Here is a 63,576-nt window from a genome sequence, read left to right on the forward strand (position 1 = left end):
GATCTCTGAATGGCTCCTGCATCCCACAACCCCCCGCCCTTCACCAACAAGCACTAACCAGCCTGGTGAAGTATGGTCAGTCAACCCTCATCGCTGGCACACTGCAGTGATATCTTAATAAAGGGGTTAAATCGTAAAGGTGTTTATTTTCTTGCATTTAATAATACAATGTTTGCACTGATGGCTTTCATAATAATAAGTAAAGTCACGTAGATGGGAAATAATAAAAATAAGAATTTTTTTAATGTAAAAACCATAAACTCAAGACGTTTCGATCGCAAAACAAGCTGTCTTTATCATCTCTCTGCCTGATGACGACCGCTTGTGTTGCGATCGAAGCGTCGTGAGGTTTTGGTTTTTATAAAAAAAAATATTTCATATTATTTTTATTTTATTATTTTCCATCTTCGTGACTTTACCGAAAAAAGCAAAGAATATGAATTCCTGCGGTCACGATTATTTTTTAGTAAAATTTCTTGTTGCTTAGTTTCAACTTCCATTCTTGCCATGTTTCTGCAATGCCGATGAGTCTGGGTGGTAAAGGGATTGCTTTTATTACGCTGACAAATTGAAAGTAACGTCATGTTTTCTAAGTATTTTTTATCATTTGTGTTTAGGACCACCTCAATATTTAACTGTCTGATTAAGCCTTCTGGAACATGATGTTAAACATTAATTAACCATCATTTTGGTTTTACACGGACTGTATTCGCTTTATTCATGACAGCTGTAAAACAGCGCGACAACATTATGACGCCCCGCAGATTCCAACTTGTCTCTAGGGTGACTCTGCCTTGCTCTACGAGCTTAAATTGTTAATGGCTTTATTTCCTTTCAGCCTTATTTTTTTTAATGAAGCCATAATCGCATAATGCCTTTTTAAAGCTCTAGTGTATATCATATTGTAGGAATATTCTGTAATACAACGAGGGAAATTGGAAGAATGCACATGAGTTCCTTTCTGTGCATGGCTGTATTTAAGTGAGAGTTGATAAAGAGGACCCACCATGGGTAGACAAAAGTGGGCCGGGAATGATTCCGACCGCATGAATCTGTCGTGTGCCGCGTCAGTCGTATTAGCTGCTCGCTTGCATTAATTTCCCCAACAGTGTAATGAGCTAATCGTGAAATCGTGGTGTCTTTCCGTGTGGGAACTAATACTGACTCACAATCTCTGGAGCAAATTTTAGTTTGCATTAAAATTTGATTTAATTCCAAACCAAAGTTTAATCAAAACATTTTGTAACAGTGGTGTGCCCTGACGGACTCTGAAAAGTAATTGTCATGCATGACAAACAAATGATTTAAACAGTTCAGACACAAAAAAATCCCATCTAATTATCACGGAGCCATGTGGAAGAGGCCCACGTCTTCGGGGCGAGTGGTCGAGGAGGTCCACCCAGAACACAACACTCTGAGCTGGCACTGACAACGGATGCGTACGAAGCGCAGCTTCAACACAGTTTTCTTGGTTCTTTAGGTAAAGTCACGTAGAAGGGAAATATTAAAATAATAAAAAATAAAACTATAAAATTCTCACGACGTTTCGATTGCAACACAAGCAATCATCATCAGGTGTGAAAACCACAGCAATACATTTTTTTTTCAAATTTTTACATTTTCTTGCTGTGGTTTTCACACCTGATGATGATTGCTTGTGTTGCAATCGAAACGTCGTGAGAATTTTATTGTTTTATTTTTTATTATTTTATTCTTTCCCTTCTACGTGACTTTACCGAAAGAACCAAGAATATGAATCCCTGCAGTCACGAAAGCTTCAAATTGAGCTTTAACACAGTTTTCTTCTGAAGCTATCTGCCCATCGGCTGGTTCTGCCTCAAGCCGTCTCCATCACAGCCACTCTTCAAGTTGCAACACCACACTGAGAATACTGGGGGAGGTCTTGGGTCATCGGCACCGGGAAGGATGGTCGATTTGGTTTCACCTTGACTACCCCACAGCGTTTTTTTTAGTCACGCCATCACCAAATATACTTTAACATGGCGCCCAGGATGATGCCATTAAGTTTACGGATGTGTCATCAAGTGTGCGTGTAATTGCTCACACGTGCACACACGCACGCGTGGCAGATAACGCCTCGTCTCTTCCACGTGACATTTGGAAAGCAACGGCCTCGGTCTATAAATGTGTGCGTTGAGCTCGGAAAGTCATTCAGTGGCATCTGGAGGAGGTCACCGTAGTATGGATTGCAGTTATAAATCCTGCAATATTGCGCATTGGGCAGAGATCTGCGATGCGAGTGATGGAGATCTATAACGAAAGACAAGAAATGACAGCGTTATTTCCAGATGATTACCTCGAAGTGACACTACATGATATGTTCACCAACACCATTCAAGTTAAGGTTGGATCTCCGGGGAATCGCTTGTGTACAGGAGAAAGATAGAACATACTTTTTAAGAATGGTTGAATGTTTGTTGTGTAAAATTCTGAAATAAATTTGCGTCGATGCAAAGTAAAGGTTGGGTAACTTATACAATTCAGCGGTCATTTATGTCTGGGAAATACTGTGCACATTACCAATGGCATTGCCGTTGATGTGATAACGCAACAATAGCTATGTATGAACTGCGTAGGTGTTCATGGTCGTGCGGTATAGTTCTCCGATGCATTTTCTTTCTCCGGCAATTTAAGCTCCCCCAGCATGCGGAGCGAAACGTCGGACGTCATGCCGGGCAACACGTGGTACGGTATGTATTTAATAATTTCATGAAAAAAAATATAATTATACTTTTTCACTGATGAGGAAGCTCATCCATCACTTGCTGTTTTATTACTATTAAATATATATTTGGCACACACAAAACTGCGCAGTAAAAATCGCGCATAATGTATTCCCATATTCAAATGGTTGATGTGAAAATAATTTATGTTCTGCGATGTGCTATAATTTGCAAGAAAAGTGGACTTAATTCACAAAAATGGTCGGCACACGTATACGGTACACGCTTACACCTAGAGCACTGCCATAATGTCAGCGTGGTTGTCTTTATTGCGGCAATTAAAATCGCGAAGGTGACCACGGCAGAACGCGGGTGAAGACTCGAGGGAATACATTCTCCACGTGAAGTTCGAGCCGCAAAGCCACACTTGGACCACAAAGCGGCTGCGAAAACGTAAGCGTAACATTTACAAAATGTGTTTCTGCAGAGTGGGAGTGCTCAATAGCTCCGGGAGCTTGGAGTCCCACGTCCATTTGTTTCAGCGCTTTAATACGCAAGCGTTCAGCAGCTTCCCAGCGAGCGTTATTTCTCTAACACTGGCAGGAAACATTCAACCGCGTGGCCACGAGGGAGCCGATTAGCCTCGCCAGTCCTCATGAACGGCGAATACCGGCCAGGTCGGATAACAGCAGCGATCGCAGCTACCTCTGCAGTGACCGCTCAGGATAGGAGCCGTGTACGGTTTAGCGATACGGGACATGACTTGTGTGCCAACACAGAAGATGGCAGCTTGAAGTTTAATTCGTGTTTCCTTTCATCTGTGGAGAACGGTTCCCAGCTGGTGTTGATTTCTTTGCCAAGCTCACTGGCCGCTAATTCTACGCTGTCATCATGGGTGATGGGACTCGGGCTGTTATTAAACGTATGAATAGACTCTTCAGGTGCTGCTTTTTGGATTTGAGATCCGACTTCCCAAAATGCCTTGTCACTTGGACTGCTCGCTCAATCTTACCTTCGGACAAGGGGGCCATGCAAGATGGCTTCGCTGGTTTCTCCCGCTGCTCTTAGAATTTGCGACACGTTTGTTTAGGCTTGGATTTTTGGAGCCCTAAAATTTTACAACGAATGTAAGAATCCTGAACAAGGTATGACAACTCGCAGCAATCCACAGTCATAGAACACACCGGTTGTGAACCTGCTGTATCTTTAATTTTTTTGTAAATGATTAGGAACGTTATTATTCATATGCTGATATCTTAGCATGCAGGTGCGCCAGACTACTGCTGCATGCTCCTCACGCGAAGTGCGTCCCATGGGCAAACCACGACTCGAAGCTTCTTCTTTCGTACGGCATTATGAAAAGCAACAATTAAATGTTTTTCTTAATGATCGTCACAAATGAATGCAAAGGTTCCTCATCCAGTCCAATGATGTGGGGTTGACGCAGTGTGGATTTTAGCGATACCGCCAGGATGTGCATGGTTGGAGCATTCATCGGTGATGTGTTTGATGGATTAGATCTCTACATCTCCTACTTTTTGCGAACGTTTAAATTGGGAATTTGTGAATTGTATTGTTTTAACTGCAAGTAATTAAAATACAACACAAATACAGACGGATAGACGGCCCAAAAGAACCAGGTAAAACTACACGTGCTAGCAATTTGAAAATCGTCATTTCACAACGAGAGGCCAAGAACCTCCACCTGATATCATCTTGAAATATGTAGCAGATGTGTGGATGAATGAGGTAGGGTTCCCAGTATGTATATATAAAATATCTCCAAACATATATATGTGTATCTCCCCGCACGAGAAACTAAATAAAATCTAAAACATTGATAATAATATGATACAGCCTTTTGTACATTCAATGCTGGATAAAGGCCTCCTCATGCCACGACTAAGTATGGCTGTGCGTTGTCCATACTTCACCACGCTGGTCAATGCATTTTGGCGAATGGAGGCCAACAGCTGATTCAGATATCATTCGCAAATGATGCGAGTCACAGGTCGGAATCGAACTCGGATCGCTGGGTTCATTGGAAATAAATAACAATATTTCAATAAAACATTGAGATGCAACCAATGGTATGGGTCATTTTTTTTAAAATGAAAGTCTGAAACATATTTAAACGCAGTTCTCATTTCCTTATATGGAAAATAAAAAAAACTCTCCAGCGTGCCACTGTGGTCATCGAGAATAGACCACACAACACATAACGACGCAATGCCCGATCCACAAAATACAAAGGAGTCATCACAGGGATACACTCCGTTGCTCCTGACGCGGTCGTCTGGCTTGACCACCTGCATGTGAAATTGTAGCTGTTGCTCTGCATCTACACCAGCCATCTACGAAAGAAGAAGACTTCTTTGTAGACAAAAAGAGCAAACATTATCTGTATATGCACACTCTCTATGCGCGCCTACATTGTGTCTGTAATCGCATCATCAGCACCAGCTACAGCCATCGTAGATCTACTGCTGAATGACCTCCCGCCACCGCCCATTGCCACCATCCCTCACAGTCTCGTGATGCCACGATCCACCTCCCTCCTGCACCCGAGCTCATCTCAACGCTCACGTGAATATATTATAACGACTGATAACTAATAACAAAAACATTTCACGCACCATCACGGAGGTAATAAATGAATAGCACGCAAGCGTGTGTATCTCAGGGGAAGAATAAAAGACATACATGTAGTCCATCTTTTCTATGGATCTTTCCGACGAATGTTTTTCTGCATTATTTGTTCACGCAGGAAAACACTTAATTGGGTTTCAACTCTCTGAGTTTCTTCAGTAGCCAGGCTTTTAGGCCTTGTTTCCAGAAGTCCCAGAGTCCGATGGACTATATTTTTTAAATATATTTTTTTCATTTCCACGTGAAGAAACAACAAAGTATTTATATTAACTAAGCACTACTATAATCTACAGGTATAGATAGTGATAGTAGTCCACAGGTCTGCAAAATGCCCTCATCTAGCAGTGGATTGGCAAAATGGCTGTATGCATGCGCATGTTTTTGTGTCATCTATTCCCTACAAGTTTCTAGAACCAGAGCTTCAAAGTAGTCCTGAATAATTTAAAAGCAGATGCTGTACATACACTTTTAATCCCACTGGCATTAAATATTTGTTATTGCATATTCATCAATTAAGTATTTATCTATTAGCATTATTAATATCTATCTTCTTTTTCTTCCTGTGGGGTCACCTCAAATCTATTGTTTACAAAACTCGACCAAGAACCCTGAATTAATGTAGACAAGACACAATTGATGAATGTTCAAAGATTACAACATCCGTCATCTTACAAAAAATCCAACGAGAATTCATGCATGCGTAAGTGTCAATGGAAGTCAGTTTGAACATTTGTTAAAATAAATGAAGTAACCCTACGTGATTTGTGGAAATAAATATCTTAACCCTATGTGTCCTGACTTTCGGGCCACCCCTGTATGTGTGCCTACAGATTCAACAAATCAGCGTGAGCAGGGAGTACAAGCACGGAGGACAGACAGGCAGGATGAATGATGCCTGCAGACAACCTCAATTCCCAGGGAAAGGACAATGATAGCGTTGTTGCGAAGTGACATTTATCGGCTATTTGTAACATTGTCAACCGTGAACGTTTGGGAATTTTTCTATTTCCTATCACTTCCAATTGTGCCTCAATTTATCCAATATGAAGTTGTGTGGAAAAGTAACAATAATCAGAAAATAAAAACAGCATACTCTGTGTAACTTGTAAAGGATCAGCGGGTGTCTCTGGTAAGAACACTGAGCCAACAACGCTGAGAGCCTAGGTTTGAATCCAGCTACTGGTGATTGAACCGGGTTTTCAAGTGTAGAGAGCTGATGGTCTCAGCTCAGTCGCCAATGGCTGTACACGCAAAAAAAATCCCACACTTTGACGTGAGATGTACGTTTTTTCCCACTTCATTTGAATATTTTGCGGTTGTAAATAATTAGCATGTGTATTTTAGTGTCACACAACAAACACAAATCTCACAGCAAAACGAGTGAGGAAGCGTGCCCTTTATTGTGTAAAGATGAAAGGGCCACTTGACGGGATTTTCAGAACTTCGATGACAATCTGGACACACGCGGGGGGTGGGGGGTGGACGACGCAACTGCTCGGTGAGATTCCCAGATGGATTCTCTGTCTCGTTACTGGACAGCGACAGTGAACGGGGAATACAATCTTTAGGAGAAAATAAACAGCAACAAAATACATTAAAGAAAGATGTTGTGGACATCGAATGGCTTTTATTTTTAGCTGATATAGGAAGGTGAATAGAGTGATTTCTTATCAAATGACTCTCAACAATATAACTGATTGTGCAATTCATCTCATCCGAGATCGGAAGCTGTCCTTTCACAATGCTGATAGCTGACCATTGTGTTTGCGTTAAATGGCAGGGTAGGGTTTTTCAATGCAATAGTCGGCATTGAGGCCATCATGTAATTATTAGGCATGTGTCGACTTTATTTCATTTTTCTACAGAGGCGAATAGAGTGATGTTAAAGTGGCGGCTCTGTCTTTGTTAGGCGGAAGTATTTTACTGTTAGTTAGATTTCTAGATTGAAAACGCATTTGTTTAAGAACTGCTTTGTGTTTATTTTTTTGTCCTTCCCCCACACCTCTGGTTACGTACGGTGCGAAAACAGTGCTCCATACGTATATACGTATAGCCGTTTGTCAATATATTGCTGGATGGAGGCCTCCTTATGCCATGTAAGTCACATGGGGGTTGTGTGGCCACATTTCACCACAATGGCCAGTGCAGGTTGGAGAAAGTGGGGTCCAAAACCGGTTCAGATTTCATTCGCTGCTGATGTTCACCATGGCCCTGCAATTTAATTCGGGCCATCAGGTTCAGAGCACATCGTCCATTAGCCCAGACCAGACATTTCTCAGTACACTACCACCTGAGGTTGCATCACTTTCGTGATTACAATGTCTTTTGGTATCCAACAACAGTGAATCATGTGATAATCACTTTTAATGAGCGCGGTTATCAAGCAATTCACTCAATTCACTCAATTCACTCTCATTCGCCTTACTACTAGGTGGTACTGGACTCAATTTATGCTCTGGCTCGTGGAGATGTAGTGCACCAACTATCGTCATCACCAATAATTTTAACTATTCCTAATTATAATTCGGAAGAGTTCATTCATAATTTTAAATAATCGGCTGAGATTGTACAGCAAAGGCAATTTAATTAATGACTCATTGCTGGCCTTTATCTTCAACAGTGAAATACCCATGCTATTTTATTCCTGAGCATCAATGCTATTTCACTTATGCAGGATATATTTTTATGCTGTAAAAAGCTGATGTAGCAGAGGGATGACATAAAAGAAAAATGCTTGGATAACAATTTTACTGCTTCAGTAAAAGAACAAGGTGTGCATTGCGTTATATTGCAGCGTTCTCACGAGCCTGACAGTACAGTATCTGCCAACGTGGCTCCCATTCCTATCTCAAGATGCACCCAGTCCAGGATTGGGGCCGTCCATAAATGACGTCACGCACCTAGAGGGGAGTGGGTCAGACATTTGTGACGATGTGTGACGAAGGGGGGGGGGGGTTAAGAAATGTGACGTCACATCAAAATGCGCAACTTTAAATAAATATATAATTGTGTTAACAACACTAATTGTTATAACAGCACTCCTACAACATCAGGGTGCAGCGCCACATTAAATACGCACTACAATGACAATAATTTAAAGCGATTTGAAGCATATTTTATTTTCAAAATGGAAATATGCTTTTGGTGGCGGGGGGGGGGGGCAGAGCTTTGTGACGTCATATTTGAGGGGGGGGGGGGTCTGACTTTTTGTGACGCCGTGTGACGAAGGGGGGGGGTAAAAAATCGTCCAAAATCGCGTGACGTCATTTATGGACGGCCTCATTGACATTGCGCCGTTCGCATGGCGTGCAGATTGTGGCGATGATTTGACCAAACCTCACCATGCTGGTCAGTGTGTGGGGACTTGTGCGTGGGAGCATGTAAGTGGTACACCAATGGGGGTTTGCTGCCTTACCCTCTGCTGCCTACCACATAGCCTAGTAGTGTGCGTATATACATATATAACCACGTGATATGCACCGTGGCTTCTCATCCAAGCGCTATCCAGGCTCAACACTGCTTAGCTCGTGAGATCCGAGAGAAACCGGTGCTCTCTGGATGATTTGCTCATAGGACGAATCACCCACCAGCTCGCAGCCAGTCGCTGGTACACGTGCGGCCCTTTGCCAATCCATTGAATGTCAGACGCTGTCTCCCCGACAGACCTGGTCTTCACCTGAGGACGGCTGCTTGCGTTGTGGCCGAAACGTCGTGAGAATTATTTATTATGTTTTATTTTTTATTATTTTATTACCTCCCTTCTACGTGACTTTACCGATAGAACCAAGAAGATGAATCCCTGCAGTCACGAAAGCTTTAAATCGAAATTTAATGGTGTTTCGCCTTTAATAAATGCTGTGTGCGTAATCATGGAACATTATGACTCAGAATGCACCTGGCAAGAGCCAGCAGGCACTCGTGAGTGGTAAATCACACACTGAGCGCCCCTCCTCGGTACAGCGGAGGCTCACCGCCAGGTGTGATGCATGTAAGTATCTACGTTGAACTTCTTTCGCACCGTACGTAGCCAACCGTGCAAAATGCAGCGAATGCAGTGAGAGCATTAGCGGTGGCTTCCAATGCACTGTAACATTGCAACTTCCACTCCCCTCCTCTTTCACAGTCCACATGTGCACATCCTTACGAATATGAACACACACAAAAAAACCCTGCATTTGGCCTTTATGGCACGGCTCACGACATGGCTTGGACTGACCGCCACCATTGCTAATCAGCCTCATCACTTCGACTCTCCTCCTCAACTCACTCACAATCCACATGAGCACATCCTCGTGAAAATAAACAAACAGAGAATCCCCATGTGGTCTTCACAGAGGAGCGATGTTAGAAGAGTGCTGGCACAGCGCACGTGGGGGTGGTGTGGTCAGAACCATGCCCGGCCACCTTTCATCTCCACAGCATTTATGTTTACGCACCACACCAAGCGATGATGTAAGGATGAGCCAACTTACGGGGGGAGGCTCAAGGCCAATTATGATATCATTCACCACTGATGTTATCCGTCACTAAAACCCTCCCCTACTTGACATCTGTGAAAAAGAGCTAAATATCTCATCGGATGCATTCAGGATAAATATAAAGATGATTCTGAATGGAACTTAGGTTGCTGGATTTATAGTGCAGTGTGCTAACCATCGCCCCACCACTGCTCACACGTCTAAAAAACGACCAAACAACAATGACCACAGTCGCGATTCGCCACGATGCTTGTGCCAGGCTAGGTGCACTTTGAGACCACGTGAAGCGTCAAAGGCTTGCTGGCAGGAGATCATGGGACAGAGGCAGGTGCTGTGGGTCAATTGACTGAGATAACTACCAAAATACTACCAAGACTACCAAATACTCATATTACCAAACATTCATACGACCAAATGTACGCACGCACACACAATGCTGCTGTCACGCTCGATTGACTGATGCCGTGCGTTTCTGCGGCGTCGCGAGACGCACAGGTCACCGAACTGAGCACACAAAGGGTTATTGCATCCATCCGCTGCGGTTTGAAAAAAAAAAGTCATTTTACCCAAAAGTGTGTCACGGGAGGTGACCTGGAAAGGCATCAACCCTGACAGCCACGATTTGTGAAAGGGTCCTCCACGCCTCCCCTCCCCTCCACCACTGCCCCCACCCTCACAAGGCGGTGGCCATGCTCAATAAGCGTCAAGACACTTTTTGGGTTTGATACGCTCAGAAGAATCTGCGTTTATTTCCGTCAAAGCTTTCGCTTACTTTTCAACCCTCGCAAATGTCATCGAACATATCATTTTAAAACATTTCCTTTTTTTAAATCGAATTCACTGCAACAAGATGCTACGCGTGCTTTCTGGTCATCCATACCATTCACCTTGTTGCTTTAAATTGGATTATCAGTGCAAAGAGACCGGCAGATTTTGTCCAAAACTCTAAAGTCGAGCAAGTGCATTATTATTTTGAAGTGCAAAATGTGAAATATATGTATATACATATGTGAATTATTTCAACCTTTTTCAAAGTAGGACCTGCTACGTTGGGGTGGCACAAAGAGACCAGCGTTAAACAAATTGTGAGCCATGCGAGGTGATGTGATCCCACCAAGGCTATTCACGAAAGCATAATTTGAGACAGCGTTAGCCATTTCAAGTTAGACGGTCCATTACAGAAAAAAAAGCGGGATTCAATTAGTGACAGGAAATTATTTGAGAATTGAACAACATACGGAAATCGGAAAAGTTTGCACTGAAAAATGAATACGAGCGACACAAAGGGCACGGGCAGCAAATGTACCTCCACCAAATGAATCGGCGGACAGGCGCCACTGGGAAGACACGAGAGAATGAGTCTCCCTCCACCTGGGGCAATGATTGTGAACGGAGCAGGGTGGGATGCTTTTGTTTAAAAAAAAGAAATCTAGATTAATAATCAAGAGCTACATCGCGTAAATATAAAAATGTGTCGTTAAATCCGCCACCACCCGACACAACCAATTAGTAAGGGTTGTCACGTAAACAGAACATGCCAATTCTTTACTAGTACAGCACTAACTGGTGTGTTGGAGAGCCACTCCACAACATTTACAATTAAAGTACGACGTTTAGCCAGTAACTACAACTAGCATCATCAGGTTGACAGCCAGATTTGTGGAGAATTCCTCCTGTTATGGGGAAGAGCTACATACCGATGTGCTGTAAGAATAACGATTATAATTGGCGGAAGCTACCTGCTGTGACATGTGGTTCATACACATGGACACTGACAGGAAACTGGAATGAAATACAATTTCAAAAAGACATAAAATTGCATGTAGAAGTGCATGCATGCTTTGCAAATTACACTAAAAGACAGAAAGAAGAACACAATTCAAATCAGATACTTATTGACTGTTAACGCCAAGTGGGCTTGGACAGGGCACATTACGACATCCAGTGCATGCTACCTCGTGTGGCGATAATAGCGATGGAAATGCAGCGATGAGATCAGTTGATGTCCAGGAGTGAGATGGATTCCTGAATAACGGGAGGGTGAGGCATGGGGGAGGCCTTCATCCAGCGGAGGATAGACAATGGCTGATGATGATATTGATGACGATGATACCATGTCCGCTAAACCCTTAGCCTTGAGCTCAAGATTAAAAGGCACTGAATACATTTTTTACTTAAAAATGCATCTGGCCAAATCCGTTTAACGCTCAATTGAAAAGCCTAATGCACTCTACTGATCAGTGAAACCGGACTCTGCATTAGTGAGCAAGAGAGCACCACAAACAATGTAATTATGCTCATATGGGTAAGAGATACAAGCTCGCTGACACAGTGAGAGGTGTAATTGGACTCTGGAGGTGGCGTGCACACACGCTGGTCCGCTACGGGTTCTCTAGCCCACTTGCTGGAGCCTCTTGGAGCCAATGTACTCAATTGTTGGCTCCCTACCAGCAACATTTGCATTCATTTTAATGACTGCACCTGACACAAAAAAGTACATATTTGTGTTTAAGATTGATGCGTCTTTCTTTGTTGCCAGACTAAATATTGGTCAGTTCTTGTTTGTTACCTAGCAAACAAGCCTATGCAAATGCTCCATCGATCAAATGTGCAGTCACATTAGAGCTGCCTCTGCTAAAGGCAGAGCCGGTATGAGTGATATGGCGTCGTTTAATGTGTACGGCATCACTCTAAAGAACACTGCCTGGAAGCTTCACGTTGTCTGCCTGAACACATTTTGAAGTCGTCCTGTTATGCTTGAAGCCGGGCGTGGTAACAAATGCGGCTCATCCAACACTTTGTAAGCAATAATTGTTGGATCAGCCAAATTTGTGAAACTCCCACAAACCCATTGAGCTGTTGAGTTGGCCAGGAGATGTCAGCACAACAAGTGGAGTTGAGTCCAACTGTGTGTAGACTTGAATATCATCCCTTCGTTTGCGTGAGTTTTCCCTGACGTGCCAAGAGGATGAAGCGATGAAATCAGCTCGTGTGCAGTATCGCTGAGCCATCATTTGTGGCCAGGTCGCTTCTGAAAAAGAGCTGAATGGCTCAGTAGGCCTTACCTGGTGAAAAATTAACCCGTAAAAACAAAGTTTTTCACTATAAATCCTTTATATGCGTGGCGGCTAGAGTCCTCTCATCCTCTGGCTTGAGATGGCTGCCACCTATGGGTCAGATGATTGCCTGCCACCATTAAGCAATTGGTAATTAAATATAATTTATTTTTTCCTAAAAAGTGTAACATTTTGGAAAACATTTTTTCACGAAAATAAATTGTCACGCACAACGAGTCTGTGTGCAAAATGTCAGCTTGATTGGATCACGGGAAGTGGGTTAAAAAACGACCGAAAGATTTGCACGGTCGTAAGTGTGCAAGCAAGCAAGCAAGTGAACTTAATATAAAGGATTTAAAAATAAAAATAGTGGTTTATAGTTAGAGGTGATGGTGGTATGGGGAGGCCTTCATCCAGCAGTGGATTGCCCGTGGCTGCTGTTGACGATGCTACATTCCTTCCACAACGCAAACACTCCTCACGCTGCGAGGTGGCCATGAGATGCCAGCACAGACATGGATTTGTGAATTTCTCTGTGTGGAGATTTCAATGGGAAAGAGTCAATCTTTTGTCAGGAAATAATCTTCTTCATTTGGGAGATTAATATAGCACTTTGCTACTTGGCTTAACAGCTTCATGCTTAAATTTCTGCCCAATGAACCAGACGTGGGGCAAGATCATGCACGCGGTTGTCTTCAGCCAAAGGATGTGAACCAGTGCCATTCCTGACTCCAAATTGTAAAGTGTTGTTAAACAATATAACTTTCATAAAAAAAAAATCTAATTTCACCCCAGTGGTATTTCATTTAAAGTGCCAAATTAACTGAAGGGTTTACCGAATTTTGCCATGATTGGTTTCTCAATGAATATCTACTTTAAATGGCTATAACGAAGGGGGGGGGGGCAGAAAAGCTTTATGACGATTTAATGACTAAATAATGCAAGCAGACGCACGAGTTGAGAAGCATTTAAAATCAATTAACGTGAAGCTGCAGCCGGTGAAGGGATGAATTTGGTCACGGCGATTTGTGCTGAGTTAGTCCAGTAGGTGTAGCTAAAGGCATTCGCCGCAAAGCTTCGAAGCCAATTAGCCATGAACCAGGATAGAGGATCGGTTTCATTTCAGATTCGATCACGGTTCCTTCACATCCTTGCAAACCTTTGTCATGTTTTTTTTTAATCAGACCGTGTTTGTTTTAATGTATTGCGGCTGCCCGAAGCAGGTTTTGTTCATATATATATTTTTTAAATTACATGTTGTGAACATTTCACCATTGCCTCCTAAGCGCCACATGTAGTTGCCTTCCTTTACAGAAATTCTAAGAATGTACTTCTCGCATTTTTAAAATGTTGAGGCGCACATCACCTATTGTCATTATCCCTCCCCAGATTTTAGATATAAATTAAAACACTTAAAAAACTAGTCAACGTTTGTTCAATTTAAAACGCTTTAAATACATATATATTGTGCACTTTAAATGTCGTGATGTAACACAGGGTTGCCCTTGGATAAGAAGTGATACTTCACGCGGATCTCAACGGGTTTATTTCATCTCCTCGTCAAACAAAGGAGACTGCCCAGGGCCAAATGAATGTTGGGGCTTCGAGGACCTCGGTTCATGATCCCCCCCTCCACCCCCCCAAAATAGACAAAGTCAATACACAATACTGTACTGTAGCACTGGGATACATCCTATAGGTAATTGGGTACTTAAAGTCACGGCATCAGAGTATGTGCTACTTCCAGTAATGGCTGAAATTAAATAGTTGTGTTCACTTCATCTTTGATTTAGATTTACGGTGTGTATGCATGCGTGTGTGTTGAACTTCTTTTGCACCCTACGTAGCCAGCCGTGCTAATCGGAGGTGCGGGGGAATAACAACAACATACTAAACACAAAAAGCAGTTCTAAAGAAATGAGTTTTCAATCGAAATTTAAAAGTGCATAGCTCTAGTGGCTTCATAATATCGGAAAGGAAGAGCGTTCCAGACGGCCGCAAAAGAACATCTGAAAGCGTGCGTTGCAGCGACGGTTTTTGTTCGATGGCTTCGCCAAAAGCCGCTGCGAGGATGAGTTCGCGTGATGGTTTATTCCCCCTGACGAGATCACCAAACGTACCGTGGTTCGTTTGTGGCAATCACTTTGTGCGTAATGAGAATCGCATACCAAACCGAAGCTGTAATTGGGGTGTGGGTGGCCGTGAAACAGTCAAAGGAAGGAGTTGGATGTACAGAGAGGGGGCCGCCAACACTCGAATGGCTCTCGTGTACCCATCAAACGTAATTCCAGCCCTGTTCATGGCACTCGCATCGCCAGTTATAAACAAGTGTGAAATGAAATATGTTATCGCTGCATTCACGTTACGATTTATATTCTTCATGTATTTCATCAGTGCTGTGAATTAGTATATATAAAGACAAATATCTCCCGAATAGCCTTAACAGACTGTTGGGGCAAGAGCTGTTAGCGAGCACCTATGAAGGCCGGAACGGTACACGAGGGGGTGGGTGACCAGCACCACGCCCGACAACCTTTGTCTCCCTAGTGGCGATGTTTACACATCACTCTAGGTACTCATTTGTGGCTGAGTCTACCTAGTGGAGGCCCAGGACTGGTTCAAATAATCGTCACCGGTGATGGCTGTGAGTGGGAATAGCGCAGCGCACCCACAACTACACTACCGCTCCCCACATATATATATACACGCACACACAGTGTGTCTGTAATGTTCCCATGAGATTTTAATTGTGCATAGAAAAACCATTACTCTCCAACGCAATGGAACTTAACGTTTTTGATCGAAGTGGCGCATTGAAAACAAGATGCACGCATTGCGCGGCGTGTGTGGTACATACATACAGGGGGTTACTTTGTGCATTGTAACAATAATAATATACAGCCCTTTGTCAACCCACTGCTGTGTCAAGGCCTCCTCATGCTGAGTCAGTCACAGGGGTTGTGTGAACATGCTTCACCACTCTGCTCAGTGCAAGTTGGTGATGGACGTGGAGCTTGAACCGGTTCAGATAACGCTCGCCGCTCACATTGGCCGATGTCGAGAATAAATCTCGGGTTGCCGGAGGATGCACACAATGCGTCAATCAGTGCACCACCACTCCACCGCTATGTGCGTACATGTGCTTGCGATTTTACTACTCCCTGCCAGAATAAATATGTGCCTTGAGAATGTTTTTTTTCTTTACATTGTCCCAGCAAACAATTGCTTGTTACGTTCCCAAGCGACCGTGACGTGTTTCTGAGTTCAGAACGAACGCTGCTGCGTGCACAGCAGGTAGCCCGGCTGTGCGTGATGGCTACATTTATTTATAAATTGTGGGAATTAAGTGTCGGTTCTTCACGCGCTCGATTGCTAAGCTGCTGCTAAACTTCAGCTAAACACAATGTACCATGATGGCCAAGTCGAGCAGCGTTCAATTTGCACGTCGCGTCACGCACCAAAATCCATGTGCTCACCTGGGTTACTTGACGTCAAGACAAGAGTGTGTTTGTGAGTTTGCATAGGTCGGTATGGTACCACTCCACTCACCTTGAATACGTTTTGACTTTACAACTGCTTATTTAATTGTATTGTATTCATTGGCATGAGTGGCCCAGTGTCTCAGGGGTTAGATCACTGAGCCATTGCTGCTGAGAGCCTGGGATCGAATCCTATTTTCAGCCTCGATGGACCACTCTGGTCTGTGCTCCTTCAATAGAGGATCACCAAAACGACACAAACCCTCTCCTGAAGCCCTCTCCTGGCTAGCACACGTCCCACATTTGGCATTAAATTCCTGAACATATTGCCATATGCAAAGATAGAATGGCCACTTGTGATTCAACTGGGGTTGCAAGTGTTGTGAGTTGGTAGCTTCAGTCCATTAACCAAAGATTCCGAAAAAAAAACGCAATAGATTTCATTTATATTGCAAAGTCCCAGCTCTGTGAATATAAAATGTCAGTTTGACTGACATGCGAATCATATTTTTGTCTCTAGTAGGATGTGTGGGGGATTGTAATGCCCCCTAGTGCTGATAAAACATGTTTAAACTCGCCTTTTGCCCGTCCAAGGACGGGTGTATTGCAATAAATCTGAAACTTGCAAGCGAAAAGCAGACCGCGACGTGATATTCATTGTATTAATTCGTGTGCAATTTGTAAGGGCGCGGTGACACAGACTTATTTCATTTAAAGGTTATAATCCCTTGTTCATCATGACGTCCTTTTTACTTTGATGTCTCCATAGCGTCACGGAGATCGCGTGACGTGAGGGTTCTGCCTTTGTGGTGAGGGTTGTGAGTTGACGCCGAGGAGGGGGGAGGAGGCGCCTCGCCCCCCCCCCATGTGGAGTGACGTCACCCGCTAATTATTATGAATGGGGGGGGGGTGTCAATTTGGAGGACGTCACCTTATAATGATTATTAATGAGGGGGGCTGTTCGATGTGGAGTGACGTCACCTGCTTATGAGTATTAATGAGGCGGGGAGGATGCTCCATGTTGAGTGACGTCACCTGCTCACGAGTATTAATGATGGGAGGGGGGGGGGTCCATCTGGAGGACGTAGCCTGTTCATGATTAATAATGAGGGGGGCTGTTGGATGTGGATTGATGTCACCTGTTCATGATTATTAATGAGGGGGGCTGGCCGACGTGGAGTGACGTCACGCGCGGGACACACGGACATTCTTGGCTCATTATGTAGTAACTCACTGGCGTTCTGCTGACTGGTGGGGCTGGTGCAGTAGCTGTTCATTGGCACCTACTTGTACTTGCATGTGAATAATAATAATACATGGTAGTGGTGGTAGTTGTGATGCTGGTTTTAGTGAATTTGTGGATAGTTTTAGGATGGTAGCATTAGAGAATGGGGTGTTTTAAGTGCGTAATGCATCACTCTACAAAAGGGCTGAGAATACAATGTTTAAATCAGGACATAACGCCAATAACAAAATTGGAGTAACATTGAGAACGAAGACAAACAATAATTCGAATAGATATTAAACATATTGTCACGTGTAGAGTGTGTGGACCAGAGGTCACTTGAAGGGATCTCACAGGGAGTTCTGCGACATCCGCTTGTGTGGTCCGTTCTCGAACACTGCGAGAGATCCCAATGGGTACATCATCTCGTGATAGTGCCGCCGAACGCACAATCTGAAAAAATTTTGAGATAAAAAAGTCAAATCGTAATCATTCGCAAGTCAAAATTTACGACTCCTGGTTTTGGAAACCCTGCTGCAATCGTCACTGTGTCGTTTGTTGTTATTAATTGTAAGTTGCAGGAATTTTTAATTAAAATGTGGGTTTTTGGTATTTGCTTGGTATTTGTTTCATTTAGCCAGGCATGGCAGATATGATAATTAAAACATGTGCCAGCCAGCAATGAATTCTAATCTCGACGGTGTTGCATAATATAATTAGAAGGAATATTCTTCACGTTAAGTTATGTGTTCTTGTACACTCCAAAATGTTGGCTCTAAGCATTGCTTATGATTAATTTAACTGATAAGAAATGTGAAATGTTTAAAACATGAATACACATTGAAGTGACCGTTTCATGAATCACCTAATTAGGCAATAATCCTATTTTAATTAATGTATCCCCATAACACGGTTAGTTTATGTTTTGTCATTTTTCTTATTAAGAATTCTGGTGGCAAGTGCACCGCACTCTGACCAAGGCGACTCGAATTCGATTCCTGGCCACGGTTAACAGCCACTGGCGAATGACGCTTGGACTTGTTCTGGGCTGCCTCTTCATCAGAGGTCGCAAACGGGTTTTGATTCCGTACCCGGCCGCACCAGGGTCGCAAATGGGTACCCGTACCCGTACCCTAGCCGAAATGAGTGACAAACGGTGACTCACCAGTGACTCACGGCCTACCCGGACCCGTACCCGGCCGCACCAGGGTCGCAAACGGGTACCCGTACCCGGCCGCTAAGCACTTTGAAATAATGAAGCAGTAATATTAATAAGAATGCATTTTACTTCTGGGAGCCTCCGTGAGTTTCAGGACTCATTTTCAGGAGGGTCCTGCTATGTTGGGATGTTTGGCTCATTCCATTCATCAAAGTTTGGCTTGTTGTGGGGGGAGAAAGAGACGGAAACACCCCACCACACATAGGATGGGGTGACACCCAATAATCCAATGTAGAGGCAGACCGAAACTGAATTTCTGGTTTCGGATGAATAACCGAAGTTACCGAACACAAGATTGATTAAATATGTCATGATGCAATGCTACTTTAATATAAAAAAAAATCTAGAACTAATCATTCAGAGCCTGCAGTAAGAGTTGCTAAATATCAAATCTTTGGGTGTTACTTACTTAGTAATTATATCCAAACAAACGAATGTTATAGTTAAGGAACAGCAGTTTTTCCGCATTCTCGCCCAGCAGGTTGATGCTGCGCCTTGCTGGCACCAGAATCGACTTTAGTGACGTCATCCCATACCGCGTGTTTCGACATTCTTCACGGCGATTAACTGCTCCGTTTATTAACTTTAATTTTCTACTTCACTCAGATTCGTAATTTCGTTATCACTAATTCAATACGGAACTATTAACTAACTGAATATCAATATTGTCAGATTTCGAATCTCAGTACCAACACGCGTGTAGACTGAAGCGAACGCAACACATCAAGCCAAGGCAGGCAGGCGGCTGGGCACAGACAACAGAGGCACTTTGTTGTCGTCCCGTCAAAGAGGCTCCACCCACGGATGGAAATGCAGGCTGGTCGTATATACATTAGCAGACCATGGTTGCGGCTGTAACCTCGCTCCCAAGCTGCTGCTGCTGCTGCTGACGTACGTGTGTTTGCAGCCTATCGCATAGGATTGCCTAGTGCCGACTCACCGGCCGATAGGCAGAATGATAGACGTAGCACGAGCGTTATATTCCAAAAATTGATCTTCGGTTGACGACCGAAAGTCAATATCAGTTTCGGCCGAAACCGAAAGTTAAAAATTGACTTTCGGCCGAAACAGAAAGTATGCCGAAAAAGGCCATTTGCCAACTTTCGGCGCCGAAACCGAATTTCGGTCGGCCTCTAATCCAATGACTGTACTTCCATTTCGAGGCCACCACGCACCCAGCCAAAACCCACAGCACCTGGCTAACCATCGAACATTTTGGCCAACTATCGAACAAAGACGGTCACTGCGGTTCTGTGGCCGTCTGGAACGCTCTTCCTTCCGATAATAGAAAACCACTGCAGCTGTGCACTTTTAAATTGAAATTGAAAACGAATTTCTTAAGAAGTGCTTTTTGCGTTTAGTTTGTTGTCTTTTTCCCCGCACCTCGGATCTCGGATTAGCACGGTTGGCTACGTACTGTGCGAAAGAAGTTCAACATACATACCTGGTATTACTCCCAAGGAGTTTCCCATTCAACTACTAAGCAGGCTTAACTCTCCCATTGTAAATTGAAAATCTTGTTATCCGGTGGTGGGGATAAATGAATCACCCCAACAACCAAACTCCCCCCAAAAAACTAAAACCATCAAATTAAATCACACGCTGTGATCAAACAACCGCCGCCAGCGATGTGGTGTCTTTGTCCAGGAACGGATTGACAAGGGCTGGCTGCACGTCCAACTGAGAAAACGACTTTTAAACAACGGTGGCATGGTTACTTTCAAATATTGCGCACATACATGACAGCATGAAAGAAACGGCGCGACTCTATGCCATGCGACTTCAACTGTGGACCGTGCCTTGTCGTAGTCCGCGCTTGTGCGTGGGTATTTTTGTTGCTGGTGACTTTGTGTTTCGTATCGAAATCGCCTCCAGTGCTGTTGCTGCTGGCGGCAATACAAGTTGTCTAAAAAGTCAAAAGTCTTTCAATGCAGAAGGGGGAACAGCAAAGCTACACGAACGCCGCTCTCGTCATGGCGAGCAGATCTCGACATCGGTGGCACTTTGCCTCTGAACGTATTGCTGCCATACGCCAAAACACACTCGAATATAAGACGCATTATCATGTTGCACGTCTGTACGTTCACTGAAAACGAGCCTCCAGAAGCTGTCGGTAACAATATCAGCGGTTGAAAAGAGGCTCAAAGCAGGGGAAGCGGGGGTGGATGTTGTGAAAGGTGCCATTGTTATTGCTCGCTGAGAACACAGTAAGCAAAACCCACTTCCCAGATTGTTTGCAATTAGGTTGAGCCAAGAAGAGGCCCCTTCGACATTGCGTGCATTGTTCCATCCCCGCCTCCTGTGCACCATCTCGGCAGAGCGGCGGAATGACGACAGGAGGTGCCGTGCTTGCGACGCGCCCTGCCCGAGGTCTCTCCGTGTGTCGCGGGTCTCTCGAATCCGGTTTAGTCACTTTAATAAGCACTGTAAATTATGAGCCTCCTTGACTGAACGTGTGGTTGTTCGCGGCGTTTATGAATTGCCATTTGGCCTTATGATGATGCCACTCGTGTGAGATGTCTCGGGTCAGGGCTAAGATTGAGTAGGTAGTGATTTTTTGTGGTGATTTATGCTATGTTTTTTTATCATCTCGAACACACACACACACACTTGTGTTAACATGTTTACTTAAGTTGTGCTTCTTAATCGTTTGTTTAGTTTTTGAGTGTGCTTTATTGCGATGGCGTGTGCACTCATGCGTGCTCCAAACTTCGCGGATTACGATCGACTAAGGGGTTAGGTATGTTTGGAATTGTTCGTCAAAAAAAGGCATGCGGCAATTGTGAATAATATTTCCTGCATTCTATCGCACCCACAAACACCCCCCCCCCCGACCCACCCCGAGCGCACCCTCATCACACACGTGTACACTTAGCCGAGTGCAAAGAGTTGCGCCTGTCGCCTCGGAGTAGGCAGCTCGCTGGTCTCACGCACCGTGCCTTGTCACAGACGCGTCTCTGGGTGAGAGAGAGGAGGAGGAGGACAGCAACGCTGCTGCTGCTGCTGCTACTCAAAGTTCCTCCAGAGCGTTTGAAAGTGATGGCGAGCCAGGGCAAGAGCTGAGCTGAGCTGAAACGTGCTGGCAGATTTCATTTCAACTATCATCGTCCAAAAGTAACGAAGCCGTTGTTTAAGTAGTGCCTGCTTGTGTTCACTCCTCCACGCTCATCGTCGTATTGGCAAATGCCCTTCTATTTAAAGTTCCCACACGCGCGTCTGCAAGAAAACATAGTAACGAAGCAGGTTTAGCAGGCTACATTTAAGTTCTAATATTCACTTTACTTCGCTTTTGGTTATCGACGTCTGCACTGAGTGAAGAAGAGCGATGGCACCGGTGGAGCTGACTGGCGTCTCGGCAGCGCCGCTCCTTCTGTGCCTCTTGCTTCTTGGGATGCTTCTGGGGATGCTTCTCCTCGCTTCTGCGAAGACTCCGGGGAGCGAGCTTCTCCGCGAGGAAAAGGAAGGTTCGCTCGGCCGCTGCATGCAAGGATTCGTCTCTGGTGAGAGGCGTTCGTCATGCACCCGTTTGCTTGTCAACTTTGAGTTTTGGCAGGTGAGAGGTGGCCCTCTGCCAGCCCCTCTCTGCGTGTGTCGTGTGTGGCCGGAGAGCTACACAATGTTTAGACATCGCTTAGAGACACCCACACAATGTTTTTTTATGGCTGAGTGACACCCGCAAGAATTTCGACAACAATGAACGTGTTTTTCAATGCTGCATTTTTCTCCCTCTAATCAGGTGATATAACTGTGATTATTCTGATAACAGATATTTTGCATACACACAATAGCACAAGTTTAGTAATAATCATAATCATCATAGGCAACATCCGATTAATTTTCATGTACATCATTATCATCATCCACTATAAAGTGTTCACTCATCATCCATTGTTATCATTCGTCATCATCCATAAATCATGCATCATTGTCCACTATAAACCAGCATCCGTCACCCATCCGTCAATCATCATCACTCGTTGTAATCATCCATCAATCATAAATCACCATCTGCCATACACGAGTCACTAATCACTACCACCACCACCACCATGCATCATCATCCATGATTATCAATATTGTTCATGCCCACTGCTAGATGGAGGCATCTGAATGTTCACATCATCACCACCGCTTCGTGCGGCTGCATCGTTAATTCCACTGCAAAGACAACGCTGGTTGCAATGTGGCAACTCCGACGATGAGTAATGGCAGCCTGTTTGCACGGTGCAAAATACAATTAACACGTTTAACCTGAAATTGACGCGATTCGTCATATAGCTGCAGGGATATTTTAACACCGTGACGTGGAAACGTTCGGACCGTGACGAGTGTCAAAAATATGCCATCTTATGACAGCAAACAGAAGATATACGATCAGACCTCACCTGGCCCGTGTCTCCACATATGAATACAAATATGTTTTAGTCCACCCTCCAAATCGCTTTCCAGACCCATATTATCCAAATATGTGTTCATGTAAGAAGACTGTGGACAAGGTGTCGGCCTTGTGCATCAGTGTCATGTTCCTTCCGTTCGCTCTTGCTCCGTTGTGGGTGGGTAATGCAATCTCTGTTGCCCACGTCCAAGGGCTGAATGGAATCGCATGCACTCTGACATAGCGGACGTGTACCGATGACTTGCGATGTGTGTGCATTTGTTGAAAGGATGGACGACCCATGCTAATGATATCCAGACAACCTCAATATTTCACGTTGTATGCCTCGACATACAAGCATTACATAAATGACGGTAATACTGTGCACACAGGTAACGTGTATAGACTGCTGGTGGTGTGTTTGTGTCTGGAGGTAGTGATGGTATAAGCACTTGTGCACTGCGCTAGAAGCCTCGCTACCTGGGTCCGATCCCTCGCCACGAATACTATTAGTAGCAAGCGGTATCTTAACACGTCTTGGGCTCCCATAGGTAGACTCAGCCTTAAATCAGTATCCAGTGGGGTGTGCCAACATCGGCACTGAGGGAACAAAGGTGGTTTGCCTTGATCCTGGTCACGCCACCCCTTAAAACTAAACTATTATATTTTATTTAACAGGTAAGGCCTCGTGAGTAGCTCTTTATCAGAAGTGACCTGGCCACAAATGGGAACTCTGCAAAGTGGCTTCTAGTGTGGAAATGTATAGCAGCCGAATACTCTAAAGGCCCGTCTCTAGATGTCGAGGGGAAAACCGGAGGAGGTGGAGAAAAATCCATGCAACCACGGGGAGAGAGACATGCAAATTCCAAACATACAGGCCTCAGGGTTCGCCATTGAACCCACGACCTCCTGTATACCAAGCGAGGTAGTTAACGTCTCACCACTCCTTCGTTGGGACACTTTGGCCTTAATAGGTGCTTGCAAACAGCACTTGCCAAAACAAGGCTGTACGACTATATGGATGATCACTTTCTCAGATGTGTGTTTGTGTCACCAATTTAATGTGCTGCTGTGTGCATACATGAGAGAAGTTCAAAAGCATGGGTATATTTTTGCAATTATCCTCTGAATACTTAAACGTTAGAAGATGTGAATGTTTAATATGGGCAGATCATCACAATGTACCGTCCTATGTAGTCCTCTCGTAAATAAAATAAAAAGCGCTCAAGCATTAATTATACATTGTATTGCTTTAATTAAAAACAGTCTTGTGGGGTTGAGGAAATTGCTTGGATTGTGCAAAATTAGAATTTCAAATGAGTTTGAGAATATTTAAAAAGAAAAGATAAACAATGCTTAAAGATGTAATGTATCGAATGTTTCTATTTTTTTAGTTTTTCATAAATTCCACTGAGGGGATAATTTCGCACTGAATATTTCCAGATCGTCGATATGAATTGGAGTCGGCAGGTTATCGCCACAGGCAGAGGAGGGACGTCTCCTGCGTTTTGTGTGCCGAGTGTGGAATTATTTGCCGACGACCCGGGCAGACCTGGTCGAAATGAATCCCTGATTGTACTGGTACATCGCCATGGGTTTTTATGACCTTCTTTATATTTTCATTAGCCCACCAGCATGATAGCGATCTTCACGGCGAACTACACTACTCATATCCCCTGAAATCAATGATGAAGTTTCCAATGAAATATACCGCAAAATAGAAAATGCCACTTACAAAAAAAATTGAAGCAAAGAAGAGAGATTATGGATACTGCGTGATACATTTCAGGCAGTGTCATCCAAAAATAGTGTCCCTGTAATAACAAACAATACACCACTGTATGTGCACGTATACAGGCACGTAGATTGTATACCAAGGGATATTTGAACTCGTTCAGTAACTCCACCCACCCACCCACCACCACCGTTACCCTCTCACTCATCAACCTTCACTCGCCAACCTGAGTGAAGTATGATCAAACAACCCCCATAACCGACATGGTATGGGGAGGCCTTCATCCAGCAGTAGATTGACAAATGGTTGTAAATAAATAAATATCTAACATCATTTTCTGGAATTACCATTTGGGTAAATAAATGGAAAAAAATTGAATAGAGTTTTCCCCTTTCATCTGGCAACAAAAAGTGTCAAAGGAGCAAATTCCTAACCCGAATGGCGTTGGTCATCAGGAGAGAATCCGCAATCACTGCAGTGTTAGGCAGCAAAATGCAACATGTGCATCAATAGAAAATGTGTAAAGCAGCGATTCACTCAATCACAGCTGCTGACTAATGTGGCTTATATGAAGGCGTGCATGCTATGTAGTTGAGCTTGCTATGGTAACATTTAATGGTTTTTTGGTGGTTGTGGCCAGTGATGGTTGTGATCTTGGTGGGGCTGTTTCTTGTTTTTGATGGCAGTGGCGTTGATGTCCCTCACCGCCGTGTCACTGTTGCCATTCAGGTCCCTTGTGCTGGTGTCACTGGGGACTGCCATGGTACAAACACCATGGCAGATACGGATACCTGATGCACAAATGGAAAATTAAAAACTCTCCAGTGTGTGACTGTGGTCATCCAGAACAGACCGTACAACGTATAACGATGCAATGCCCCGATCCACAAATACGAAGGAGACATCACAGCGATGCACTCTGCTGCTCCTTGACCACCTGAATGTGAAATTTTAGTTGTTGATCTGCGTCCGCATCAGCCATATGAAAGAAGAAGATTGCTCATGCTTTTGGCAGTGTTGGTGGTGATGTTGCTGGCACTCAATGGCATTAACATGACTCACTCTACTGCGGTGCCCAGCAGCGATCATTTAGTTTGTGTTTTATTTCAGTTTGTCTCGTACAGTATATGACAACTTGTGGAATTTTAGTCACATCTTTTTGTGTTTAGTTCATTGTCCTTCCCCGCACCTCCGATTAGTCCGGTTGGCTACGTACGGTGTGAAATACGTTCAATATACATATTAGTCTCTGGATTCCATCTGTCATTCCACTCCTCTATTTGACTATGGCAGTCAAAAATATGGTCCACTCTAAATGTAATTCAATTGCACGGGGGTACAATTAACCTGTACCCTGCCCAATATTATCAGGCCAGTCAATCGTTGAACTCATTCACTTATTTTTTTGTACGAATATAGGTAACTACTACGTTTCATCTTCCTCAAGTTCAAGTTCATTTATTAGGTATAGCCCTGTGAGCCATTCGGCTCTTGAATCGGGTGCAACCGCAACAAACAAAAACAAAAACATGAACAAAAAAAACATCTTAAAGTGAACATGTGGCTGAGTGCAAACAGAAAATCCAAGAAAAGACAGCAAAATATTGCAGAAAAAAAACACCGTACACCAACGCTGTGTGCAAAAATCCCAGTGGGATGCAAGTCAAACAACCAACAACTCAGTGCACTGCTGTCTCTTCTAACGTTCCTGAATGATCTCAGTCCCCATATTCCGCTCAGACGCGTTAGTGACGTCCCGTCGGGGTCGGTCGCGATTGTGTCTTAGGCGGGCGTGGGTCACAGCCATCCTCACACGTGATGATTGCCGTTCACTCATAGCTATTGTTGACTCAAGTTAAATACAATTTGACTGTGCTTACGGACATGTATCCCACCACGTTCGCATAAACACAATTAATACCGGTGTCTGTGTGAAGCTCGGATGTGAAGTGGCATGCAATGTCAATTATTTAGTTCTCTCGAAATCCCTCAACGTGGGTCTATCCCTTCAACACAAAAACAAAACCCGTGTAGCCTTCACAGACTGTTGAGGAAAGTGCTGTTAGCGAGCACCTATGAAGGCCGGCACGACACACGAGGGGGGTGGGTGGCCAACACCACGCCTGTCCGCCTTTGTCTCCCTGGTGGCGATGCTCATACATCACACCAGGTACTCATTGAGGCTGAGCCCACCTAGGGGAGGCCCAGGGTCGCCAGGTTCGTAGCGCAGCGCGCGACCTGCTACACTACCGCTCCCCACTATCCTTTCAACACAAGCACTACCCACACACACACACACAAAAGCACACTTTGTTAACAACTATTTTCGTGACTAATTTTCATTCACAAAATGAATACTGGTGCTGATGTGATGCTGCTGCTGCTGCTGATGCTGTCGTGGTGACAATCCTGTGCTAGTGACGACGCTGACGACCCCGCGGCTCTAATAGCGCTGGCTCTGATAGCGCTGGCTCTGATAGCGCTGCTCTGATAGCGCGGCTCTGATAGCGCTGCTCTGATAGCGCGGCTCTGATAGCGCTGGCTCTGATAGCGCTGCTCTGATAGCGCGGCTCTGAAAGCGCTGGCTCTGATATCGCTGGCTCTGATAGCGCGGCTCTGATAGCGCGGCTCTGATAGCGCTGGCTCTGATAGCGCGGCTCTGATAGCGCGGCTCTGATAGCGCTGGCTCTGATAGCGCGGCTCTGATAGCGCGGCTCTGATAGCGCTGGCTCTGATAGCGCGGCTCTGATAGCGCTGGCTCTGATAGCGCTGGCTCTGATAGCGCTGGCTCTGATAGCGCTGGCTCTGATAGCGCGGCTCTGATAGCGCTGGCTCTGATAGCGCGGCTCTGATAGCGCTGGCTCTGATAGCGCTGGCTCTGATAGCGCTGGCTCTGATAGCGCGGCTCTGATAGCGCGGCTCTGATAGCGCTGGCTCTGATAGCGCGGCTCTGATAGCGCTGCTCTGATAGCGCTGGCTCTGTGTCCCAGGCATATCGTGGCTGTTGGAGATGGCGCGCTCGCACGTGAAGCGCTGCCTCTGCCCCAGCAAGGACGACAAGCGGACGCTGGTGGAGGCGCGGCCGCCCGACTACGTGGAGCGCAAGCTGTCCGTGGCCGGGAGCCGGCCCGTCGAGTTCGTGCTGCCCCAGCTGCCAACGCTCGCCATGCGCCAAGTGCACGTGCAGCAACAACAGCAGCATCATCAGCACCATCATCATCAGTATCAGGAGGTGCAGCAGGTGGAGGAAGCTGTGCTATTTGACCGAAGCAGGGATGAGAAAATGATGCGCATTGTTGATGGCAATGGTAAGCAGGGAAGAGAGTTTGGTTGAATACATCAGTGATTATTATTATTTGCGAATTGACATATTTTGAGTTAAATATATTGATTAATAAATGTATAATAGCTGGAAGCTGGTCAATAATCCATGTTTCCTCCCCCTATATTGATTCGTATAAACATGCTTTCATTATTGAGGGTGGTGCGGTGGTTAGTTAATGCACTGCACTCTATGACCCCAGCACTCTCTGTGTGATTCCCAGCCATTTTTAGACATCAGCAGAGAGTGATGTCTGACCAGCGCGATGAAGCTTGGGTCAAGCAACCAACATACTTTATAATTTTATCGTTATTCTTACTATTATTACAAAGGTACGCTTGCAACTTCAGAAGAAAACGTATGTCTGATAATGTCTATTTTTGTACATTTTGTAAATCAACTTAGTTATCAAAACGTGCAAGCTGTTATATTTTTTTTATTGCAAACATTTTATTTGTGCATACAGCGGAACGGGGTAGGAAAAAAAACTAATACCTCCGCTTTGTGTTATTTGTTGTGCTGTGCAGTGTCTCGTGAAGAGTGTTTTGGTTCGGTGGCACACTTGATTACACTCTTTATAGCTAATGACAGCCATAGCAAATCGCTCTCGCGCTCTCCCTGAATGGGAAACTTCATTTTGTGCGCTTCACTTCTTTACAAGTGCAGGGCACGAAATGAAAACATTACATCCAGTGTAAAAATGAGGTAACATTGTTCTTGGAAAGAGTCTTTGCACGCAAAGCAGTTTTTGTGATCGAGGGCTGTGCATCTAAAAAAAATAATTGTACTTTACTATGCTCCAATAACGATGCTTCACACCTTCACCAACAAGCTGCTCTGATCAGAGTGGTGACGTACGACACGCACTGCATGGGAAGTCCCTGATCCACTCGCTGTGGATTGACAAAGGGCTGTTCCATGTACACGTGAGAGATCAAACATCACTGCGCCGCATGATATGGCCTTCCAACTGTGAATCGGTGAACCATCCTGAACTCTTTCTGCTCTGGGGAAAGGCTACGACTTGAAATGCCTATTGAAAATGTTTTTTTCACCTGTTGAGGAGGAGTGTGCTTTACTTTTTTTTAAATGCCCTATCTGGCTGTCAAGACATCGATTTCGTTCCAACCCCATGTTGCGATACACCCAGTGGGAAGGGTTTGCCACCTTTTGAGGTACAAAACACAAGGACATATTATGGGAATAATAATAATATCTAATAATACCAGAATAGGGGTGAACTACATGCAAGTCCACGTTTTTGTTTATCCAGGTGAGAACTCGAGAACAGGATTAGTCTCATTTGCAAGAGTGACCTGGATCACCAAGATGATTTAAGCAAACAAAAAGTACAGCGATTAAAAAAATATACAGTGGTGTAGTAATTACGTGACTGACAAAACACTGGGACTTTGAATGTTCCGGGAAGATCCACAGGATTTCCAGGACAGCTACTATCGAAAAGGAGGGTATCCTGGTTAAACCAGGACATGTGATGATGGCAATGTTAATAATGAAACGCTGCTGTCTCCCCCCCCCCTCACTCTCCTATCCAAATCAAACAGTGGTTGCACTGCCACTCTTTAGCCAAATGAAGCGTGAACTGGTGGCGGGGACACCAGGAGCTGCCACCATAGGGCCTGCCGGCCTAGGCCAAGATAACCCAAGGCGGCGGCCCAGCTCGCTGATCATCCCACCCATGGGCTCGGGCGCAGCGTCTCCGGGCTCCGTCTCCCGTGGCTCCTTCGCGAGGGCCGCCTCCGTGTGCACGTCCCCCTACAGCCCCAAGCCGCATTCGCCAAGCCCATCGTTTGGCAAACCAAGCCGCTCCTTCAGCATCCAAGGCTCAGGTACACAATGCCCGCAGATTGGTAGGGAATGTGCCTTAGTCCTTGAACATAGGTGGAATGCCAGTTTACAAGAAGAACGCATTTAAATTGAGATTTAAAGCTTTCGTGACTGCAGGGATTCATATTATTGGTTCTTTCGGTAAATTCACGTAGAAGGGAAACAATACGTGATGATTGCTTGTGTTGCAATCGAAACGTCGTGATAATTGTATTTTTGAGATTTGTATTATTTTATTGTTTCCCTTCTACGTGACTTTATCGAAAGAACCAAGAATAAGAACATACTTATCTCAATTCTTTACATCGGTATTGTACATACTAGACGTATACTTTGCTTCTAAGTGTGCATAAAAAAACGGGATAAAATTAAACACTGCTCTGTCGCGCTTCGTGCAGTTTCGGAGGTCGCCCACACGGCACAGAGTACGATGTCCAAGTTTTAGAGATTCAAAGTTTGTGATCACTACTGCATATATCTGTGAATTTGGTTTTATTAACATATATGCTGACCACAGCGAATGAAATGCCCATTGTAATGCTGTACTTTTGTTGTGATGTTTATGTAAAAGGAGATCTGAAAGTACTGAATGTTTTTGGATGTTTTGGAAACTTCAGACAATTTCACTTACTTCCTTCAAATGTTTGCACAAAAACTGTGCCTTCTGAATGTCACTGAATTGGTTATGCTCATAGCAATTCGTGCACTTTCCAGCTATTGCACTGAGAGGCAGAAGGAGGAATACATGGATCATAGAACATGCAAACTACGGACAACATATTGACTGTGAATACACATTTAGTGGGCTTGAGCAAGACACATCGCTAGATTGGATGGCAGCTGAGGAACGAGAATGGTGAAGGAATAGCAGCCAAAGAAGTGAACTCGCCTGAGGAGGACGATAATTGCAGAGGTGGAGCAATGCGATTAGCTCATGTAAAGCAGCAAGAGATGGAATGTTGCATTGCAGATCTGTGAGAGACGTGGTGAAGAAGTGGGGGCAGGCCTTCATGGAGAACAAATAAATGTACTTACGTCATGATGGTAACATGCAAACACGCACTCGCTTTGTTTACCGTTCCCACGCAGAGTGGAACCTGCGCATTGGCTCACCGGGTGCCTCCAGCAAGCGGCTGCTCAGCAGGCAACTCTCGGTGCCTCTCACGATGCATCCGCAGTCGCCCACGCTGGGGCAGCTCTCCCCTCTCGCAGAGGTAATGCGACTCCAGCCAGTTCAACGTATGTAAGACAACATAGGCCAATTATATACACGTGTAGCTAATTTGTAATTTACTTATATACCAAATGCCTGTACCACCTAGCTGCAGTGGCCTGTGCCCCAAGCCCCCTCCCCACACCGACCCCCCTTTTGAAGGCTCAGCCCCCCCCTTTATTAATTGTTAAAGTCAAGTGAGAAAAAATGTTGGTGCAATGTTTAACACCGGTGGTGATTTTTATTTTTATTGTTCGATTTTTCTTTTCTCACAGCATGCGTAGTAATAAATTACATCTATAGATAGTATTTTTTTCTCTCATTGCGTAGAATTTTCCATGGTTATGCTTATGAGTATAGATTTGTGCAAGAAAGGCGCCGCGTGTTTAAGCAACAACAACACGACTTGACTTGACTTCCAGCAAGGTGCTCAAAAGTGTTGCACGTGACAAAAAATAATAACCCATTGGCCAAAGGGGAGAAACAACTAAGAAGCAGAGGAGCTCATTTTGACAACCAAATGCATCGTGTAGATAGACATATATGAGAGAAAATCTTTGCCATAGTAGGCGAATAACTAAATTCAATGCAATGTATTTTTAGCACAGTTATTGGAGATTGGGCTTAGGCCATCAACTCACTGCCACGGAGAACCCAGTTGCGTTTCCAGTGGCTATCAACAGGATCTCAGAGTTTAGTGCCCTGACCCCTGGCCCTCCGAGGATACCGTTGGAAGATGCATGTTTCAGAGAAGCCCTTTAATGCACTTCCTCTGCCTTCTCATCAATCTCTACACCTCCAATTGATATATATGAAATGTAATATATATCCATTATATATAAAATATTTTTTTGTATAATATATATAACTTTATTGTGATAAAAAATATAGAGCCTTGGGCACCATCGCGAACACAAGGCAAACCAAGCCAAATAAACGCCGCCGGTTGATTAATAAAGGCTCTGTGGGCCATTTTTAATACAGGCGACAAATGCATTCAATATTTCAGTCTGTGCGCAATGATTCGTAGCGTATAATTTGTCACACATCTGTGTATTTTGTGGAGAAACATTATAAGTGTTCGGAAATATGTAATCCTAATAAATTGTTCGTGGACGTTTGTCATTTTGCAAAGAATGTTTTAGCTCATTTATGATGGAATCGTTAATGTGGTGTTTCATTTTGTCCCGTCTTTTTATTATGCACACTTAGAAACAAAGTATACATATGTACAATACCGATATAAAGAATAGAGAGAAGTGTGTTCTTCTTGTAAACTGGCATTCCACTTATGTTCAAGGACTACGGGACATTCCCTACAAATATGGACACAACATACAAAACTGAAGACAGTTTCGACAGTGGGACATTGGAAGGTAACTTTATGATTTACTTGCATGTATTATTCACTGCATCATCTCTCTGGTTTCGCAAAACACGAGGTGGGAATCTCACGCGCCAAGCGTTGGGCTTTTGCGTTCAGAGTGAAACTGTCGTCGATGTGTCGCCGTAGACGTGATTGTCGAAGGGGGACAGCCAAGTGGCAAGCTTCATGTGCAGCTCCGATACGACCAGACCATGCAACACGTGTGGATAATGGTGGTGCAGGTAAGCCTCTCTATCTCTTTGGTCTTTCATTCACTCACTGATTGAGAGAAGTAGAACGTTTGGTGTGGTCGTATTTTTGAACGACACCCGAAGGGAGGCAGATGAGAGACTAGAGTAGCAGGTAAATGTATATAATTCAAATCTAGGTAGTACAGGTTTCCTGTATATAAATGACAAATTAACTACATACAATAAAACCTCGTTATTTCAGTATTTGATCATTATTCGTAATTTGGGATAATTGGGCATGGCTGCGCTTTCGGCATATATACGGTGTATTAGTAATTTGCCATAAGCCGAATGGCCGTACCAAATGGTCCAATTTCGGCATGACCAAAACAACGAATCGGTCTGGTGGCAGTGTGCGTGGTGAGCGTTAGTGCAGATCTGTTGCTTTGGACTTTTCCTTGTTCATGCACTCTGTGCAAGCCAACCCTCTCAGAAATGTCATCTACACCTAAATCAAGAAATAATAGAAAGGGACTCGCGTATAAATATCTTAGTCTGCGAGACAAATCCACAGTTTTGGATCAAATTGATGCAGGTGTGTCAATGCATATGGTGTGAAAATAAAATAGAAAAAAGCACATTATTGGGGCAGGAGGCACTAGGGAGTACTATTGTAGATAATTCGGAATATTGGATAATTCGGCAAGGCCAGAGCCTCATATGTGTCGAATTAACAAGGGTTTACCGTATGTATTTAATTGGCCTATTTTTTTAATTTGCATAGAACTGGTTGGGTTGAATTTTGCCGACATCTGACCCACAAGGGAGTGAGTTCAAATCCCAGATGAGGGTTGACCAAGCCAATAATTTCCTTGTGGTTGCTAACGATAAGTGACATTAACCTGAAGCCAACAATTGTTTTCCACTAGATTAAGTCTCCTCTTCCAAATGAATGTGGAATTTCCACCATTGGCTCAGGGCTGTAAAAAAGGAAATGAGCAGGAAACTGTTAAGCTAATGATATTTCACTGACCGAAAGAATGCAGACTTTGTAGATAGCCATGAGTGGCTATTTTACTGGTCCTGTCACAGTAACGTACAGTTTCCCATCACTGACTCATACCGCTGTTGGAGAGAAGCGCTATTCAATGCTCATTCGAGGAAGGCATACATTTGACTATTTATACGGTTCTTGAAATTAAATGTGCCAGGGTCATGTATCGAATGATGAGCCGTGTGTCAGTGTTGGGACGGGGTTAATGGGTGTGTGCTGAGCCAACATCCTCAGCGTACAGGTGTAAAGACATGGCGAAAATCAGTTTGACAAAAACACACACTGCTTGTTTGCTGGAGGTTACTCACGAGTAGGCAAGATTGACGTTATCCACAGGGCTTTGCTGAGCATCAGTGTCCACACTCACTGAGGTCATCCTTAGCTCTAAGAGCTTCCTATGGGTTTCTTCATTAAACACGAAGTTCATTTCTTGAGCCCTTGCCACGGGTAGACGCAGGACCCCAATTCTGCCCTGAGAATGTTCATTTATTATCTTGGAGAATCTAATTGTAGACAAAGTGACATATGGGATAATATTATGCACTACTGTGTGATGGAGTTGACAACACTTTTAAGTAGGGATGTAGGAATCACCATGCCTCGTTGGTCATGACATTCGTTTGACTTTAAACACCACACTGGTTCGCGTGGGTTGGTGGAAGGGGTACCCATAACTGCGGCAATTTGCACTCGCCACTGATGCTAGCAGTGGCTGCGAACGCAACTCAGGTTAACAGGTTCATAGCGCATTGCTCTTCTCACACACTACTGCCCCCCCCCCCCCCCACTGTATGATACAATGGACATAATTATGTGACGTTCAATATTTAGCAAAGGGCAACATTTAATGTAGCCGAATATAACGCATGTAACATATGTACATATTTTATAATAAACCAAATGATATGTTTGAGAATGCCACGTCATTTTACCAGAGGTAAAAAAAAACACCTATTATTTTCTGTTGGAATGTCAATTAAGAGGATTTGCAGGGTATATAGCATTGGTTAGGACATCATTATTCTGACAAGAATATGGTTTTCACGACAACTTTTTTTTTGCTGAAAGGCTTTGATGAGGATTATTGGAAAACATCGATTAGTGTTGACACAACCTTCATACGGATGGTTACTTTAAAGAAGTGTGGATGCAGAATAAGAACCCAGACCATAATGATTATGGCACCTATGTATGTGGTGAATTTCTTACTTAAATATGCTGAAAATTACACCCTCGCCCATGTTCAAGGCATAGTTTTGTTATAAATCGTAAGTTTGAATTGTATGCCCTGCAACTGAGACTTGATTGACAGTGAACCCTCTCAGCCCAATCAGACATCATGAGGCTGACAGCAACCTTTCTGCGATGTTCAAAGCGAACCCCGAGGTTTTATATAATGGGCGGACTTTGCAAAAATACATATCTGGAGGGTATCCGTTTCATTTTTATTCTGGGTTACATTTAAAATGATCTGCAAACGCTGACCCTCCGTTGAAAGAGTCACCCAAAGGCATTTAAATAAAGGTTGCATTTTCAGGAGAACATTTTTATTTATAACGTAAGGAAATATTGCACCTGAGGGGACATGCTGAAGTCACTCGTTGTACTGCAGACTCGCAGCTTTGTCGCTTGAATCCTTTCAACGTCCCCATGTTTGTTTTGTTCCACCCTTTCATCTTGTGAACTGGATATTTTGCGTTGCTGTTAAATATCGCGATTTTGCCCCGTAATTATCTCTGTCCCCTTTTTGGAATTGTTTAATATAACTTAAAAAGAGTAGAGACAATTGCTGTAGTGCTCTGACATTACAGTGGGCATGCAACTTGTGTAACTAACCTGTGACCACTTCCTGTCTTATATGTCATGGAGGACAGAGATATCTCTGGCGATCTGGAGTTTGTCTCTGAGAATCAAGTAAAAATCTAATTTTTGTATTTCTCCCTTTGGGCTCATCCACGACCATTGCCTCGACTCGTGTTTGAACAAGGTCTTTGTTATCTTCACTTTCCCTGCCGGCCGCGAACCCTAACAGACGCCCTCGTCTCTCGCTCCATACTCCAAAACCAAATGCATAAATCATCGGCTCTCATCTATGCAACTCGCATCTGTCAACAGACACGAGGAGGTTTTGGAACACAATTTTGCCACGTTTTTCAGTGCAGTTTGGCGAAGGTAGCAGCTACCTGATGAGGGAATGGCATTGCAATCACGCAAGGCGCCTTTCGCCCACAGAAACACCCATAGCCACAATAACCGCAAACAATCACCTGCCATTGTAACCACCATAATAACACTACAACCACAGTTATCCACAGCAACACTCACCAACATTAAAACAACAAGTAATTGTGTAACGACTGTATAGGAATTAATTCCGATTCATGTAACATTCATTAATATGTAAAGCCTCCTTGGACTCCGTGATGGTCCCGTCTAGATGCTATATTCATGTACACTGCATTTGCCTTTATCACAAGCAATGCACCTTGCAGTGTGATGCCAGTGCGTAGGCAATATAGACACATGGTGTGCATCAATTAATGAAAGTGTGTAGTCTACATAGACACATGGTCTGCAGCGAAACCAGCATTTCAAATACATAGACACGTGGTCTGTAGTGTTTATACAACATTGACATAGACACGTGGTCTGCAGTGATGCCGACATTTATATTAGACAGATAGTGATATCAGCGTGTAGACCACATACGCATTGCGTGCAGGGATACCAGCATTTTAGACTTCGCCAACACATAGGTCTGTAGCGATACCATTGTTTATCTTACAGAGACTGATTGTCTGCAGTGCAATGACTGTGGAACACTGCCCTGCTCACCCACCATCCCATTGCTCTTGCGCCAGCTGTCTGCCTTAAACAACAATGTTCTGCTGCCTCTGGAAAACGAGGCTTGGCCTTGGCTATTAAACGCATTCATAGGTTACTTCTTAGGTAGACATGGACGGTTGGACCTTAATGAGGTTGTACAGATTGGAGCCGAGAATTTGTTCAAGGCCATTAAGCGGTACAACATAGGGTTGTGCCTGAAGTCATATTGATGTTCTAAATAAATCAACATAATTGCAGATGGAATAACAGTTGCAGCTCTGGCCTGTGTGCTTATTTGTGTAAAGAATGCCCGTGTTGTTGCATACACTCAGTGATTGCACGCATGCCGCCGTTGTTGAGAATAATTACGGAGTTTTTGTTGTACGCAAGAAAAAAAATTAATTTGTCAGCTGCAGCAGTGGATGCAGACATGCAGCGAATTTTTTTTTACCTCTGTGGTTAGAGATCCAATTACCTCGACTGAGCATATGGCATATGTAGGTCTCTAAGTTACAAGCAGATTCACGAGTCAATTACTTCACTAACTCCAGTACGTAGTAGGAGTAGAAATAATAGGCGCAATGTGACAGAGGAGCATTGCTCTCGCACCCCGTGTTATTTTCCCGGTCGCATTCTCGCCTCAGGTTCAAAACCTCGTGCTCAAGCCGAGCAAGGCCCCGCCGAGCATCTACGTGAAGGGCACGGTGCTCGCTGACAGGCGGTGGACGTTCAAGACCAACATGAAGCCCAACATCAGCGTAAGCGAGCCACGGTTTCCACGAAATCCGCTGGCAATCGTACTCGTCGGCCCAGTTGTCGGCTGGACATTCCATCAGTGGGGGTCAACTAAGGGCTCTGTAAATACTCGAGACCTGTCTCCTATGAGAGTATCAGCAGAGGATGTTTTTTGGGGTATATTTTTTCTCCCCCTTCCCCCCTCACTCAGGAGTTCATTGATTTAACTTTGTACTCTATTACTTAATCCTCGTTCAATGGCGAGGGATGAGGGAGATCAAATATGGCGCCTCACTCAAGGCAGTCACAAGGTCGAATGGTAAACAACGGGCATAAACATGCCCGTTGTGTATTACACTGTTGTACAAAAATACTTTGTTTTAAGTGTTTCGCAGACTGCATTATGAACCTGCCATCCGGAGTTCGATTGTCGGCCACGGCCTTCATCAGGCGCGAGTGATATCCGAAACCAGTCGAGGCTTTCCATCCTGCACCAACTTGCACTGACCAGTGTGGTGAAGTATGGTCAAACAACTCCCATGGCCAACATGGCATGGGTAGGCCTACATACAGCAGTGGATTGACAAAGGAATGTAAATTATATTACAATACTTTCAACTTTGCTTTCATAACTGGCAGAAACTGTTTAACTATTTATAGATTCATAATTTAGCAGAGAGATCTTGCGGCCATGATTATAACGGACATTTACATGCATGATATTAGCCCTTACTAACGTAGCCATTACACATAGCATCAACAGTTGCAACCTGCTCTGATTTGGTTTTATTTCCCTCACTATTTTGCTTTATTCTCTTTTTTGGTGACCCTGGTCACCCTGGCAAAATGAGACTATCCTTGACTATGCTCGAGTTCTCACCTGGTTTAAAAACAACAACAACAACAACAACAAATACACCAAAACGACTCGAACATAAAACTCCCTCAGCGCGAACGCGATGGTGGCACTTATCGCCTCGTTTCTCCCGCAGAACCCGAGGTACGACGAGATGTTTGTGTTCAACATTGAGCCCAAAGCGATGCAGACGGCCAAGCTGGAGTTACAAGTGGCCACCAGGAAGCCCCGCAAGGAGATCTTGGGGAAGACGACAATCAGCCTCCACAGCCTGGGAGAGGAGGCAACGGATCACTGGCTGGAGCTCTTCTTTCATCACGCCACTGTAAATAAGCTCATTAATAATTCATCCATAATACAGTTTTTTTGGGGTTAGATCGCGTAAATATAAATGTGTCGTTAAACCCGCCACCACCCGACGCAGCCAATTAGTACGGTTTGTCACGTAAATAGAACATGTAAATTCGGTACGAGTATAGCACAATCTGAGTATGACGTTTCACCCGTAATTACATGATGAAGCGATTTGTAACGTATTGATAGGAGGAAGACTTGATCCACACGGGTAATCGGATTTTCCGCGGAGAGAGTTGAAGGATAATGGGAAGAGTAATTAGGTTTGCTCTGTCTGCTCAGTACAGGTGGATATTTAATGGGAATTGACACTTGAACCAACATTATTTTTCCTTGAGAATCGTTGAGCAATCCGCCCTGTTCAACTGTCAGAAACGTCTTCATCAATGTCAAGTCAACAGTCATTGTTACAGTGGCATGAATCTCAGGCCTGAATCTCCCATTGGCCGTTCCACTTGCATTTGGGCCAAACATTGGAATTAGGTGTGTGTTACAACTACGAGCGTAAGTCATTGCCACATGCTCATGGCAACTATAAGATTAATTATTAGTAATAATACGTGTTTTCTATCAGCTCACCCACCTCAACGTCAGTGCCCTTTGCCCACATGCATCCACAGCCCAGAGGGCATGAAGATTAAATAACTGCACACGTCTGCCCGATGTCTCTCTGCATCCCACCCGTTGGTGTCTGCCAACATGCTGAGTGGCAGTTCCCATTATGAATTCAGAAGACATTGAGAATGCACGTTAGCGTTCAGACCCGAGCATCCTGCACCTAACACATCGACACAGTGATGTACAGTACAGGCAAAAGCCATCAAAGTCAATCAACTTTAATTGGGGTGTTAAAACAATGTTGCAAGTCTCTTACATTTTCCGCACCCCCCACCTCTTTCCACACAGCAGTGAAAATGGAAACACCACAAATAGTTAGTTAATCGGTAGGTCACATGTGGTGGGGGGTAAAGTGTGGATACTCCCACATATGTTTTGTGTTTAGTTCGTTGTCCTTCCCCCGCACCACATATGAGCACGGTTGGCTACGTACGGTACGAAAGAAGTTAACACACGTGCACACATCTTCAAAGTCGTCTGGCCAACACGGAAACGTTATGACCTCTAGATTGGCTCTGTAGAGTTTTTAGTGCAGGGAATTCCTCTAGCAGTGCTGTGAGCAAGACATTCCAGGGCTGCACCTTTACCACCAGCTTATGGGCCATCTGGATGAGTGAAAACACGTGAGTTTTCATGCACGCCAACTGTCACTCAATTACGATATTCCTTTAGTAATGCAGGCGCATCTGATCCACTACCAAGCATGTAAGGATCACAGCACTATCAGTATCATTGTGCAGCAGTGTAATAGGGAATCATGGTAGATTCGTAACATGGGGGCGCTGATACCAACACACATTGGGCCGTTAAACAACGTTGTTAGTGTCCGTTGACTTGGTGAGTGTATCCCCTTTGATGGCTCGTTGATATCTCAGAACAGATTAATTACTTTAATTTCAGCGCAATGAGCTCAGAATACAGAGCTGCATTTATTACACAAAATAACCATAAAGCCTGTAATTCTGTAGAGGTATCCTAGCTTATATCCATAGTATATATATGGCAAGATACATCATACTGTCTCGTTACGCAGATGCACGATACTCAGTTAATGATATTGCCAATATTTATAGCATTGTCAATTTGTAATTTGTTTATTTAAATAATATAAGCAACGATTCAGTTAACAATCTTTACTCCATAAACAGTCACTTGATTATATGAATGGCTTTTTAATGGACATAAGGCTCCCTCAAATGAATCACGAGCTACATTTATTGCCCTTTTATTGTTTTCGGGTAAAGGTTCATATTAACGGCCCATCACAATCTCTTATTCAGCAGATGCTTAATAACATATTTTCTCATTAGGGGGGAATTGAGTGATGGCACAGTGGTTAGCGCACTGCGCTGTGAACCTGGCAACCTGAGTTCGATTCCTGGCCGTGGCTGACATCAGTAGCCAGTGATATCTGAGTTCATCCTGGGTGCCATGGGCAATCAACCCCGCTGACTGACGCAGCATGGGATTGATTGTCGATCTATCCAGCAATTGTTTGGCAAAGGAATATAAAGAACGAAATCAATGGGTTTTCTCGTTCCATTTATTTCGTAAAATGCTGATGAGTGCATTCCGTGCCGCGGGTAACTTTGAAGTCTTATTGTGAGCGCCTGCATTGCAGATGGACAGAGGGGAGCTGTGTGTGTCCAGCTGTCTCGACCTGCAAAAGGACACCCTTACGCTGCACATTAAGGAGGCACGCGACCTCCGCAAGTCCTACTCGACCACCCCAGGCAGTGAGTCACCTTAAAGGAAACGGGCGTGCGTGCACGTATCCACACCCACGCGCGCATGCCTCCACATAACCAGAGCAGCGAGTCTGAGCCTACCCATGCCGTCAGGTGCGCAAGGCAGAGCCAAGAGATTTCCTCATCGAATCTATCCTGGGTCAAGGTGTTTCACATCTCGTATGTCAATATCAAGTGCTGTCGGTTTTGATGTTATGGAATGATGAAATGTCCTTTTCGCTGATTGCCCTGACGACAACCTCTTTAACTTCGAGTAGAAAACCTCTTTTTTTATTCTGTCGTTTTATATTTTGAGCATGTGACCCAAGCTGGTCCATCGTTAACATTGCGTTTCTGCAGAGGCTGCTGGTCTATTCCTTGCTCTTTTTTAACGGCACGTGTTGATACATAATCTGACTGTTTGACGAAAACAATAATTAATGGATTTCTTTAGTTTATTGAGGCGTATGCAACATCTCAATGAGACTATTGTCCGATTATTGTACTCTTGGCAAATAAATAATATGTAATTCAAAAATACTGCATTATTGTTTAGTCGTAATTGTATTACTGTTGTTCATTTATTGTCAGTTGTTCTTTCATGTTGTTTAATGCTGATATGGACATCCGATTTTTAATGATAGATGTTTTGATAGTTGGTTGAGATGTTTATTGTATTTGTGGCCCATATCTCCCTTGAAAAAGAGACTTTTGGTCTAAACGGGCTTGCCCCTGACTTAGAGGATACAAAATACGACGTGTGATGTCATAAACTGTGCTCTTGAGCATAATTTAAAATATCAACTCAGGGCAATTCAAATTTAATTAAATGGCTTTTGGTACTGCATTAGTTTAACAAAAATACTCGTCGATAACAACATTTTTTTCTCAATAATTTCGGCCCTTTGTTAATCCACTGCTGAATGAAGGCCTTCCAACAATGCCAGTGATGGGTGTCGTTTGGCCATACTTCACCACGCTGAGTCAGTGCGGCATATAAATCGGGGGCTCAGAACTTGTTCAAATATCATGGCTAGGAATCAAACTTCGGTGAACATTTCATCGCTCAAAGCGAACACCACTGCATCAACCCTCTGCCGTGAATTTGTTTGGTAATACTGCATATTACAAACTGACATTTAATCTAAACAATACTGGTTATTGATTAAATATGATTAGAATTGCTTTGGAAGTGAAGTAAACTTAGTACCTTGGACAGCCTGGGTAATTTTAATTTTTTACCTACGTGACTTTACCGAAAAAACCTAAGAATATGAATAAGGAGACAATGATTAAGCGTTTGTGCCCTCGCCTTCTCAAAGGAGCGTGACGTAGACTGTGTAATGCTACTGCAGCATAACACGGAGCCCCGCTGTTGGCTGGGCCAACTGAGAGTGCGCTGCGCTCTGAGGCTGGGTGCGGGGGGGTTACCTCCGCAGTAAATTGGATGGGAATGTTTGCCCGCAAGGCGCCGGCTCCGACGCACGAACGCTCGTGCGTGGCGAAGGATCGAGTCTCTCTCGTCGGCACAGGGGCGCATGCTGCGTGCCCTGCGCCCTTCATCGTCACAGTCTTAGCTTTGAAGATTGCTCTCTTCTCATCATTGAACAGTAATTGATTTAAAAAAACAAGAAACCCGAGCTTTTCGTGTGCGCATGGGCAGAAGATGCATTTGAAACTTAATTTGGAGCTTTCGTGACTGCAGGAATTACTCTTTGGTTCTTTCGGTAAAGTCACGTATAAAGAAAACATAATACATTAAATAATAGCATACGACGTTTACCCACAGAGAGAGAGAGAGAAAACAAACTTTAAACTTCCCCGTAGAAGTGGTTCAAACTAACCACTGAACAAAGACGGTCACTGCATTGCGCACTTTCAGATGCGCTTCTGCGGCCGTCTGGACTGTTCTTCCTTCTGATATTATGAAGCCACTGTAACTAAGAACTTTTTAATATCAATTGAAAACTTGTTTTAAAAACTGCTCTTTGTGTTTAGTTTGTTGCCCTTCCCCCACACCTTCGATGAGCATGGTTGGCTACATATGGTGCGAAAGAAGTTCAACATTACATATATAAAATTTACTTTTTAACAATGCGATGTAGCCCAATCAAAAATCGGTGACACGGTTGAACGACATTTTAAAGAAAATAATTGGTGGTTCGTCACAACTGGATGAGCTTCGTCAGTGGGTGATTTTAGTTCTCGTTTAATAACCTTCAAATGTAGCTAGTTTATTTCATTTGCAATGTGGCATGCATGGTTTATTCTTAGAGTTTCGGGCCTGTATTGCAATTGCGAAAGGAAATAGCTCAAGTAGATACAGTTTACAAATGCCTTATGGAAAAAAATGTGTGTTTTTGCATGAGTGTATGTATTCACAGAGTTTATAATTGATCATCCTCAGCATCCATGATATAGGGCGCTTTTTTCTGGAAGATTTCCCTGTTTTTTCCTGGATGTTTCTGTTGCGCATCGTCACTTTAAGATGTTCTTTGTTCATGTTTTGTCTGTTGCGGTTGCACCCGAGGTAAGAGCCTCATGGCTCACAGGGCTATACCTAATAAATTAAACTGAAAACTCAAACTATCTACTGTTTGATGATGGCCACCTGAAGCCATCTCTCACAAGCTTGCGATGCAAAAATCCCCAGCAGATATAGTTTCCAAATGCCTTCGGGGCACAATGCGCATTTTATACTGGTGTGTATTTACACAGTATGTATTTGATAACGTGTTATACATTAATATTAATAACATTTAAAAATAATCATTTAGAATATCTGAGACAATTTGAATTTTCTTTACAAGAGTCAATAACAGCAAGTATGTAATGAAAATGCTCTGATATTTGTTTGCACACATGCACACACTTGCACACACACGTGCACACACTTGCACACTTGTACGCACAATAGATGCATTCGTGAAAGCCACCATGCTCATCGCGGACAACAAGATGGAGAGGAGGCAGACGCCACTGAGTGCCGTGGTACGTGGCGGCGTCAGCTGGAACCACACCATCAGCCTCCCGGCCGAACACCGGCACCACAAGTTCCTCGGAGTGAGCATTGAGCTGCGGGTGTTCTACCGCGACTCGCTCCGCCGGGCACACCTCCTGGGCCAGGTATGTGTCTCTCTCCGTCTCCAGCTCTCTCTCTCTTTCTCTCTGTGTGTTTCTTATGCCCCAAACAACAATGAGCCCCAACCAAATGTGACCTTTTGCTGCACAATAGCCAAGCGCTGTTTTTTTTGTGACGTTCAAACCCATGTGCGCGTCGGTGAGTGATGTCAATTATATAATCTCAACAAATACTGTACAACTAAATATCCACCGCATCGCGCGCTTTCACATGCGTCACTGGAGCTATGCACTTTAAATCTAGATCGACAACTCATTTCTTTAGAACTGCTTTTTGTGTTCAGTTTGTTGTCTTTCCCCTGCACCCCCGATTAGCACAGTTAGCGACATACCGTACAAAAGAAGTTCAACATACATACATGTTCTAGAAGAGATAATAATCCGATATTTGGGACATAGTGATCAAGTCTATCCTTGTAAGTAGAAAAATCCTGAAACCGAAAATTGCAAATTTGGGCCCTCCATATAACAAAATGCAAACCGCAAGAGTGCAGCCCTGCCATTGCTTGCTAATGCCACTGCTGGCAGAAAGACCTCCACTAGAGCAGCTTTACAGAACTCATAGATATGGGTGGTGCTCACATTTTACCTCACCACACGCGATCCTGTAATAAACTGTGGTGAACCCACTTGTACTGCTGAGTGGACAGAGGTGAGAGATTTAAGAGAATCTTGCCCCATTGGTTCAACTGCCGCACCGGGAGATCGAACCTTTGACCTCTGTACTGCAAGTCACGTGTGCGGACCAACACACCATGGCAGCATCTCTCCCTTGGATAAAAGTTGAAAAAAAAGTGTTTTTTCAGTTTAACACATAGTAGGCAAACGTGACCAATATCATCCATAATATGGGTTTGTTTTTGTGTTAGATCGCGTAAATATAAATGTGTCGTTAAGCCCAAATCTGGCTGTCACCTGATGAAGCTAGTTGTAATTACTGGTGAAATGTCGTACTCAGATTGTAAATGTTGTGGATTTGCAATGTAACCCCAAAAAATTACCAATATTATGATTGATTTTCTCTTTTAAGCATGGGGCTGCGATATTTTTTTTTATCTGGAGGTTCGGTGTTTTTGAAAGTGTGTGATGCTAAAGCTGATAAAACGCAATCAAAGCAATCTTTTTTGAGTTAAACTTTCATGGATATATCTTTTCAACACGTTGCTGTGTATGGACACGTGTGTGTTGATACTCTGTTCATGTCTGTGTATGGGTATACATATAATCATATGTATATGTACTCGTGTGCCATGACGGCATTCATAGGCACTTGCTAACTAAACTTTCCCCAACAGTCTGTTCAGGCAATAGGGGGTATCGTTGTCTTTGTATTTATGTAATATGGACAATTTGTTCAGATTTTCGTATGAGCTAATACTGTTTTTCACATTTCTTTGTATTCATACGGTAGTTTTGTGTAAATAATTTATCACGTACCTTGTAAATACACGGCCAGTGTGTGAGTTTAAAGACTTTGTATGCAGTGAGTAAAGAACATTGAGTTACATCTGGGTTAAAAATAGGATCAGAATGTTCTCAATTGCCTGTCGCCTCTGATTATTGTTACCTTGCACTGGTCTTGCCAGGAGCAGTGAACTTGTAAATTGGACAACAAATCATTGCGAGAGTACAACAGGGATCTACTGCAGTAAAACTTTGCGCTCCAGTATGCCCTATGTCAGGGGTCGGCAACCTACGGCTCCGGAGCCGCATGCGGCTCTTTACGGGCTGCTTCTTGACGATATGTACGTATGTACAGTATGTACATAGATGCATTGCGGCTCTTGAAATACTGAATTTTGTACTGAATTGGAAAGAAATGGCTCTTCTTGTTATCTTGGTTGCCGACCCCTGCCCTATGTGGTAGTATATAGTATACCTTTGTGCACTCCATCATATCAATTACTGTGTGTGCATTTGTGAGAGCTTTTCATTGTTGTTCTTCCTCATATGGGCCGCCACGGTGGAGAGATGTTAACTACCTCGCCTGGTATACTGAAGGTCCTGGTTTTGATCCCAACCCTGACGCCTGTATATTTGGAGTTTGCATGTTCTCCCCGTGGTCGCGTGGAGTTTTATCTGTATCCCCCGGTTTCTTTCCTCCACATCTAGATACGTGCCTTTAGAGTATTGGGCTGCTATAAATGTCCACATCAGTCACTTCGCTGACCTCTCCTTTGCGTCGTCTTTGAAAGAGAGCTTCATAGCTCAGTTGGCCTTACCTGGTAAAATAAATGCAGTTCTCGCCACAAATAGTGTTTATTAATCTAAATGTGTTTTGCTTCCATTCAAGTTTGTAAGGCTCTATACTCTTAGTTTTTTCGGTAAAGTCACGTAGGTAAAAAATGAAATTAAAATTAATAAAAAATAATTTAAATTTCATTTTTGACCTACGTGACTTTACCGAAAAAGACTAAGAGTATGAATCCTTGCAGTCGCAAAAGCTTCAAATCTAGAATTTGTAAGGCTCTGTCAATTTTGGTGCTGCAGTAGTTTTCGCATACTTTGCTTGGAATTCAGGCACCTGAGCTCGAGTCCCGACCCAGGGCTAACATGAGCCAGCGAGTGATAGTATGGTCACGTGGTGCTTGGCCGCCCCTCTTTCACTGTGGTGGTGAAGTATGGTCACGCAACTCCCTTGGCCAACACGGTGGGGGCATGCCTTCAACCAGCAGGAGATAAACAAAGGGCTTTAAATGGCGTTCTTTAATTGTCGCCATTTGCTTAAAAACGTGAGGGTTTATTTATAACATTTTACGTTACATTTCTTTGTAATGCAATCGTTTTTTTAAATATTCATATTTATTTGTGGGTTGTCTTTGTAGAGACTTGTTGTTCCTTTGGGCTCTCACCTGGTTATAAAGGACGGAAATAACTTCGGTCAACACCCAGGGTGTAAAAATAATAAATAATAACCCAACCAAGCGATACACTCGTTGTTCTGTTCTGACAGACAAATACATCACAGGGAATACCAGGTTAACGACGCATTTCTATTTACTCGATCTAACACAAAAACCTTTATTATAATTATTATGAAGGTTTCACACCTGCCTGTCATTTATCATGACGGTAAAAAAAAACAGGGAGGCATTCCTTTCAGTGCATTGAGATAAATAAAATCAGCCTCATGTTGTACATACCACATCAGCCTGTTTTAAAAGCAGCGTTGGTGCTCAAATTAAAATGAAACTTAAAGAACTTGTACTGGTAGTGATGTGGGTACAAAACAAAAACAATCGTCTTCTTGGTTCTTTCGGTAAAGTCACGTAGGATGGAAACAAAACAATAATAAAATAAAACATAATAAAATAATTCTCACGACGTTTCGGCCACAACGCAAGCAGGTGAAGACCAGGTCTTCACCTGCTTGCGTTGACCAGGTCTTCACCTGAGGACGGCTGCTTGCGTTGTGGCCGAAACGTCGTGAGAATTATTTTATCATGTTTTATTTTATTATTTGTATTGTTTCCATTCTACGTGACTTTACCGAAAGAACCAAGAAGATGAATCCCTGCAGTCACGAAAGCTTTAAATCGAAAAAAAAAAATCGTGTTCAGCCATTCATTCAATCCACTGCTGAACGAAGGCCCTCCCAATGCCATGTCAGTAATGGGGGTGGTTTGTCCATACTTCACCGTGATGGTCACTGGGTTTTGGTGACAGACGGAGAGGGTGCAGGATCGGTTCTGTGATATCACCCGCCACTGACTTTAGTTGTGGCCAGGAATCAAACCCAGACTGATGGGGGCCATCGTGCAGTTTGATAACCACCGCACCACCACTTCCTCCAGGGTCAAGGTGGACAACGCGGTATTAATAAAGGCTTGAGCAATGCAATTGAGTACGAAAGAATACTGCTAATTACTGCATTCAGCACTGAGAGAGACTGCACAGCCAATGCTTTGCAATTACAATTCCCGTGCGCAACTGCCGGTCGTTGAAATCCATACATCACATTGCGAGCGCGCGCGTGTGTGTGTGTGTGTGTATAATGTGTGTGTGTGGGTAGCAGTAGTGTAGCAGTTAATGCACTGCGCTATGAACCTGGCAACCCAAGTTCGATTCCCACTCGTGGTCAACACCGGTGATGATTGCGTGAACCGGTCCAGGACCTTTCCTTTCTCGACTCATCCTCAAATGAGCACCTGTTGCGGCGTGTAAACATCATCACTGGGAAGACAATGACGGCCGGGTGTGGTGTTGGGCACGCATCCCATCGCGTGCCGTGCCAGATTCCTTAGGCGCTCGCTAACAGCGCTTGCTCCAAAAGTTTGCTAACGCTATTAGGGGGATCTTTGTCTTTGTAATGCGCTTTTGACAGGCAGAGTGATTGATACATCTGACGCGCATGTGTGGTGTGGCCAATGCCGCGAGGTTGAAATTAATTGGGCTTTCATCAGTTAAATTTGCCAAAGTGAATGGTGCACGGATGCTGTCGTCCGTCGTGTCAATTATAAATAACGAGGCTCCGGAACGCAGCATATTAACCTGCCAGTTATCATTACTTCAGTATGAACTGGCAGTTCGGGAAGTGAAATTTATCATGGTAATTAAATTTATTTCAGCAGGAATGTCCCCGTTAGACGTAGATATCTAATTTGCGCGAGGGTTCTCGGGTACATGATTTAAAAATGTATGTTGAGTATAGAGTATAGTGTCCGAATAATGTGTAGTGGCGCTCTCATACACTGTGGCTTTAGCGTCACACTCCACGGGATGTGAATGATTTGGCTCGCTGATTGTGAGCATCATATGTTTGTAAGAGTTAAGCACAATATCTCGTGGAGTGTCGAACTTTAGACTGACCCCGCTCTGAATAGACCAGTCGCGACCTCGAGGCTGTATTATTTGGGGGCTGAAATTCGTTGTTTGGCTTTTGATAGAACGAGTTATAAGTATGTACTCAACTGCTGTACAGTTGTGCAATATATAATCTGTCTAGCTCTTCTAGAACATCGTTAAACTTTGCATCAGTCACTTAGTCAACCACAATTGTGTATATTTAAAGTATGAGACCTGGGTGCCAGGCAGCTTTGTCTGTTGATGCTGTGTGCATTGCTTTGCTAACAGGGGTCAAGTCAAAGTGGTTTGCTACTCAAACGAGCATGGGGTGATGCTCGTCTTATGTTCACGGCACTGAACGAGTGGTGGAAAATCCACATTCCCACTTGAGTAGGGATTTAATCTACAGGACAAGAGTTGTTGATTCCCTACAAAGCGGTACTTATTTTAGCAGCAACAGAGACACGTTTTCCTCAGTCAAACCCCAACCGGTTATGGAATTCATGGCCTTCTGATTGCGAGCCACATGCTCGCACCGTTGCACCACCTGGCACAACGATACGTGGCTTAAAAGGGATGATCGATAAGTTAGTGTGATAATGCCACTATTAATATTCGTGCGTCGGGTGAAGCGGTGACAGATTGGTTACCCAAATGCACTCTGAACACGGTGACCTGAGTTTGATTCTTGGTGACGGCTAGCATCAGTGGCGAGTGATATCTGGTTCACCAACCCCGGCTGACTGGTGTGGTGACGTATGGTCAAGCAATCCTTTTGAATGGCATGGCGAGGCTTTAATCGATTAATTGATAAAGAGCTTAAGTATATTACTTATTATGTAATAATTGTATCGTGGGTGAAGCAATGGAGTACTGATATGATGATATTTCAGGAGTCTGGAATAATTAATTCTGTATTTCTTCATCTTGGCTTCTAAACTTAGTCGACACATAAAGAAGAATCCATCATGACACGAGTATTTCTATAATGAACCAATTACATAAGCATACTTTCTCGCAGCTCCCAGTTGAAGTTAAACATTTAAAAATATTTAATTGCCCATTAAATGAGTGCTCCATTTAACTTTTTTTTACCTTGAGCCGGGTCATGAGATGTGGATAAAACATAATCCAACAAATACATCAACGCCGCACACGTGAGTTAAGAAATAAATGCCCCCCCCCCACCCTCTGAAAAGTGCCGAGTACCCGATCGTTGCTCCTACGTGAATAGGGCAGTGGCAGGATGTTAACTACCTCGTCTGGTATACAGGGGGTCGTGGGCTTGATCGATCCCGACCCTACCCAGAGGGCACCTGACCTCGGGCTTGTCGTTCTTGGAATATCTGTACCGGGTTGGTGTTTAATAATAATAATAATAAAACGTTCTAAATACTGCAAACGGGGTCTGTGTGGAATGCATCAAAACAGTTTTTATCGGACAGACATTGGCCTACAATGGTGCATTGAACTGAACTCTTACTTACAATGATTATTATGAATGTTATGGCACACGGGTGAACACTCAGCGGGTAAGTGCGTGATGTTAAGAATGCGCCTTCACAGGGAAGGGCAATGATTATTGAGCACCAAGGTGTATTGAATAGGCGGGATGGTATTTTCCATTATTTTCCATCTGTACTTAAAGCGCCCTGAACCAGAGCCAAATGAAACGTGCAAGCCTGCAGGCATAGGCGTGCGATGGGCACTTTAAATCCGTGCTCGTGGCAGTTTGGGAAGGGATATTGATATTTCACTCTGAGCCTGGAACAATGAGAACACAGTGTGCTGTCGTCTTTCCCGAATGTCAAACGCTCTTGTTTATCAGTGGTTTATATATTTTTTAAACACCATATTAAGTAAAACTTTATTGTCTTGTTTTTCTGATGGATATGTGGTCGTACATGCTCGTGTATGTATTATGTACTGTATGTTGAACTTCTTTCGCGCCGTACGTAGCCAACCGTGATAATCGGAGGTGCGGGGGAAGGTACAACGAACTAAAATACGAAACAAGCAGTTCTCAAGAAATGAGTTTTCAATCTTGATGTAAAAGTGCACAGCCCCAGTGGCGCGTCTGAGAGCACGCGGTGCGGTGGATATTTAGTTGCTGGATATTTAGTCGGTGGATATTTAGTTGTGCAAATGTTATTGCACTGCCCTTGATCCCCGGTCTGCCTCTTCAGATTTCCCATCTCCGTTCCACGGCAATGTCGCTCTACGCCCAAGCGGCAAGGGAGGTCTGACTGTGGCGTCCTTTCCTCAGGGCAACCCCCTGGGGCCAGGGCATTGGTGATGGGGGTCCACCACCTTTGTCAAATCGATCACTGCGCCGCCTCCCGTATTCTCCAACAATGCAGCACTAGCTCCCGTGACGGAACAAAGAAGGCGCTTTTAACGAAGGGTACAGAATTTGCCCGGGGCTAGAAGAGTAACTTCAGACGCTGCCGGCTGCACACAGGTCCGTGCCTCCACGTCGCCCAGTAAACAGGCGCATTCCGTGCTCCCCACGGCACCCACCACCCACCCCAGTCAACAACAATGCCCCTTGCCCCCCCATATACATTTAATGTCATCATCATCGGCCATGATGTATCCACTGTTGAATGGAAGACTGGTAGGTTATACTCTCTTTCTGTTGTCTGAGACCACCTTCACATAAGCATCCATATGTTGGGCCTTTGCTATTTAAATGCGAGCGTATTGCTGCTGGAGGTCGTATATGTTGTGTGTGATTTATTCTGCTAAAATCAATATGACTCCATCCGCCTTCTACGATCAGAGTCGTCTAAGCCGCACCTCAAGTCGACGGTTCGGTGGCTCAGCGTTCAAAACATCGCCGGGGAGATCCTGCCTCTAGAATCAGTCGGTTTCTGTTCTTCAATATATCTCTCCGCTGAGTCTTTACGGTGCCATAGTTTCGACATTCAGGCACATGACTGATTAGGTGACATTCAGGCACATGACTGATTGGGTGACATTGTTTAACCACGAGGTGTGAGGCACGCAGCCCCCCTGCAGGGCCAGGGTTGGAGGGAGACTGGGTCCCCTCAAGGCTCAACCCCCCCCCACTTCCACAATTTTAGTCAAGTCCAAAAATGTTGGTATTATGTGTAACGTCATCCTTTCCTCATGTACATAGGGGGGTGAAACGTCAGCCTTTCCTCGTATACCAAGTGCGTATGAGAACCGGGGTAGAATGGACGATAACCAATACAGACCGTACGTCGACTAATTATGTTCAGGGTGTAACATTTATTTTAAGTTTGTTTAACGTTGACTGTGTCGTAACCTCTCCCCCCATTTAGACAAGATCACGCTACAGGGTTGGAGTCACGTGGCACTTTAGAAGTCACCGTAGAGAAAGGGAAAAATGCTTAGCTTCACAAAATGCTCCCATAAACATCGCCTTATATATATGCATTTTATAACAGTGGTGTTGATGAATGTGTTGAGTTTTTCACTTTACAGTGAGATTCGTAGTACGTACAATAAATGAGTTTTGTAGCCTGTAGCATGATGACGGTTATGCGAAATACACATGTCCAAAATAACCCACATTCTAACTCACCCTATTGGTTAATTTATACAAAAACAAACATTATTCTGATAGGTACAGTATGTAAAATATCAAAGCTCCTACTGTCATCACATCTTTCTCTGTGTACTGTCACATCAAAATGTGCACTTTGTGCTCTGATATAACGATGCACATTCTGATTTAACTACGTACACTCTGTACTGTGACACCACAACTTGCTATGGGATTTACTTCAGAAGTAGTGCTGTGATGTCAACTTCCCTGGACTGATCTCTGGTGCGAGTCGTAAGGGTGCCAAAAACATTTAAGTTAACTGTTGAGTCTATTTTAATGTGCAACACGGATTATCCCCGTTGAGCCAGTCGCCCAGCTATTTGACAAGGGAGATCCGTGGTGCGTGAGCACAGCAACAACAAAACAAGAACGTCAGTGTTGCAGAGAACGAGCACAGGGTCCTTGAGGAATATTGACGGTGGTACGCAAAACACATGCGAGTCGTCAAAAACAGTACAAATGTAATATGAAAAAGTTAGGTATAGGTCCACGTAAGCCATATATTTTAGTATAAGAGTGACATGGACACAGCGCAAGCACGTGGGAGCGAGAGGCGCGAGAAGACGTTAGGTACAGGTGCGTGCAGGTAAGCTGTGTGTTTTGGTCTAATTGGAAATGCCTTTGTCACGTGACATGAGACTGATGACGCAATTGGAGTGGAGTAGATGAATGTTGGTCGTGAGTGCTTCAGGTGCCTTCCACAAGCGAGCCAATGACAGCAGCGGAACGTACAGAGATGGGCGTGTGCTGTCGTGTGGCTCTCTCTGATAGGTTACCTTGGCATTTTGATTCTAGTTGACATCGACCCTGTCTGTGTGTGTGCGCATGTGTGTGTCTATGACACGTGTGTGTGTGTGCCACGTGTGTGTGTGTGAAGTGTCGAGAATAGTGCATCCACTTGTAATTTTCAAGTTGGTGATAGTCGAGTAAGACATTTCAAAGCCAGAGTCCTTGGGTTAATAATGGATTTGCTTCCTAATGATATGTTGCGTGAAATGCACACACGCAGGCAGAGTAATAAAATGTTGTTTCTTATTGTAAATTGGAAATTGACCTTTCCATCAGGAATTCTTCATGAAAGAGTGATGGAGAAGGGACATTGCCCAAAATGTCACCTTTTATAAATTTGTTTACTTTCCTTGTAGGGCAGTGTAATTGACTAACGTGTTCGGTTTTTTTCCAGTTATTTGTGCTTTGTGCGCCACTGCCAATGCCGTATCGCAAATACAATAGCCACAAGGTGTTATTGTTTGGTGGATATGTTTTAGAAGATGTACAATATAGCACAGTCTCCCGTTTGCAATTCCGCCTATAAAACTTCACAACTTCCTAGAACTGTTCTCCGCAATGCGCTCGGAAATAAAAATAACCGCACGTTTTTACAATCGTCAAAAACACTCGCTTAAAAGTCGCATCATCTCTTCGATCAAGCACAATGAGCGGAGCAAGTGTTTTTTTTTGTCGTTGTTGTAACCAATAGAAAGTCTTGAGTTACAAACTAAACTAAACATAACAAAAAACTTTCCGGCTCTAAAGTTCATGCAATTTTCCGTTGCACCAAAGTGAATACGGTCGGAAGTGGGTTAATTAGCCATGACGCACATATGTAAGCGCCTTCATGCTTCCACAAGCATTCCTTCATGTCCGTGACATTTAGCTTGGTATTGATATGTGGGGCATGCTGAGATGACGTTTTTAAAATATATTTTGGTACCCAAGCCCAAGGTTGTGGGTGTGGAGCGCTGGCGCTGAATCGTGGGTTGCGAGTTCTCAGAAATGTTGTTAACTCGTTTGTAAACCTGTGATCAGAGCCGGCCCAGCCACTAGGCGACCCTTGCAATTGCAAAGGGCCCCGTGACCAGCAGAGGGCCCCCCTAGAGTCACTGCTAGCTAGTGGGTGAAAAAAATCATACATCAAAGGGGCCACCAACCAAATTTTGCTTAGGGCCCCCAAAGGTCTAGGGCCGGTTCTGCCTGTGATATCATCAAGGAGTACAATTCATCATGCAAACTCTGGTCATCCTCACAGCGGCGTTTGGCTAACCATCGAACGAAGACGGTCATTGCATCTCGCGCCTTCAGATGTTCTTCTGCGGCTGTCGAGAACGCTCTTCCGTCTAATATTATGGAAGCCACTGGAGCTTTGTACTGTTAAATCTCGATTGAAAACTATTTTCTTTAGAACTGATGTTTACGTTTAGTTTGTTGTCCTTTCCCCGCAACTCCGATTTGCATGGTTGGCTACAGACAGTGCGAAAGAAGTTCAACATACGCCCAAACAAATAGGCAGCAGACAGGCCAAGATGGGCGAGAAAGGGTCCCGGGACAGTAGTCTCCAAGACAAAATCAGAATCGGAATCTTTATTTATACTGGAGGAATCTGATGAGCTCTAAAGCTCTTTTCACAGATGTCCAGTAGCAGCGGGTCAGAACATGACAACAACACGCAATATAACATGATAGAATTGAAAAGTATATGAAAGGTAAGTAAATCACTCAAAAAGACACAAATAAAACTAAACTTTTTGATGTTACCAGGTAAAGTCCACTAAGCTATTATCGGAATCAGAATATTTAGTCATACTGGTCGAAACCGATTAGCTATAAAGTTATTTTTCACAGATGTCTAATAGGGGCAGGTTAGAACGTTACAACAACAAAAAATACAAAAACACGATGTTAGCTTATTTTATTCAGAAGCGACCTGGGAAGCTTCAACAAATGTAGATATATATAAATTTAAATGTAGATATATAAATTTACTTCATTGCTGTATAACTTATAGATTGGATGTAGTATATTTTATTTTATTCAACCAATAACATGTAATAGTTACATACTTGGAGTAGACATTTTTTTTGAGAACACGTTTATTATTTAAATCATATATTTTAATGTAATGGCCATATATACTAAGTATGGGCGCCATGGTGGTGAGATGTTAACTACCTCGCCAGGGATACAGGAGGTCCTGGTTTTGATCCCAACGCTCAAGCCTGTATATTTGGAGTTTGCATGTTCTCCCCATGGTCGTGTGGATTTATCTCCGAGTCCTCCAGTTTTTCCCTCCACATTTAGAAACATGCGTATAGAGTATTTAGCTACAATACAATTCCACTTGATAAGCCACTTCGTTGGCCACGTTGCTTCTGAAAAATAGCTATATGGCTCAGTGGGCCTTACCTGGTAAAATACAACATAGTTTATTAAATAGTTTATTATATGATTATATTAGAAAATGTATGTACATACTGTAATGCACTGCGGACCAATATACTAGACGTGATTTGGCGATTCAATTGTGCGCCAAAGAATCAACTATTGTCAATATATTTACACTATACGCGAATGTGCGCAGTGATTAACGCACTGCGCTTTGAACTCTGTATCCTGAATTCAACTCGCAGCCGCGGTTCACATCAGTGGCGAGTGATATTTGAGCCAATTTTGGGTATCCCCCACCCCTCGCGCTTTTTTGACCGCACATTCAATGAGTACTCGGCGCAGTGTGTAAACATCAGCACTGTGGAGACAAAGGGGGGGCGGGTGTGGTGCTGACTGTGCCACCCACCTCCCCCTCTACGTTGTGCTGGCCTTCATAGGCTCTCACGAAGAGCAATTGACCCAACAGCTACATTAAATCACGACGTTTCGGGCGCAACACAAGCGTCCGTCATCAGGTGGGAAAGCATGGCCTCCTGCTGATGCAGACTGTTTTGGCAGTCTGCTGATGCAGACACCTGATGACGGACGCTTGTGTTGCGCCCGAAATGTCGTGATTTAATTTAGTTGTTTTCATTTATTTTATTTTCTACCTACGTGACTTTACCGAAAAAAACCAAAGAGTATGAATTCTTGCAGTCACGAAAACTTCAATTCTAGAATTGAACCAACAGCCTTTGTTGACGACACGGGGATCTTTTTTTCTGTGACCTGTGAGTGTGATTTCTCAATTGTTATTGTCTCTTGGTTCAAGTCCATATGAAACCCAAAGTGCTGTCATAATTGTAACCTATTGCAAAAACATTGTTAAAAGAAATTATATCTTTTTGAGACCACTTCACCTTTTTAGTTTCTAAAGTTACCCTTACAATAGGATGCAGTTATAGATTTAGACACACGCAATGATTATGATTAGCATCCGCTTACGAGCCCAGTTGATGGGCTATTTTAAGTTGCCTTCATTATAGATTTGTGAAACTGATGATCATAAAATAACAAAATCACCAGATTACTTTGAATTTGTCTTCTTGTTTGAAAATCGGATTTTTGTTTGATTCAATGTTAAGTTTTGTCTGTGAACAGCATGAGTTTAATACCAGTCACAGAAAACATTTGCCAACATATATTTTTTAAGCAAACAGACATTGATTAAATATCATGGCAGTTTTCCATGCTCGTAATGCATTTTTTTTAACAGCACTGCACGAGACAATGCAATTCACAAATTTACACTTGTCTAAAAATAACTTTTAAGGAATATCTTGCGTGCAAAAACATACTATTGACGAACACCCCTTTAAATGTTACTTCTGTGCAGAGAGAGCAAACAATGACATGTGTGCCTTTGGGTGTACTGCATATGACATCATTGGGAAACTTTACAATAGTTATATTTCAACCTGTCATTTGACATGAATGAAAATTAGACCTTTACTCCGCTTGACTCCCTGATGTCTGTTTTTAGCCACTTGCCAACCAATAATTTCTGAGTTATAATTGGGGAGCCGACCTGAAAGCAAAACTAAATTGCTTTAGTTTAAATGCTGCATTCTACACCACGTGCACTGCATTTGTAAGGTGTGGGTGAAGAGGTGACGCGGGTTCGTGTGTTGCACGATATCCCAGCCACCTGAGTTTGATTACCAGCCAAGGCTAATTGAGTGGTGAGTGCGATCTGAACTAGCCCTGGGCAATACCCCCTTTACCTACTCACAGTGACCAGCATGGTAAAAAAAATACTAATATACTGCAAGGGGAGGCCTTCATCCAGCAGTGGATGCGCATACTTATTTTCGTTTATTTTTCCTGAAGACCATTGCGTGTCTGTGCTATTTCTCCCACACTCCCAAAAAGTGTATTTATATCCTACCTTAAACCCTGAAAAACTAGCAGGGTTTTCATTTCCATACGTTGCTGTGTGTACATTAATAGATGTCTTCGTTTCGCTCAAGGATATTTACAATCTGCAGCTGTATCCCCGTGAGCCAAATATTGACTGAACCCAGAAGCTGAGTCGGGTTGGGTCCGGTCAACACCTGGATGGGAGACCGCTGAGAAAACGACTTGGTTGTTTTAAGTGATGTCATTCCTCAGTGAAGGGCCAGAGATAAATCCAATGTTTTTGTGTCTTATTTTTACCATCCCATTTGTATTTTATTGGCTTTTTTTCTGTATCTTTTGTATCGCTTTGTCTGCTTCATGAGTCTAAATACAACATTGGCATACATAATGCGTATCTTTGCATGATTTGTAAATAATCAATGAATTGATGCTTTATTACATTCCACCTTGAATTATCAAGAGAACACATTACCGTATTACCAAGACATTAACAAATGATGGCATAAGTAAAGTAAATATTTTACGAGCCCAAAAGCTTTGTTTTGAAGAAAAAAATTGGGTTCTTTCTAGATATATTATTATTACTATTTCTTTTAGTCGTGGATAGCAGAGAGAGGTGCTGTATTTCTGTGCGTGTACGTCTATGCTGCCTTCCAGCCGAGTTTGAGCAGCCTGGTTGAAGTAAGGTCAAATAAATCCTCATGACCATGCATGGAGGAATGACACAAAGGGTATTACAAGTACTTTATTCCTTTGCTCGGCTGTGGTTGATGCCTGGGAGAATAAAAATATGTTAGTTTGCGGTCTGTTGGCATTCTCGACCCGAAATCTCTCGTTGCATGCTGTGTAAAAGAATCCACCTTATACCAACATATTACGATGACATTACAAAGTGGTGAAATAAGCAAAGTAAATATTTGACAAACCCAAGTATTGATGTATTTCTAAAATAAGTGTTTTAAAGATATATATTATTTGCATTACAGCATTTTGTTTAGCTTGTTTAAATCCAGTATTAATGGAACACTGTGTTATTGCATAGTACATAATTGCTGGCCTGACTGCTTTAAACAAAGCTTATTAAGAATAACAGAGGTTGTGCTTGTCCACTGAAGACACCTGCTAATCTTTTAGAAAAACATGTTTAAGAAAAGGTTTCTAGCCTGCGGGCAGGGTGTGATAATTTCATTTCAAGTCATCAACCATTCTCAAAGTGTTTGGCTTGGGTTGCTAGGTGCCTGGTATAAAGCGAGCGAAAATGTATAAATACAATGATACATATTTTCCAGTCTGTTGAAAATCAACTTCTAGATGAAGGCCTTCGAAATCCGTGTTTGTAATGTACATTGTTTGATCATACTTCACCATACTTAGCAATGTGGGTTGGTCAAGCTGGAGGGGAGGCCAGTCCTGGTAACAATAGACTCACAAAGAGTACTGAAAGGTACATAGAGACGAGCAGATTCACATCGAGACCCAGACTTACATAGAGATCCACAGATGTGCACATAGACAGAGTCACATAGATACCCACACATGTACATAGAGACACAGACTCTTATAGAGACCCACATACTTAGAGACACAGACTCGCATAGAACACTTGGCACTGATGTTAGCCATGAACAGAAATGGAATTCATGTCACAAGGTTCATAGAAAACCCCAAAGTGAAAAATGTAATTTATATTTCAGTGAGATTCATTTTAAATCAGGTACTTCCATTTATATTTAACAAGCAATGAGTAAAATTACACTTAAAAAATTGCTGGGAGGGAATAGTTTTAAATGCAATTTACGCTACCTTTTGAACTGTGCGGGAACAATGGTGGTGTAGGTGGTGGAATGCACACTTCGCTACAAACCCGGTGATCCGAGTCCATTTCTGCTCTTGGCTGACAGCAATGGCAATGATATCTGAACTGGTCCAGTGCCCCATCTCCTAAATCCACCAAGCCACACTGCTCAGCATCATATTGTATTGTGAAACAACTCATGACCAACACGGAGGGGGGTGGGCGAGTTTGCATTGGGCAGTGCATATCAAAATGACTTAAAATATATTGTTGTATTTATTGTTGATTTTATTGTGCAGTGAATACAGCTCTTTTTTTTCTTACAGGTGACCCTGAACTGGGATGCAGAAGGCTCATGTTTGGAACAGTGGAAGGAGACCATCAGAAACCCGGACAAAGTCTTAACCTACTGGCACAAGCTGAATGTGCCTGATTCACATAACATCAGATTTTGAAGGGAAAGAAAACGAATCTACGCCCCCCCCCCCCCCCAGATAATAACACCATTGTTGGTTCACAGCAGATAAATTATGGAACTGGTCTCACAATAAAATATAATGCAACCATTGTGGCTAACCCACAAGTATTGCAAGAGGCAGCTCAAAAGAATGTGATGGACCATTCATCCTACCTGATCTGGAACCCAGCCAAACCACGAGATTCAGCCTTTCATTGGGTTCTCAATTGCCGGACTCTTCGTCCACGTCATCTAATCCCTCTTGCCAAATCACCCAGAATGCACCCGATCTTGTCAGATCTTGTGAGATCTCAGCAGCTAAGCAGGTTGAGCCTGGATAGTTGCAACATTGGGAGACATCCTAAACAACTGTGCAATAATTACATGTAATTATGAAAGTTTAGAATGTGTAGGGTATGGCTATGACACGTGTAAGCCAAAGCACAGGGAGTGTAATCTGTATCTCCTTACGACTGATTTGAAGAATATTGTGACAGGCTTACATATCAGAGTAACTTGACTCGTCTCATATAGGAGCTGCAAAAGAATAATGTGCTGCTTGTAATCCCAAAAACTGCATGAAACATTGATGAATTTTACAAAGTACCTCGCAATGATTTTACAACGTGAGCCATGATATAGACACATTCAGACTAATTAGGAGTTGTACGGGGCTGATGAATGTGTTAATGTGCGACTGTTATCTTTTTTTGCTGCTAATAATACTTTGCTTTTGTCAAATTCAATGTTATTATCTTCAAACACAATTGTGTGTTAAGCATATCTATTTATGATGACTAGGTTTCATTGGGTACATTTTTATATTATATATCATTCTATGAATAGGTTATTCGAATTATGTACACATTTTCTGGTAACAGATACAAGCAAAAAAAAGTGGTCTTTTTCAGGAAAATGTGTTTTAAGGGTTTTTATAAATGTTGCCTTCATCCAGTAGTGGATTGACCGTGACTGATGATGATTGGTGTTGTATTCGAGAAATACCTTTACATAGGTAAAGAACTTACTTATATCAGGCAAGTTGGGTCTACCCTTCCCTGCCGGCAACATAGGTTGGAAATGGTGGATATGCCCACACTTGGCCCTACTGCACTTTTACACTTTACCTTCCCAATTGTGGTCTAAACTGGTGCAATACCAGTTGGTGAAATGTGGCCAAAGTTTTACAGGTGTTGGCCCAAAGAAATGCATCTTCAATAATGTATTAAGTGTTGTACGTTTTAGAAAAATTGCGTGTGCAAACAGCTGCATTTGCACACATATCAATGTATATGGGCGAGTTTTAAAAGTGGAGTTTAATTAATGTCTTCAGTCTATTAACATAAGATATTTTCTTCAGATTTTTTTCAGTAATTACATGAGGTGTAAATGTTTCGGCCAAAAATCATATCTGTCTGTCTCCTCGTATATGAAGTTAAAATGTAAACCGTCAATTTCTGGAGGAACATGCAAAATGTGTTCATGCCCTAGCACCAGGGGCGGTTTCTTCATTAGGGCGATTGGGCGACGCACCACCAATGTCATTCAACCACAGAGTCACGCTAACCGTCACTGTGCCTCTGGATATAGTCCAATCAGCGTCATGCTACGTTCTGTGGAGTACCGCCTCTTTTTGGGCGATTTCACTCCGGCTGAGAATCGCCCCGAGTGGCCCCATAGACTTACATTCAAAGATGTTTTTTTTCGAACGGGGGCGCTGCAATGCATTCTCTATGGCTTCCGGGAGGGCTCGCCCTAACGTGCTTACGTCATCATACGTAAGCACGTTTCATCCAACAATATAATTTGTCGCCACCTAGTGGAATCTTTAATAAAATAAACTTGAGTGGATTGTATATTAATAGTGAGTATAGAAACAAACAAGATGTATTGTAAGTCACCTTATTTTTCATTAATATTAAAGAAGTGAAGTTGCCTTTACATGCTTAAGCTGTTAATTTATCCATTGCATGGGTGGACCTTATCCTTATCAATCATCCAGACATTTGCTCCCCCTGAGAGATGTTGCAGGAGCCGCCACTGCCTAGCACTAACAGTTTAATTATCTCGTTTAGTTTTGTATGGCTTTCAGAATGACAAAGGTATACTCTATATGTGAAAACGAAAATCTGGTCAATGTAAGTAAAAGGTCTTTCCCATAATGCCCTCATAGTGTTTTGTCTTTATTGATAACTTAAAAATGTCATAGACATAGCCATAAAACTTTGTTTATGATTAAAATGTGCTAAGATGGTACTATTTTGCATTAAATTATAATGTTTGTTCTGTCTATATGGACAGGACTGAGGCAAAATTCAGTCCTCATTCTATTATCCAACTTTCCCAGTCTATTACTCTTCTCTTAATATTTGTATTCTACCAGGTAAGGCCCACTGAGCTATACAGCTATTTTTTATAAGCGACCTGGTCACAATTGTTAGCTCAATAAAGTGGATTATCACGTGGAAATTTATAGCAGCCAAATACTCTAAAAATCCACACGACCACGGGGAGAACATGCAAACTCCATCAGGGGATCGAACGCACAACCGGCATATCAGGCGAGGGAGTTAACATATCAACACCCATCCAACAACAGCGTTCTTGATTCTTGTTTTCTACCCTTCCCTTTAATGTAAATGAAGCTTCTCCTTTCACAGCATGTCCAATACATTCCTTCTTTCAACTGCTGTATGAATGTATGTTGGAGTTTTTTCACATACGTACGTAGCCAACGTGCTAATTGTATAAACAAGTACTGTACAAAATTTGACACTACTGTATTGGCTTTCTTTGCTTACAAAATCCCCAAGTTTTTCTTCTCGTTACAAATTCCCACTTCACACTTGCCTGCTTCTCTCCTACAACTACATTCCAATCTCCCATTATCGCTACGGGTTTTAATGAGTTCTTCTATTAATGCACCTCTCCTTCACGACTGTGCTATGAAGTTACATAGACACGTGGGTGATGACAATGTCCCTCGGTTTCGTATCGATCTTCACCATCATCAATCTATCATTTGCTCAATTTCACTTTGGAAACAGACTTCCCTGTCCTCCCAAACAGGCTGAGTGTGACTACCCTTTGGCTTTCTCGTCCACCAGAGAATAGCACACTTAACACCATTGCTCTGAATATCTCTCGTCTCTCCATCTCACCTCACACAATCCACGCACGTTCAGCGTTTCTCTGTCCACTTCTCTCAACGTTTTCCAACTCGTTGCCTCTGAGCATTGTTCTTACATTCCACATTCTAATCTTAAATTGTCATTTGTGAGCATTTTGTTTGTTCATTACCAGATGTGGTTCCCTCCCATTCATTTGGAAGAGCCCCGTTAACGGCATTACTCCTTTATATATTAAACGTTAAGGTGGTTCTTCATGGATTCATATGCAGTTGTTGAGTTGTATTTTTCATTATTATAATTCCCTATTATAATTTTTTTTATATAAATGTGACATCTAATATACATCTTATGTTTTGAAAAAGTCGTGCTTAACAAAACAAATATATGCCCATTTAGAATTGTCAATTTCAATCAATGCATACATTTTTGCTTAGTAACAGTGTACCATACTGGACTTGATTGTGTAGTGGCATTCTCGTCCACGTGGAGGTTTGCGAATGCATGCATTAACATGCATGTCCCCAGGCAATGCGGTTTATATAGCACCATAAAAATGAATGCTACCACATTTCAGGTTTTATGTGATTGAACTGATGCG

The 63,576-nt window shown here is 43.3% G+C and overlaps 1 protein-coding gene across 1 annotated transcript; it reads left to right on the forward strand.

Annotated features, from left to right (window-relative positions):
* Window positions 1–21,118: 21,118 nt before the first annotated feature.
* Window positions 21,119–60,134, forward strand: LOC144937003 (synaptotagmin-6-like). Its single transcript, XM_078864242.1, has 12 exons — window positions 21,119–21,160; window positions 22,109–22,290; window positions 27,891–28,208; window positions 29,788–30,072; window positions 31,160–31,284; window positions 32,584–32,659; window positions 32,797–32,891; window positions 37,365–37,478; window positions 38,448–38,636; window positions 40,905–41,019; window positions 43,928–44,136; window positions 59,717–60,134. The coding sequence occupies exons 2-12, from the start codon at window positions 22,116–22,118 to the stop codon at window positions 59,843–59,845; spliced, it is 1,830 nt and encodes a 609-aa protein (XP_078720368.1). The 5' UTR covers window positions 21,119–21,160; window positions 22,109–22,115; the 3' UTR covers window positions 59,846–60,134.
* The last annotated feature ends 3,442 nt before the right edge of the window (window positions 60,135–63,576 follow it).

This window comes from Lampetra fluviatilis, chromosome 18 (assembly GCF_964198595.1).
Source record: "Lampetra fluviatilis chromosome 18, kcLamFluv1.1, whole genome shotgun sequence".
Lineage (NCBI taxonomy): Eukaryota > Metazoa > Chordata > Hyperoartia > Petromyzontiformes > Petromyzontidae > Lampetra > Lampetra fluviatilis.

Bases quoted from the DNA above. Each gene is read 5' to 3' on its own strand.
- LOC144937003 (XM_078864242.1), top strand. From the start codon at position 22,116: ATGGCACCGGTGGAGCTGACTGGCGTCTCGGCAGCGCCGCTCCTTCTG. The intron at 28,209-29,787 runs GTAAGCAGGGAA...CAAATCAAACAG, and splicing joins GCGCATTGTTGATGGCAATG to TGGTTGCACTGCCACTCTTT. The intron at 30,073-31,159 runs GTACACAATGCC...GTTCCCACGCAG, and splicing joins CTTCAGCATCCAAGGCTCAG to AGTGGAACCTGCGCATTGGC.